Genomic DNA, 54,358 nt, shown 5'->3' on the forward strand with positions numbered 1-54,358 from the left:
TGGAAATAAAAATGTAGTGAATCATAGTTAATTAAATGGCTTATACACTGCCTTAAAGGGACAGTTCACCCAAAAATCAATAATACATAGCTTATCTCTTACCTGTAGTGCTGTTTATCACTCCAGATTGTTTTGGTGTGAGTTGCCAAATGTTGGAGATATCAGCCATAGAGATGTCTGCCTTCTCTCCAATATAATGGAACTAGATGGCACTCCGTTTGCAGTGCTCAAGGCGCCAAAAAATACATTTCAGTCAGGAATACTTTTGTCAAAGAAAACTTTATTTCCATTTGCAGTATTATATTTGGCGGTATGGCTCTGTTCTGGGGCCTTTCTGCCTTTCTGCCTTTCCTCAGGCCTACGCAAAAAAAAGCCTCTTCCACGGGCCTTCGTGGGTCAAGATTACATACAAAGTCAATGCAAAGAGGCGATTAGACGCGAATTCGCGCCGGGCGGTGCAATGGACGCGTCTAGCGCGACGCGATGGACGCGATAGAGGCGTCCAGCGTGGCGCGATAGACACGAAATGCGCGTCCAGCGCCTCATCGCTCGAGTTGAAAATATTGAACTTCTGAGGCGAATTTGCGTGACACTGTGCCGCGAAAGCCAATCAGCATTGAGATTCTCCCGACATCACCGGCGTGTGTCATCAACGTCCAGTTGTTGACACAACAATAAACTGCTACTCACTGGAGACAGATGTACAGACGCTCCGCAGCTGAAATGGAGCGCCTGTAGTTGGTGTCCTGCCGGGAGATCCTGGCGCCAACCCTCGCCAACAGGTCCTCAAACTGGGCCCCAGTCAGCCTTAAGTACCGCTGAAAGCGGCTATCATCCAGACGGAGTTCCTGGAGGAGGTGGTGAAACTCGCTGAGCTGGATGCGCTAATGCAGGATAAGATGAACCCAAAAACGACGGCGTCTGGCCCTCCGACGCATTTGGGACTTCCAGAGCTGGTACAAAGCAGCGATGGTGGTTATCTCAGCCATGGTCGTCAGTGACGTCTTGACGCCCTGACGTCCACTTGTTGATGCCGAGATGGGGGAGAAACTTATCATTGCGGTGTGCGGCTACAGGGAGCTATATGATACTACGTGTCTACTCTACAGAGACCGCAAGAAAAAGGAGCAGGCTTGGATGAAAGTCGCCAAGGAGACTGGTCTACTTGGTAAGTTCTGCAAATATGTGTCCTTAATTAGTTTGCAGAATGGTTGTACTATGAATGTTAGCACTAGCTTAGCTCCAGTTGGCACAGCCGGCGTCCCTGCTACTCGTGCTAATGACGCGATAACGCGAATTAACAAAATGGTCAGGCGCCTAAACTCACACGTTACGCGCGGCGCGTTACGAGTGAGTAATTTGCTTCACTCGCGCCCGGTGTGAACGCTACATAAGGCGGAGAGAGCACACAGTGCAGTTAGCTAGTGCAGTTAGCTTGTTCATAATATTTCACGAGTGTCACTGTCATTCAGAACGTCCCACTGAACCCCACTCGAACTCCATATGGATATAAACAGAAGGAGTAGTCAAATATTTGTATTGAACAGTCAAATCTGATTCGACTGACATAATTCTGAGTTGAGTTCAGCTGGTTACTCAAGATAGTTTCATGTAACTGTTTCCTCATCCATGAGTAGATGTACTGTTTTCTTTCTACCTAATCACACCCACCAACCATATGACCGTGCAGAAGGAAGCGTGCATCTACTGATAGCTCACCTAGCACCACTGAGCTAGCTAACGACAACTTACACCAGAGCAGTCCAGACTGATGAATAGCACTACAGGTAAGAGACAAATGTTTTTTGTCAGTGTTGCTGCACTCCAAAATCTCTGCAATTACTTGAGCGCAGTGTTATAACAGAAAAAACTTATTTTTCTTTTACATCTGTTTTTAATCACAGAAAAGCAGCAGCAGGTGAAATGATGCCTGAAACCTGAATGTCAACTTGTATTTTTCCTGGTCTGCAGATATCTTGATGAACAGTCCAAACTGACTGCGGTGGATACAGCTTCCTGGAGCTGAGTTTAAAACAGAAAAGAATAAAACTTGGAACGCTGCATGAGTTGCATGTCCACATGAAGTCTGTGCACCTTTATTGCCTGGAGAATCTCTGTCAGCCTTTCAACTATAGATCAGTTAGTGGTTCAAACTAGTAAAATAAAAGCCTTCTCTTGAATTTAACGGAACTAGATGGCACCCGGTTTGAGGTGCTTAAAGCACCAAAAAATGCATTTGAAAAACTCGACAGTAAACTGACCCAACTCGAGATATTACTACTTAAGATACTCAAGATAATCCACAGACCTTGCTGTGAGCTGTTTCATGTAGGCACTATTTTCTTTCTGCCGAACTACACCTGCCACATGTCTCAGTCTCACTCCCAACTTGTTGAATACTGACGACATTTGGTCAGTGCGCAGAGACACTCATATGTTGTGTTCACACCAAACAGGATGCAAATTTTAGCATTGCATTACTTGCGCATGTTTGAATGTGTAATGTTTTGTTTTGACTCACTTCATAGGCGCGAATAACTTGTGTGTATGCAACCACCATTTTTCAGTTTGTCACCATCAACCACCAAAGCACCACAAGCTGAGTGCCATCTAGTTCTATTATACTGGAGAGAACACAGACAACTCTACGGCCGATATCTCCAACACTCGGCAACTTACACCAAAACAATCTAGATTGATAAACAGCACTACAGGTACAGTGGCAAGAAAAAGCATGTGAACCTTTAGGAATGTCATGGTTTTCTGAATAAATTTTTCATAAAATGTGATCTGATCTTCATCTGAGTCAATTGACAAATATGGGAACTGCCCATTGGTTCGACTGCCCATTGGTTTGACAGCCCATTGTTCCGACCATATTAAACTCATTGTTCTGAAATCCGTTCCGAAATCATCAAGATGCCCTGTGATTAAGGACTGGTTAGGGTTAGGCACAAAAACCACTTGGTTAGGGTCAGGAAAAGATCATGGTGTGGGTTAAAATGAAAAAGAAAGTGACAAACATATAAGCCGTGAGCCTGCTCCGCCTCAAGCCGGTCGCGGTGCAACATACGCCTGCTGCGAGCCGTTCGGCACCACGAACAGTCGGACTAATGGGATGTCGAACCAATGGGCTGTCGAACCAATGACATGGACCCACAAATATAATGTGTCTAAAATAATAACACACAAAAAAATCTGATCTTTCATGTCTTTATTGAACACACTGATTTCAACATTCAAAATGGCAGTGGAAAAAGTAAGTGAACCCTTAGAATTAATAACTGGTTGACCTCCCCCTTGGCAGCAATAACTTCAACCAGGCGCTTCCTGTAGCTGTGGATCAGACCTGCACATCGCTGAGGAGGAATTTTAGCCCATTCTTCCTGGCAGAACTGCTTTAGCTCTGTCAAATTCTTTGGACGTCTCATGTGTATGGCTCTCTTCAAGTCATTCCATAGCATCTCTATTGGGTTGAGGTCTGGGCTCTGACTTGGCCACTCCAAAAGGCAGATTTTGTTTTTTCTGAAGCCATTCTGTTGTGGACTTGCTCCGGTGTTTTGGGTAGTTGTCCTGATGCATCACCCACTTTCTCCACAGTTTCAGCTGATGTACAGACATTCTCAGATTATCCTGAAGAATTGTCTGATAAACTTGGGAATTCATCTTCCCCTCAATGATTGCAAGCTGGCCAGGCCCTGATGCAGCAAAGCAGGCCCAAATCATGATGTTTCCTCCACCATACTTTATGGTTGGGATGATGTTTTCATGATGATATGCCGTGCCCTTTCTACGCCAGATGTAGTGCTGTGTGTTTTTTCCAAATAGTTCAATCTTAGTTTCATCACTCCACAAAACATTTTGCCAATGCCGCTGTTGAGTGTCAGTGTGCTCTTTTGCAAACTTCAGGCGTGCAGCAATGTTCTTTTTAGTAAGCAGTGGCTTCCTTTGTGGTGTCCTGCTGTAGATACCCTGCTTGTTCAATGTTTTACGTATTGTAGACTCGTGAACAGAGATGTTAGCCAGTTCCAATGATGCCTTCAAATCTTTGGCTGTCATTCGGGGTTGTTTCTTTACCTCATTGATGAGTCTTCGTTGTGCTCTTGGTGTCGTTTTGACTGGGCGTCCACTTCTTGGTAGAGTAGTAACAGTCCCAAAGTGTCTCCATTTGTAGATTGTTTGCCTAACTGTAGACTGGTGAATTTTTAAAGTCTTTGAAATCACTTTGTAACCCTTGCCAGCTTTATGTAAATCAACAATTCTTGATCATCGATCCTCTGAAAGCTCTTTTTGGCGAGGCATGGTTCACATAAGCGTGTTCTTCTTGCGCAGAACAAACTCCAAAAGTTTGAGGGGTTTTTATAAGTCAAAGTAGCTGTAGTCCACACCTCCAAACTCATTATATTAATGAGACTCCAGGTGTGCTAAAACCTGACTCCAATTAGCTTTTTTGAGGTCATTAACTCAAGGGTTCACATACTTTTTCCACAAGCACTCTGAGGTTTTTTTGGTTATTCTCAATAAAGACATGAAAGATCAATTTATTTTTTTGTGGTATTTTAGACACATTATATTTGTCAATACCCTTGACGTGGATGAATATCAGATCACATTTTATGACAAATTTATTCAGAAAACCATCAAATTCCAAAAGGTTCACATACTTTTTTCTTGCCACTGTAAGAGGAAAACTATGTATTTTTGGTTTTTGGGTGAACTGTACCTTTAAAATATTGTAACATAGCAGCTTTGAACCTCACTGTTCTGAAGGCACTGGAATAATCTCAGTCCATGCACTGTGTATGCAGCTCACTCCCCATTACAGCATAGCTCTTACTTATATAAATGTTTCAACCTACATGTTGCGCAGAGAGCACCCATGGGCTCCAGGATGTTGCAGCCTGATTGACTACACAGATACGGTGTCACTTCTGGACCGGCTGAGGGATGAGGCACAATGCCAGCGGCTGCCATGAGGGTGTCACAGGAAGTTCTCTGGTGTCACCTCCTGAGCTGATACCACTGCACAGACAAAAGGATGTCAGTTGATGCATCACTTAAGGCGTCACTGTTGTGAAATTTCACCCAGAGTCTTTATCTGATGGCATTTTCCAGCCCATGGAGAAAGTGAGGTTGGTGTCTGTGTATGGCACACAGTCGAGTTTAAAGGTGCTGGAAACATGTTTTCGCAATCAGCTTTTCACTGAGAGCGCAACATGAATACAAAATATTCTGACAAACCTGGAGCAGTTTTTATAATTTCTTTTTATTTTATTTTTATTTTATTTATTCTTTATATGGTTATTTCTCACATCCCCTTTTACTTAAAAAAAAACCATTTCAACATCGTGACAGTTTCCTTTTCAAGGCGTGACAATATTTAAAAGGTCTCATATATCTGAACAGTAACTGGAAATATATAGATAAAAATAATCAAAGCAAATTGAAGTAATAATAGTAACAATACTGAAACATAAGCATATCAAAATAAAATTAACTGTATATCTGGGGTCATTTTAAAGTCCTCTTATTGTAACTGATTTCTTTGTTGCTGTTTGTTGTTTCACATTAAATTTCTGTTTTTGCTGTTTTTATCTGGGCTCTTCTCGCTGGTCTGAAGTGGGTGGAGGTCTGTTTGACAAAGGTGATGTCACATGTTTTGTACCAGACTCAGACTTCAGCAATATTTGCACCAAAGTTGTTATTGTGGAGTACAGGAGGGGTGTAAACACTGATGATGTCGTCAACCTCGACGACGACAATGCTGATGACAGTGATGGTCATGATGATGGTGATGATGATGATGATGATGATGATGGTCATGGTGGTGATGATGATGATGATGATGACAATGATGAAGATGACAGTGATGATGACAATGACGATAATGGTTATGATAACGACAGTGATACTGATGACCATGATGGTGATGATGACAACAATGATGGTGATGTGATGATGGTGATGACAGCGATCATGGTGATGATGACATTGACAATAGCAACAATGACCTCAGATGATTAGAATGATTATGGTGATGATAATGAGACCAACACTAACAACAACAATGACGATGATGATGGTGATGACGAAGATGATGACGATGATGATATTGACAATGATGGTGATGATAAAAGCTGCAGATAAAGGAGACAGGTTGTTTAACCTGCAAACCGTAGCAACAATTTGCACTCCGTCAGACTGAACGTGCCTCAGCACTGTCAATAAAACTGATCAAACCACACTCACAAAGTTCTGATGGATCGTCTGTGTTCAGATTCAATGTTTTTATCCAAACTTTAACTTTGTTTGTTATTTAGTCATGAATACTTCATGTTATTGAGAAACACTCAGTGAAAGAATTTAAACCTATTTATATCTACAAAACTTACATAACTGCTTCAGACATGACAAATCTAAATCAGAATAAAAAGATCATGAAGCTAAGAACACCACTGACGTCAAAAATGATGACGATAATAACTGAAAAGACATTCACAATCATTAATGATGGTAGTAGTCACGCTGCTGCTGCTGCTGATGATGATGAAGGCAAACATAATGATTCACTGCTTTACCATGCTCTAAAATAGGGCTATATTTGCCCTTGCGACCATGGCGACGACAGTGAAAACATGACATCAGAGGCTTTGTATGAAGGAGCCGACTCGTGTGTGTGACATTTCCACGAGAAGAGCTGGAGTAAGACATTGATGACTCAGAGAGAGAATGTAGGAGTGTATTCTCTGTTTCTCTGTGTCATGAGGAAGTGAATCATGTTCAGTTTAATACCTGAGCCTATCTATCTATCTATCTATCTATCTGTCTGTCTGTCTGTCTGTCTGTCTGTCCGTCGTTCCATCTATCCATCCAATCTCGTCGCACCTTCTCTCACTACCTGACCTGATCGCAGTAGCACAGTCCGACACTCTACCCGGTACTTCCTGTTATGCTCACAGTGATCTTTAAAAGGGGGTAAATCCCTGAGATAGTGTAGTATCCACAGGAAGGAAGGAGGAACTGGGGCACAGTTTCACATGCCTTGAAGCTTTGTCAAACTCTGACAGTACATTGCTGTATGTGGGCCATCGCTGGCGTAGCTTGGCTGAGAAAATGGGGCCACGAGAGCCAGTGGCAGCAACCTGAGAGGCTGCCAGAATGTAGGTTAACTATAAGTTATGTAACATGGACTCTGGACAGAGAGCACGGCGAGGGTTTACTCTCACTGTGCACAGATAGGATTGTCTGTCAGACACAGAATAGGAGTGCATGACAATGTGGAGGACAGCAGCTCTGAAATACTGGATCTGGCAGTGTGTCACTTCAGTGTTTTTACATGACGTGTGAATGGAATTAAATCTGGAAAAAAAGAATAAATCAGGTTAGGAATCTGGGTTAGTTTGACTTTGATGGCTGCATTAATAAAGTGAACAAATACAGAAATGAGAGTTGCAGTACTGCCTAAAGAAAAATTAAAATTTCATATTATTATTATATTATTATATTATTCCTATGGTCTGTCCAAAAAAAATAGTAATCATGAACAACTATCTCCCTAATCCAACAGCAAGAGTGCTAAAACTCAAAGAAATTTGAACGTAGCTAGCGCGATCTCACTCTTTGGTTTGTGGACTCCTGATTTGAAGCCTCAAGTTTGGCATTTCAGCTTTTGCCATCTTGGTTTTCTGAGCTATAAGTGATTATATTTGGTCAGAAATATGAGCTAACATGAACAACTCTCTCCCAAATCCAACAGCAAGAGAGGGTATAAACTGTAACACTATAAAGCATAGAAATAATGGACATAGCTAGCGTTACATCATCTCTTAGTTTGTAGACTCCCATTTTGAAGCCTTGAGTTCAGCATTTCAGCCGTCGCCATCTTGGATTTTGGAGCCAGAAATGACCATATTAGGATGAGAAGTTGGAGCTGTGGAGGAGAAAAGCGTGGATCTGACCCGCAGACTGTAGCGACACTTTGCTGACAGCATGTCGCTCAAGTGGCCGCACCCTTAAAAATGCGTAACTTTAAGCCTTAATAACATTTAAACGGGTGAGTTGTATAAAAAATCACCTCACGCACAGTTTGAATGAATGTGGAATTTGATAAATAGGCCAAAAGCATTTTTTGTACCAGGCTGTAAAGGTGTTTATGCTGTAAAGTTAGCCCAGCACCTGCTAATTAAGATCCAGACGTTCAGGAGTCCATCTACGTCCCAACCTCACCGATGGTCATGAGCTTTGAGTAGTGACAGAAAGAATGAGATTGTGGATACAAGTGGCTGAAATGAGTTTCCTTTGAAGGGTGGTTGGGCTCAGCCTTGGAGATAGGGTGAGGAGCTCAGACATCCAGAGGGAGCTCGGAGTACAGCTGCTGCTCCTTCACGTAAAAGGGGTCAGCTGAGGTGGTTCAGGCATCTGATCAGGATGCCTCCTGGCCTGTTAGAGGTGTTCTGGGCACGCCCCACTGGTAGGAGACCCTGGGGCAGACCCAGAACATTAGGGAGGGATTATTTATCTCATCTGGCCTGGGAACACCTTGGGGTCCCCCAGGAGGAGCAGGAAAGTGTTGCTGGGGAGAGGGATGTCTGGGGTGCTATGCTTGGCCTGCTGCTCCTGCGACCCTGCCCTGGATAAGCAGATGAAAAAAGAAGGATGGATGAATGTCCATGAGGTTTTTACCTGGAGTGGAATTATCCACAGGGGTCTCTCAGGTGATTCAAACTGGTAAAAACACTGATTAAAGTAGTTTCACATTAAAAAATCAGTGCTTTTTCCGATGCGCTTGTTGCAAAAATGCAAAAACACAAATGGGCCTGTCTAGAGCCAGTGTTTGGTTTGTCCGTTCTGGGCTACTGTAGAAACATGGCAGTACAACAAGGGGATCTCCATAAACGAGGACCTTCTCCCACGTAGATATAAACAGCTCATTTTAAGGTAACAAATATACAACGATTCTTATTTTCAGGTAATTATACACCAAAGAGAACATACAGCCATTTACATCAGTGACGGCAACTCTGCTGGGTTGTGGACTCTAGTTCGGACACAGAACAGCAAGCTAGCGCTGTCCGTGCAATGAGCTGCAACTTTTTACTCACTGACTCCGGTGAAAACTTGCTGTCTTCATATGTAATCTTGTCACATCAACTAACCAGTCAATGCGCTACATCTAGCAACAAGGAACACATTTGTAAGGGAAGGGAGGGGGTACAAACTTAACCACTGTGAACTGCCATACAATATCATGTCCCAAATGTACCTAATTAAAGCTTTTAAATTCATGAGTGAGGTCTTAACTGATGTATTTTAAGTCGTAGAACAATACAACAAAGTCTCTTCAGCTTGTGCTAACTACAGACCTCATTTCAGACATCTAACCAAAAACCCATTGACTGTGAGACAAGGGAACCAGGAGTGCTAAAATGCTAACTCATTTCCAGCTTTTAGGACTCGCGACGAGTTGAAAGTGAGAATCTGTTGCAAAATCAAGCTCCCGTTCATTGTCTTCAGAGCAGCTCCAGACTTTTAACTTGATGACATCACAGTTTCAGACTTCCCTGGTTTCTGGCTTTAAGGGAGAGTAGCTCATGTTCACAAATATTGATTGGACGTTCCCAGGACATGGAAGTAACATGCCGGAATTTTTCATTTAAGTGAAATATGAATTTTCTTCCTCCTCTGTTAGTGCTGCACTAGTGTGGTCTAAGAAAATCTCCTGACACAGTAAAGCACACAGCAAAGTCACAAAAAGGAACAGGAAACTCCATCTGTATTGCACAAATGTATTTTTGGACAGGCAGTGTGATTGTACTATAAATAGCCACGTAGCCTGGCGTAGCACTTTGATCATGTGTTATGAGGACGTCACGCCAGAGAGGATAAACAAACTGGATGTACCTTCAGGATGAAAAAACAACAGATTCTTTAGTACACATGTTCACAAACAGTCTGAGATTGAAATAAAAGACATTTCTTGGTTATTCATGTGCTGTTTCATGGTATTAATAATTCCCTCCTCTCTTGCAGCACTGTCTCCCTGCAGGTCAGTGGAAAAGAAACACTCATACACCACAGTGATTCCAGCCAAAGTGGGTCACACTCTCATAACACACGTCCCCTGAGTGCTGAGGAAGAGACATGCAGCCCTTCCTCTGGCCTCAGCGTTTGGTCCAGTATTAGTGCATATTTTCTTCAGACTGACGCACTGTTGTGTACCCATGTGGGGTCAAAGTGCAAGAGTATTTCTGGACTTGTGTGTCCTTTTGTTCATCTGTCTGTCCATCTGCTCACTCTGTCTGTTCATCTCTCTGAGTGCAAAACACTGACTTAAAGCAGCACTGTGTAAGATTAAGGGAGATTTAGTGGCTTCTAGCGGTGAGGATTGCAGATTGCAACCAGTTCAAATTTCTCCTGGTTGAAATTCCTTCAGTGTTCAGGTTTTTACCAGGAACCAAATTATCCACAGAGGTCTCTTCCTCTCCAAAATAAACAGACCAGGTGATTAAAACTGGTAAAAACACTGAATAAAGCAGTTTATTATTACAAATCAATGATTTTCCCGTGCTGTTTGGCATGAAGCAAACAGGCTGTCAGCCCAGTGCCTCCTTATGTGTGTTCACATTTTTTTGTCTGATAACTTAAGATCCAGACATTCAGGAAGTTTTTTACTTTGAGCAGAAATATCTGCAGAGGTCTCTTCCTCTCCAAAACAAACAGACTTGAAGATTTAATCTTGTTTCCCCATTGCTGTTCGGCTTGCTGTGGAAGGGCTATTAGTCCAGCACCTGCTTGTGTGTGCTCACCTTTTTTCTCTGATAACTTAAGATCCAGACTTTCAGGAGGGTTTTACCAGGAGCTGAATTATCCGCAGAGGTCTCTTCCTCTCCAAAACAAACAAACCAGGTGATTAAAACCAGTAAAAACACTGAATAAGCGTAACGTTACAATTCAGTGTTTCTCCGATGCTGTTTGCCGTATGGCCCAATCTTGAACCAGCAGCCACTTTTACACTGCCTGTTCAAGGCAAGACTATCGTGCCGTTATGCCACCTCTGTGGTCTGTATACGATAGGTACGATAGTGCAAAGGCATGACAGAGTTGTCTCACCTCTGAGCCAGGAATGGAGGTAGTAACAGTCGCGAAAAGATGCCTGTGAAAAACGTAAAGTAGGAAGGACATGACCATGGGTGGAACAGTTGTGATGTTTTACATATTATGTTGTGGACCCATGACGGAAAATTTAAAAAGCAGCTGCTAGCAGTTAGTGGCTAACTCAAAGAGGAAGAACAGTGGCCACAAATGTCCTCAAACTGGGAAAACAAAGAGATTCGGGAGCTCCTTATCATCCAAGCAGAGGACAAGATCAGCCGTCACATAACAGAGACGGTAACTTATTGTTATTGCCATGTTATGTCATTCTTGTTGTTAAGGTAGCGCTACCGACACGTATGTTATATGTCACACTAGAAGCAGATGCTATTTTGTTACATGTCATGCCTCTTTTGATTGCAGGATGCCAGGATGCTGTCTGAAATCACATGCTGGAGTGGAATGAAGCTGCTGTCATTTGGTTCTGTGTAAAAATGCAAAGGAGGCATAAATAAGGGACTTTGTAGCGGTCCCCAAAAACACAACAATTCTTATTTTCAGGTGATTATACACTTAAAAAACATACTTATTTTATTCCATATCTGCCATTATATCCCTCTAAATCCTACACACTGGACCTTTAACAGTGTGAAAGGTTCAAAATGTGCCTGTTTGCGGAATGACAAACTTCAATTTTCCAACAAATGCCAACATCTGGAACATAACAGGAAAGCAGGGAGGAGGATTTTTTCCTCCAGTAGAAGAGGCTTTACACCCAAATCCATAATCCTGCCCATCTACAGCCTCTCTGCACCGCAGGGAGTTTCCTGGAGTTTAGGAGTGTCTGACTTCAATCACCCTCTCAGAGGAACACCAGTGAGTCATGTTACAGTAATGTAAATGAATACCTGGCAGCGTGTGTCACCTTTAATAGAGGTCTGATCACCGTTTTAATTAGAGGTCTGAAGGCAGTTTACACAGACACAAAAGACCAGACAGTCTACTGAGGCAATGGCAGGCGCAACGATTTAAATCTTATCAGAAAATCAGTGCATCATTCATGAAATTTAACCACTACATACTCACAGTAATGTTGAAATGTAAATATCACTGAATTTATTAACCAAAGAAAAATGTTGTTTTTAAAATTGCCTTTAAATGTGGATGGGTTCAGCAACAAAATGTATTTTAGCCACCAAAAAAAGTCCCATATAATATCAGTTTAAGTCTACGCTATATTTAGAATATTTTTACTGCTTTGCCTTAATGTCAGACAGTGATTTCCAACTGGAAAATAAAGCCATTGTATCGTTCTCTTCAAGGCCAGACTCCATTGAGAAAATCAGTAATTTAAGATTGCTGAACACAGGAGCTGCTGGTCTACCACTGCTTTGATCAGTCAATTAGTTTGTTTTTTTTGTGTGACTTTGGCATTTAAAAGGATTAGTTTGGATTCACCAGAGTCACACAGTAACACAAAATAACTAACTGATTGAAGCAGCAGTGGACCAGCAGCTCCTGTGTTCAGTGAGCTAAAATTACTGTTTTTCTCAATGGAGTCTGGTGGCTTTGACGAGAGCATAAATGGGGAACTGAAGCTGTTAATGGCTTCCCTGTCTGACTTCAAGGTAAAGCAGTGAAAATAATCTTAGTAGAATGTACACTTAAACTGATATTGATTTTTTAAGGTGGCCAAAGTAAGTTTAGTTGCTGACCTAGTCCACAGCAGTACATTGCTTTTCCTCCATGACAGACTCCAGCCTTATTCTCCAAACTCGGGGCATACCAACTGACATCTGCTGTACAAAATACCCTCAGTACATTGACATGATATTAGGGAAATCGATTTATCGAGTTAGTCTGAGTAAAACTAGACTTTTAAAATACATAAACATGTTAGTCTGGCTGAAATTGTACTAAATCAAATTTCTCAAAGTCGGACTAACACACCTAGATAATGCGATTGGGAGTCGAATTCCTCTTCCATGTATACAGTCAATCAGACCCAAACTGGCAGAGGTCCTCTGAGCATGCTCCACAGTTTCCACCCCGGGCCTTGACCTGGAAATCGAATAGCATTAAAAGGGGTAACAGAAGAAGAAGCCGGTACCAACGTGGCGAAATCTGCATCTGTTGTCCACCAGCTAACTGTTGTTAACTTGTTTCGGCTGTGACCTAAAAGGTCAACAGGAAAAAGGTCTGATACTAACAAGCTGAAAGGGGAAAGGGGGCATACAACCCCACTTCAAAAAAATCCAGACTATGTCTTTAAGAAGTGATTTAAAAGAGGTCACTGATTCTGTGAGAAAAAAACTCAGTCTCATCAAAAGCTGGATAATATGAGCTTCACCTATTGTGTTGTAGAGTATTCCCATTATTTTGTCTACCATCACCATATCACTTTTACTTTAATGGATAAAATAAGGAAATGATCCAAGGTAACCCAGTGTCCTAACACGTGTACAGTATTGCCTGACTGCGTTCTGATAATCACCAGCTGTAGGTTTATGGGTTATTTATTGACCACCACATCAGTGGTTGTAACAGCACAGTGTGAGCACAGCAGACAGGGAGTCTGTGGGCAGCAGTGACAGCTCAGAGCGTCTCCTGCCTCTGAGTGTGTCACCGTCTGCGTCAACACAGTCAGGGGAGCCGCAGAGATCAACTGTGTGAAGCAGGATAGTTCCCTCCCACAATGACTTCCGGTTTTGTTTGACTGAAGCGCTGTTAGCAGTAAGTAAGTAAGTAAGTAGCCAGATATTTTAAAAACTGAGACATGAAGTTGAACGTTGGTGTTTATTACTTTTGATTATTTTGCTTTAATTAATGTTTTTAACTGATTTGAGACCGAACGACGTTTTAACGGTATGGGTTTTAGCTAGCTAGCTAGTTTTGAGTGTCGTTGTGTTGTGTTCAACTAGTAAACGCGTCCGTTTTGTTTCATGAGGTGGGCTTTCATCATGTACATAATATAGTCGTTCATAATACACATAATACTGTTTCTATTTGACTTTTTCGACACAAAAAATGGAGTTACTAGCCGTCCTGACAGTTGTACGCATGCGCACGCTCCACGGCGACTCCTTGGGGGTTAACTATCTTGCTGCTAACCGTCGTGTCTTTGGTTGCTCCCAGCCAGTCCTCTCATGTTCACACTGGTACTACAGCACAGTGAGGCTTCACATAAACACACAGGGACACATAATGCTCAGCTGGCTGGACCGAGGACAAGACCCATAACTTCGAGTCAAATCCAGCCATTTTTTTCTGAAATTATTATGCTGCATTTCACTTCTTGGTGAGTAGAGTCACTGTGTTACTCTCATAGGGTTTGGGTCAGTTACTCCTGGGGAGCATTTTGTATTTTGTGTTTATTAGGTCTTGTCATGTTTATGTGTAATAATGAGCCCATTAGTGACATTTTTGGATTGTTGCTGTTAATTTTACTGTGTTTCATGAAAACCATAAAAACTTCCTCTCACAGCGGCTTGGACTCCTCTCTGTGTGTCTGAGCTGCTGTGAGGCAGCAGAGGAAGTTTGCTCAGGTTTAAATGGGACTGCTGGTGTTCGTGCTGTACGGACAGGACAGGACAGGACAGGGTGGGAGACAGTGTTGCCATCATAGCTGACATGATCGCCGTGTGTCTCCGTGAGAGGTGAAGAGGTCAGCTGCCTAATGACTGTTATAATGCCAAACAGGAAACGACTCCTGAAACTGCTCCAGTGAGAACTCGGTGTGACATCCGAGCAACATTGCTGTAGGGATTTAAAGAGTGTGTGAACACAATAGTGAAAGTGTTGTGGACTTGTTGTGCGTCATGGTAGTTTTTTTATCCTATAGTGTCACTGTGAAACTACTTAAGTACATTAAAGGGACAGTTCACCCCAACATCAAAACTGCATATTTTTTCTGTTCCCTTTAGCACTGTTTATCGATCCAGATCTTTTTGGTGTGAGTTGCCGAGTGTTGTCGATATGGGCTGTACAGATATCTGCCTTCTCTCCAATATAATGGAACTAGATGGCACTAGGTTTGAGGTTCCCAAGTGATCAAATACCGCCACTTTTTCAGTAGCCTTTTTCACACAGAGATCGCACTATAGAGCCGCTACAAAGTCCCGTATTTACGCCGCCTTTGCATTTTTACACAGAAACAGCGACGGCATGTCGGCATCACGGAGGCAAAAGAGGCATCACGGGTTTGACATGTAACATAAATGCGTCATCTGTTATATGGCAGCTGATCTCATCCTCTGCTCAGAGGGTAAGGAGCTCCTGGACCTCACTGTTTTCCCAATTTGCAGACATTTTCCACCGCTGTGCTTCATCTTTGAGTTAGCTGCTAACTGCTAACAGCTACTTTTTGAATCTCCTGGTGGTGGATTGCATGCATAACACGTCATCAAAATATCGCACCTGTGTCTTACATCGTTTCGGCGCTATTTCTGCCTCCACTGCGGGCCTAAAGGCGAGACAACTCTAACTCTGTTCCCCCATTCCAGAATTGTACCTTTTACACAGCATGGCGAGGTGACTAACGCCGTAAAATTGCCGCCTTGAAGAGGCAGTGTAATAAGAGCTTATGATTTTGGCGTTAGACACCAACATAAAAGGGCACCTTTTGTAGTGGTATGATACGCTGCCGGACGCAGTTTATAACGCCATGTCTGTTTGAAACACTGCTGATAACAGTGTATTATAGGGAGCTGGAAGTTCCTATTGGAAGGGTGAGAATGGAGGTCGACGGGTCCAACAAACCAGGGACTTTCACCTGTGAGCCCGCTGTTCGCTTCTTTCGAAAGCAGAAAATAGTGCATCTACTCATGGATGAGAGGCTCCTGCTCAAGACTGTGCAAGATGTAAAGGCTTTTGGTTTCTTTTTCGGCTGAGCTGTAAAGTTAGTTAGCTCAGTGGTGCTAGCTTAGCTAGCAATGGATGCACTCCACCCTCTGCGCAGTGATACATTTGGCAGGTGTAGTTTGGTAGAAAGAAAATAGTTCCTACATGAAAATGCTCACATCAAGGTCTGTGGATTATCTTGAGAAACTGGGTCATGATTTCTGGAAAGAGACATTGATGTTGAAATAATTTGTTGGCACTTTGAGCACCACAAGTCAAGTGCCATCCAGTTTTATTATATTTTAGAGAAGGCAGACATCTCTACAGCTAATATCTCACACCGAAACAATCTAGATTGATTGAGCTCTAAAGGTAAAAGGGAAAGTGTGCATTTTCTATTTTGGAGTGAACTGTGCCTTTAATACAGTCTCCCCTCCTGTTTCACCCTAACGCCCATGTGCACTCTGTGCTTCTGCTGCTTTGAACCTTTAAATTATTGATTGCTCTCAGTGGATACCCACATCCACATGTACAGTAAAGTCTCTCCACTCTGTCAGACATAAAGGAGTAAATGTGATATAATGGGGACGAGAAGCAGCTGTAATGATACTGCGACGCAGCATTAATTTGAAACACTGTTATTTAATTTTTCAGGAGTATTAAACAGCCATGCAGAGCTAAATCCCTTTTAACCTAACTGCCTCTGCAGCACAGCGTTGTAATGGCACAAGAAGTGGTCTCTGGTTTCACCTCTCATTCGCTGATGGATCCAGGAAGTTGCTCACTCCAAGTGCGCACACACTCACACACACACACACACACACACACACACACACACACACACACACACACACACACAGACAGCCTCACTAATTTAACTATTTCCTTACTACAAACAATCAGAAGTCCCTGTTCTCGTGGTCTCAGAATGAGTGAAGCAATTGCAGAGTCCAGCGGCAATGTCACTGTTTCACCTAATGTACTCTGTCTCAAACACACACGCTGGACTGTTTATAGTGGCTCGTGCTGTACGCTTCCCTTCCCTTCCCTTCCTTTCCCTCTGGGACTTGAGGGATCAGTCTAAATCCTGGTCAGCTGCTTGTATTACTGTCAGTTTAAAGCATCTTGAGGTCAAACTGCTCTGACTGCCTAAAAAGAGTTTGATAAGTGAATGTTTATTTCTCAGAATGTGAATATTCGCAGATTTTCTTAGACTTCCATTATATTAAACAGAATACTTTGGAGTTTTGGATTGTTGTTCAGACAGAACGAGACATTTAGATATGGCTTTAGGGAAATTTTGATGTGGACTTCAGTATTTTGTGGCACTTCATGGTTCTGGGGGGGGGGGGCAAGGAGGAACCAGTGCCCCTGTAATATTAAACCTGGACCCCTCCTCTGTCTCTGTTAATTGTGGTGAATATTTTCAGACATTTTTCACCCTACATTTATCCCCAAAAGAAGGTAATTTTAATTATTCATTGGCTGTGATTGTGAGTGTGGCAATGTTGCATTAATACCCAGACGCCAAATATCAATTTTTTATTATGTAAATAACTAATTCTACAAATTAAACTTTTGGAAGCCTGCTAGAATTCATTCATACATTTTTCCGTAGGTAAAAAAATTCCAGTATATCCTAATATATGTTATCGCAGTACTCAGCATATCACAACATGTGTAAAACTACAATAATATTATATCGTGACTTAAGTATTGTGATAATATCATGGGGGCTTTGGTGATTCCCACTCCTGTATTCTTGTGTATGTTGTCATATGTGTATCATTATCATTTGGGGACGCAAACCTGTGGGAGTGGTGGTGGTATGTAACAGCTGTGCTTAAAGGTATATTTCCAATCTAGTGAAATTGGGTTATATAAGGTACTTATCCATAGTCAGTGTATTACCTACAGTTGATCTCAGTTGACACACCCCCATTTTGGAGAAGCAGGCAGGAGTACTGACACAGAAGCTAAGCAATGTACTTCTGTGGACAGGGGCAGCAGCAGAATATATTTTAGCCACCAAAAAAATCAATATCAGTGTGCATGTACGCTATATTTCGGAATTTTTAGTGTTTTACCATGTCATGAGACAGCAATTTCCAATGGGGAACTGAAGCTGTTGTGTCGCTCTCTTCAAAGCCAGACTCCATTGAGAAAAACAGTGATTTAACACTGCTGAACACAGGAGCTGCTGATCTACTGCTGCTTTGAAGAATTGTTTTGTTTGAGTTATTGTGTGACTTTGGCATTTAAATGGGTCAGTTCAGATTCGCTGAAGTCACACAATAACCCAAACTCATCGAAGCAGCAGTGGACCAGCAGCTCCCAAGATCAGCGAGCTAAAGTTACTGTTTTTCTCAATGGAGTCTAGTGGCTTTGACGAGCACATAGATGGGGAACTGAAGCCATTAACCGCTGTCTGACTTAAAGGTAAAGCAGTGAAAATACTCTCAATATAGCGTACACTTAGACTGTTAATGATTTTTTTAGGTGGCTAAAATATGTTTTGCTGCTGGCCCCCGTCCACAGCAGTACATTGCTTAGCTTCCATATCCACACTCCGGCCCGCTTCTCCAAACTGGGGGCGTGTTGACTGACATCTGCTGTGTGTAATACACTGTCTATGGACAAGTCCCCCATACAACCCTAGTTCTAAAAATCCAAACTATCCCTTTAATATATTTGGTAACCCTTAAATCACATGTGGCCCCAGCCTGGCTCCCCCCATTTGAAATGGTCAAGAACTGCCATTGTTTGATGCACCAAGCCGATTAATCGAGAAAATGTGACTCTGTTTAAAAATGATCATTTGTTGAAGCCTTTAACTAAACACTCACAGGCTCCCATTGTGTCCAAAACTTACTTGACAGCTTCTATACACACACTGGAAGTGGAACTTGTGTAACAGACCATGTAGGACCAGCTTTTCTGCTCAGATTTTCTCTTCTACTCAGCAGCTTTGTACAGCCCTGCTAAGGTTTGTAACCCTGAAATTACTCGTGTTTGGACTTATTTTCCATGTTCACATCCAAAAATAGCAGCCACTTGAACCATTACACCCCCCAGTCCTCGGCATGCAGCCATTGGATGGTCCATTTCCACGTAGTCTTCACAAAAAAAACTTTAGGAATCACTGGAATGTTAATTACCCTGCAGGGGAAAGAGAGGGAAAAACTCTCTCAAGTTCTCAGCTGCTTGCGAGCAAACGTAGGATTTCAGCTCGTCTGTGTGCACTTGTGAAACATCGGTTTGTAAGATAATCACCATCGAGATGTAATTAGCCTAAACAAACTGGTGCCCTGAAACCGGCTCAACCAGCAGCTCTCAACAGGAAAGACCTTTCATTCCTCAGGTTCTCACAAGATCATTTGACTGTGTACATTTGGTCTCTCACACAGAAGAGGAAACGGGTCATTATTGCCATGTTAGTGAATTGTTACTCGATCATTAATTCATTGATTTACATAACATCTCGTTGGCTTTGGAGTGCTGAAATGAGCGAGCTCTTTGCATAAAGCCACACAGTGCACGACTTGTTTTCTGTCTCTTGGAGAATCGATCTGTGCATTTAGCACCACACAGCGTGATGAATATTTAAACCAGTTTTTCTTTGTGTTCATGCAGAATGTATATGAACCACCACAGCCAAACCATGAAAGACATCCTGAAGAGAAAGTTCGCAGAGGTGGATGACAATCCCTGCTACTCCTCCTCTCCTCCGTCCTCCCTCTCCTCCTCCTCCGAGTGGGAGTCAGACGGGGAGAGTGGCCCCTCTGACGACCAGGATTTCACTCCTCACAGTCCTTCCTCGCCCGCCAGTTTACCCAGTAAGTCTCCAAACTAACGGTCACTGTGCTTTTTTTCCCCCCACCTTCAAATAATGCAAACCTCCACCTTATCTGGTTCTTTCCCCATCGGTGTTTTATAGGAGTGTCTCTTATCAGGCTGCAGCAGCACTGATATGAAAACGCTGTTCTAGATAATGCAGAGTGAATGACTGGCCTCTGGACGGTCCGTCCGGTTGGGTGGAAGATCATTTGCCTGAGCAATAGGGTGTTGTGGAATCAATTTGAATAGCAAGGTCCCTTTAAACAAGCCGTATTAAATGGCCTTATTAAGATATGGCAGAGCTGCACGGGGAGCTCTCATTGACAGGATATTCTGCAGTTATCGGTGTGTGGTCTAAAACCTTATGTGTAACAGCTGCAGGCTTGTTATTCTGTTTGGTCACAAATTGAGTGTTGGTGCAAACAGTGCCCCAGTGTGGAGCTTTTCAGACAGACAGCAGCTGAGATGAGCTTAGTCAGCTGGTCTCAGTTGTTTACTGACTTTTCAGCCTCAGCTATGTGTGAAGGTTGGACAAGTTGTTGAAGCCAAACTGTTGAACTAAACAGTGACCTGATGGACATCTAAGACTAAACTGTCAGATAGAGTCTAAACCTCCACAGTCCAGCAGTTAGGCCCTGGTTTACTTGTCTTTACTGTTGATCTGTCCTCTGCTGCATTAGACCGTTTGCTTGGTATTTCCTCTCCACATGTATGTTGAACTACTGAGCCAAGCCACCTGTAGTGTGTCACCTTGTGGCCACTCAGAGACCTGCAGAAGAAAAAGTTTGTGCCAAAGCTCAGGGAATGTATTTATCAAGTATGAAGGAATCATTAGTTACATTAGGATTACAGTCAAATAATCTTTTTTTTCCTTAGGAGCAGGGTTTTCTTAAGATACACCAAACCCCACAGGAAGAAACTCTGATTTTAACTTTCCAAACAGGGTTGAATGAAAAGAGCTTTGATGCCAAACTCCTGAGCCTGAGCCTGTCAGTGGCAAAAAAAAAAGTTTTAGTGGACGTACATTGACAGTGCTCTGACAGATATGCTCATGTCTTCATAGTAACGGTTCTTCTTGTTAAAGCTCCGGACACTCACTTTAAAACTAAACTCTGATGTCTCTTTGTAGCACCACCAGTTCGCTCCATCCTGAAGAGGCCCAGGCTTGCAGGTGCACAGAGCAACGTGCGCTTTGACCAAGTGACGGTGTTCAGTTTCCCACGCTGCCAGGGCTTCACCAGCGTGCCCAGTCGTGGAGGTGCCACCCTGGGCATGATGCAGAGGCACAGCACCCTTCAGAGATACACAGTGGCGGAGCATGCCCTGGAGCGACGGCACAGGCGCACAGAGAGGCTCAGAGAAAGACGGAGAAAAGAGAGGCTCGAGGCACTGAAACACAAAGTGAGTGAGCTTCACCTCTACATTAGTTTGCATTGCTTGCTACATGGCGGTCTTCTTACTCTATCTGTTGTGTGGGTCACAGTTAATCACCAGTGGGGCCATTGACCAAAGAGACGCAGACACGCTGAAGGTGGATCAGATCCCAGATGAAGACGCTGACATCCATATCAGTGATGCTGAGCTGGAGGAGGGAGGTTTCCTTCAGCCGTACTCCTCCAAACAGCGGCAGGCTCTCCTCCAGGCAGCAGGGGTGAAACGCATCGACAGGGAGGAGAAGAGGCAGCTTCACGCCCTGCGTCTCTCCAGAGAGGCCTGTGGATGTGACTGCCAAGGCTTCTGTGAGCCAGAGACCTGCGCGTGCAGTCTGGCAGGAATCAAGTGCCAGGTACGAGACTTACAGGGAAATGACTTGTTTTATACATTGATGTACTCTTCCGAGCAAACTGGACAGAACTACCTCAGATTTGTTTTGTAAAGTCTTAAGACCTTGATGATGCTTTTTTGTGAAGATAGCCAGCTTTCGTCAAATGGCATTGCCCTGGCTTGGTGGTCATTTTCCACGTTTCCCCATAACATAGGAAGTTGTTGTAATTTCACTTTACGTAGCTCAGTCTGACCTGAAGTTCACATGCTGGATAAGAGTTCATACCTGAAGAGGTATCAGGCTTTTCCCATTAAGTTGTGTCAATGACATCCTGCCTGTACCCCCAATGTGCGTGAAAGTGCGATGGCCTGTTCATCGTATTTCAGTACCCACAGCGCTGATTCTCTCCTGTCTTTTACACAACAGGTGGACCGCTTCAACTTCCCATGTGGCTGCACGAAGGACGGTTGTGGAAACACTCAGGGACGCATCGAGTTCAACCCCAGACGCGTGCAGACTCATTACATCCACACCATCATGAAACTGGAACTGGAGAGACGACTGCAAGATGAAACACTGAGCCGCGAGGACCAGACGGGACTTCCAGAGGACCTTGAAGATTACGTGGACCAGGATGAGGCTCATCCGGTGCAGAGTGCACAGGATAAGAGCTGCCCCTTTGGGTTTACCATGGAGGAGGACGATCTTCCTCTCACCATGCCCGCCACGCCTACTTTTCATTTCAGCTCGGAGCGGATGGTAGTGGAGGAGAACAGCTGCAGCAGCGACATGACCGACTCCTCCTGCTCCTCCTCTGACTCTGACGCAGCAGGATGCCTTATTAATGGGAGTCAGAACCTCCCTGATGTTCATGGAGGGTTGTCTCGTGCCCTCAGCATCTGTGACTCTGAAGATAATAACTACTCTGTGTGCAGCCAGCTGCGGCACACAGAAGAACCACTGAAGCAGCACAGCCGCTGCTCTGCCACTCACAGCACACCTGCGGGCAGTACGGGACCACTGACAGCCAACATGTTCACAGACAACATGAGCAGGACAGATTACCTCGACGAGAACGCAAACCAAGCCACAGACTTCTTCGACGATGACTCTCTTGAGGGCTTCCCCAAAACTCCTTCCCCCACTGTGGACTATTTCTCAGGCAGGTACATGGACCTGAGTCTGTCCTCTGACTCCGACCTGGAGTTCTTCGACAGCGACTACACCTCTGGACCTCTGCACAGCTCGTTCAAAGCGCACAGACAAACGGACAGCTTTTGCCAACTGCAGCTGTTGAGTTCAGTTAACTTGCCACAGTACGAGTCGAGCACCTACCTCCTGGAGTCTCTGATCGGCCTGACTGAGCCGAGCCCAGAGCAGGGTTACACAGTCAGCGACACCCAGCTTTCATAGCTGAGTCAAGGCAGTCTAGTCAGGGGTGGGCGATACCACACAGTTTGATTTTGATCCGATACCAAGGGCCAGAGTTGCCATAATCGATACTTAAGCTTTGAATTATCAAAAGCAGCTTATGTACGTTCATGTAGGGAAGAGCAGTGTGTGTTGAAAGATACTTTATTCATCCTCTCTGAGAAATTCAGGTATCCAGCAGCTCTCATGGTGGGCGCTCGCCACCACAGTCTGATAAACATCTGATAAACAAAAAGATCTGAGCCTCCTGGGGAAGAAGAGGTGGCTCTGCCCCTTCTTGTACAGAGCATACATATTCGCAGACCAGTCGAGCCTGCTGTCCAGGAGCACACCCAGGAATTTACAGGTACCTCAGTGGCCTCCACCATTATGCAGACCAGCTGGCAGGGTGGCTTTGATCTTCTGAAGTCCCCCACCATCTCCTTAGTCTTGGTGGTGTTCAGGAGGAGGCAGTCCTTATTGCTCCAGTCACTGAAGGCCTCCACCAGGTCCTGTCCACTTCAGGACTTCAAGACTCAACTTGAGTTTCAACTTGAACTATTCAAAAGTTCCAGATCAACTAAATTATTCTGAGAATATGGTAATGAATCGTCACATAGATAATCTGTTAAACATCTACAGAACAAAGTGAGACAGTTAAATTGTTGAATGTCAACTAATAAGCTATTGAACTATTACAGATACTCTATGAACTATCTGTAGGCGGACTATTCAAATTAAGTGTTACTGGTTAAACTAGTCAGAGTGCAACATGTGTGTGCACACAGCATGACTACAGCAGTGGAGAATTAAAGAGCTCATACACTAGATGTGTTCACGACAACGAAACATTGTTTGCATGGACACTTTTTTCGAAAACGATCCCATTGCCACTACAATCAATCCTTATAATAAAATCTTAATATCTGTACTGATATTTTGGTATCGATCCACTCGCTCCTGTTACTAGTGACACAAAGAAACTGTGTAAGAGATTTAGCTGTATAAAGCACTGCTTTTATGTATTTGTAAGAATATTTCGATGTACAAAAAAATGGTTGATAAAATATTTTTTCCTCGCTGGATATTTTTTCTATTGCCTAAAAATTATTTTGCCTTTGTTTCAGAGAAACCACACTTGAGTAATTAATATATGTCTGTTATTATTATTATTATTATTATTTCTTGAACCTATATAATGATCTCTGATATTTTATTTAATTTCTTACATCATGGCCACACAGATGATTTTGATAGGGCACATACTGCTCCGGATATCAAAAAAAATATCCATGTGTCGTGGGCAGCTGGTCATGTCATAAACAGGAAAATACACTTTGACACATGCAGTGATAAAAAAATAACCTGTCTCTATTTTCAACAATTTTTGGGTTGTTAATTATTTTTTAATAACTGTCTGGCTGATTGTGGATCATCCTGTTTATGCCTAACAATATGTTTAAAATATTTCTGTATTGGATTGATAAAATAAAACATTTTTATTTATTTATTCACTGACTTCAGATTGATTTATTGAGTGGTATTTTTCTATTCAGCCCCACTACGCGTGATGGTGTAGGAGCAATAACGATGATAATGATGTTCATGGGATTTACATTCACTGTTGTTTTTCATGATTCTTATAGTGCAAAGCCAAGAAGAAGAACTATAACACTAATTAATTCAGTACAATCTCAACTATCTAACTCAGTCCAGTGGTTTGCAAATAGTCAGACATGTTGACTTCATTGCAGGACAAGCACAGGTGAAACTAATCACATTGATGAAGAGTCGGTTCCTTTAAGTGTTCCAATACACCATGCCAGTGAGCCAGCATACACAGTAGGGCTGCAAGTATGTTTATATTCATTACTGATGAATCTGATGATTATTTTCTCAATAAATTGATGAGTTGTGAGTCTAGAATATGACAAAAATAATAAAAATGTCCATCACATTTCCCTAGAACCTAAAGTGATGTCTTGTTTTGTCCAACCAACAGTCCACAAATTTAAATATATTTAGTTTTATATCACAAAAATTACCTAAATCATATTTTTATAGGAAAGCTTTCCCTTTTAATGCCTGATTTCTACTTTTGTGGTTTGTAACTTTTGTTTTTTATTTCTATGCACTTTGTGAAGCACTTTGCAACCTTTTTTTATTGAAGTGGTATACAAATAAATATTATTTTATCATATTATTATATAAAAGAAAACAAAACAAAGAAAAGCAACAAATCCTCATTTTGGATAGATGCAACCAGAGAATGATTTTTAGTTTGATGCTTTAAAAAAATAAACATTTATCAAAATAGTCGTAATTTTCTGTCGTTCAACTAATTGATTCATCAACTAATTGTTGCAGTCCTAATACACAGCACCAGTACCCTGGACCTAGTCTTATAAATCTACATCTCAAAATGACATTGGCATAAATGTCTTTATGTTCACTGAATTAACTGCTGTGTAATGTCAAAGTGTCTAAGGGTTGTTTCTCCTGGTTGGTATTAATTTACTGCCACTAATAAACCTGCCATGGTTCAGAAAATATCACGTTTAAGGTCTTTGCATCATTACATCATTACTTTATAATTAAATAAATATGTTACCACAGAGGTCATGTTAGTGACCTCATTAACACAACTCCATTATATAATGTTACCGCTGAAGCAGCCCTGTGTTTTAGAACAGTGGGTACGTCCCAAGTCTCTTATTTTATACTGCTAACTCCTAACTCCCGACTCCTTGCATGTTTTCCGAAGTGGGAGGGACTAAACAGTTAGGTAAGGTGGCTAGGTAAGGTGGCTAGGTAAGGTGGTTAGCAGTCATTTTAACGGACTTGGGACGTACCCACTGAAAGAAGTACTGGTGTGTGTGCACATGCGCAATGTGTGCGCCTGTGTCTGTTCGATACCAGCGGTGCTCGATTGTTATGGCCTGCAGACAAGATGGCCGCGGACTGTGAACCGTAATAATTCTCACACAGTTGTTATTTTCTGATGAAATTAGCTCGTATTTGAAAGTTCCTGACAGACATGGGTTTATCACAGAGTTCAGAGGTATCCGAAGGAGGGACGTATGGATACCACGTGCACGGCGTAAGACTTCAGTTATTGAGCTTGTTTTGAATTTGTACAGCGTGTGCTGCAGCTTATCGTGATGCTACTGTATGCTAACAGTTAGCTAGCTGCTGCAGACTCTGCGGTGAAACCCGACGAGTTGGCACTGTTTACCTTTGTTGTTAAAAGTTGACACAATACAACATAATCATCTGTTTACTGTTTGTGTTTTTATGTAATAAATAAGCTTGAATTCAGGCGTTTAACTGGTTTTAAAGAAAGTCCTCCAACAGTTCATCGAGCTGTTACAGTAACAACATGAATTATTTTTTATCGTAGTCGTTAATATTAGCACTGTAGCTAAATATTAGCTTTGACTAATATAGCTAATGGTTTACAACAGGATGATGAATAATAGAAGATTGATTTTTATTAGCCTCCAATGAATGGCCTCACCTAAATCTTTTTAGGCAAAATAATACATTAAATATACATTAATGTCACATTAGTGCTGCATGATCGGTCGGTTAACTGAACTGTGAAATCGATTGATGAAAACATGCCAAGCTTTTAGCCAGTGGTGGATGTTGCTAAGGGACTTTTCCTTATTTATGAGGGGGCAGGGGTTGGTGTAAAACTGGGGAGGCATGTCAAATAATTTATTAAGCACTGGGCAGGCACTTGAGGAGGGACATATAACTTTAAATTAGGGCTAGGGGAAAAATCGATACAGCATAGTGTCGCAATTTTTGTGTGGCAACATTGTACCATCACACATTGCCAAGTATTGATATTTTATTGTATAAATTATTAGTATGACAAACACAAATTAAATGTTAGGTAGCCAACTAGAATGATATAATCATCGACATACAGTTAGTCAATTTACAGTTGAAAAAAGGTAATATTAAAGGTAATAATAAAATATTCAGCATGTTTAAAATCGCAATATTATTGTATTGTAACTTAAGTATTGTGATAATACGGTATCGTGGCTCCTCTGTTGATTCCCGCCCCTAGTCTAAATGGTTATGTTTATTTTAATGAAGTACCCTTTGAACCCCAAATTGTTGTTTGGGGATTTGAAAGCATGTTTTACTTAAAATTCTGCAAAATTACGCCGTTTATTATCGACAGAAACTGTAAAAACAGAAATTGTCTTCATATTTTCAAATGTATGACAATCCCTAAACACATCATGCACGATTAAGGTCTAGGGTTGCAGTGATATGACGGTTTCAAGGTATACTGTGATATAAAAGTTGACTCTTATCACACCATGTATTATAATGCTTATTATTGATATTAACACACAAAAAAAGAGCAACTGGACGGAGAATATCCCCTTCATTTTAGTCATTTTCTAAAGGGAGACTTTATGCACACACGTCCATTAACAAAATGGTTTCAAGTTTCATTTATAATCATAAAATGTCCGTTCAACCAAAAATAATCCTTCTGTTTTCATTTCTTTAAGAGTTATTCTGACTGATGATATTATACATTTTCTAATACTGTGATACAGTGAAACTGTGATATTTTCTGAGATGGTTATCGCACTGTGAAAATCTCACACCGTTGCAACCCTATACATGTCTTCTTTAAAATTTTGCTAAAAAATAAACCATGTGCACAAACCAGATCCAGTAAGAAACATTTAGTTCTGCACTCCTGCATGCATGAGAGGAGAGAAAAACCAAGGCGTTTTATGATTCCAGGATTTTGTTTTTTCACTTTCAACTTTCAAACCTCAAAGTTTTTAAAATATTAAAATGCTTGTGTTGGTTTTGGCAGGTGCAGCCGAATTCCCCTGCAGAAATGGCCGGACTGCAGCCCTTCTTTGACTTCATTCTGTCCCTGGACAACAAAAGACTTGTAAGTTTATTGCTTGTGCTGTTGTCAGAAGTTAATTCAGTAGTCACTGACTGGTTGGTCATAAACAGAGTGCACAGACTCAGTTCTCAGTTTTTACATCCTCGATTCCTTTCCCCGCCACCTCTCCTCACACCTTAGTCCCTCCCACCTTCGATAACATAGTCAACAATTATAAAAGGGGTTTGACAGTCAAAATTGAGCTACGTCCTCACTGTGAAGACCTGGGGAAGCTGGAGGGGGACGCATGTTTCAATAGCAACACTGTCGGGTCAGCTCCCACCTGACCCAGTTGGTGTGCAGTGCAGCAAAATTGTCCTATAGACCGACATGCAGAACTAAAAATATTCTTGATTTTCTTGATTAACAGTTAATCATTAACATCCCTATTAACCTGTCATTTTTACATCAGAGGTGCTGAAAAGGACACACCTGTGCATCCTTGCTGATAGCTCCTCTAGCAAGCCTCCTCACTCCTCTCTCCTTGACATGCATTTTTGAAATTAGACTTCCTTCAAGGTGGTGCGCTGAAATCAATTTCTAGGTCTCAGGCAGTAGGATGGAGAAGAGTGGAGGCGAGGAGGCACAAAATCGAGAAAGAACACCTCATAGGTACCAAAGTTACCTCCTACTCCTACTGTTGTGACTCCTTCTGCTACTGTTGACCAGAATGAGGAGAATGACCTGCTGAAGGAGCTTCTGAAAGCCAACATGGAGAGAGCGGTGAAGATGGAGGTGTACAGCACTAAAACCACGAGAGTCCGGGAGCTGGAGGTGGTGCCCAGTAACATGTGGGGAGGACAGGGCCTGCTGGGTGCCAGCGTTCGCTTCTGCAGCTACCAAGGAGCCAATGAGAACGTCTGGCACGTTCTGGTGAGCTCCATCATTAACAACTAAGAAAACCAAATTGACTGAGCTAACTCTGATTTGAGCTTCAAAGCTTCATCTTCAGTTTGTTAACGCTTGTCCCTGTCCTGTAGGATGTGGAACCCAGTTCACCTGCTGCACTGGCAGAGCTCCAGCCACACAGCGACTACATCGTCGGAGCAGATCAAGTGTTGCAAGATGTGAGATGTTCATGTAATGCTTCACTGTGTCGCTGTATCTCTTTAACAAATGTTTGAAAGCTGAGTTGAGGTTAACTCTGAGTCACTGATTTCCAGTCAGAAGACTTCTTCTCGCTGATTGAGGCCCATGAAGGGAAGCCGCTGAAGCTGCTGGTGTACAACACACAGACAGACGCCTGCAGAGAGGTGGTGGTCACGCCAAACGGAGCGTGGGGCGGAGAGGGCAGGTATCTGACAGTACATAGATACATGAGTTATTCAGGGGGGGCTTACTACAGAATTACTGCAGTACACCTTTTTTGTCTTTAGATACTATAAATTACTTTTCACTGGAGTTAAATCCTTTATGAGGAGAGAAGTGATGCAGATTGTTTATGGTCTCCTGTATGAAGTTTATTCAGATCACTATAACAGTACACAAACTCAGCTGGCTGTTCATTCACAGCGAGGCTTTTCCAGATTATGCGGTATTATTCTAAAATGTATGAATTGTTTTAAATGTTCTTGAAGCATTTACAAATGTTTGCTCTTAGTTTGGGTTGTGGCATTGGTTATGGCTACTTGCACCGAATCCCGGCACATCCCGATGTAATGACGCCAAAGCCACCCACCCCTGTTCCTGTGGAGGAACCCTCTCTGGAGCTTCCGGAGCTGCCAACTCATGGATACATGGAGGTAAATCTGAATCCACATGTACCACATTTAGTCACTGTTGACTGATCTGTTGTGATGAAATTTGTGAACAAAATTTGAGAGAGCTAAGCCTTTTGTGTGGATAGAAAAAGTCTAAGATCTTTTATTTCAGCTCATGGAAAATGAAAGCAAAAACAAAAGTGTTGTTTATACTTTTGTTCAGTCTATATGATGTCAGAAAATGGTTAAAAATCACATCTTAGAAGATGAAATCAACAAATGTTTGGCATGTTTGCGAGATAGATTGCTTAAATAACTATGGATAACAAAAAATGTTTAATCAAATCAGTCAACTAATTGTTTCACTGTTAATGTACATATAGTCTGACTTGTTCTGTATCAGATACAATAACAGTCAGAAATCTGTGTGGATATTGTTTTTGTTTTCCTGAACAACCACACTGATTTTCTGATGGCGCTGCATGAGATCAAACTGTTATTAGTAGCTGTATTTCTGTTACCTGCTTTCAGGCACCTTTGATGGCACCTTCAAGTCCAAGTGAGGACTTGTTAGACCTGGAGCAGGTCACCCTCCAGGAATCTTCTCTGCCTCCACCCATCCAGAGGGTCATGGACCCCGGTTAGTTCAGCTCTGCAGTGGTTTTAGAGGATGCTCATATCTGACATGAAAGAGTTGTCTCCCTGGCGTCTCATTGTGCTCATAAAAATCTTCTGAGTGAGTGTGTTGTGTGTGTTTTTCCAGGTTTCTCAGACTCTGAAGTGGCAGTGATAAATCCCGATCCTGCAGATTTGATGGACAGACTGGATCTGTCCATGTCGTCCATCGACATGACCAACACTGCACTGGCCATGCATGAGGAGAAGGAGGGTGACATCTCTGGTGTTGGTGAGTGAGGACAGCATTTGCATTTCCTTGCTGTGGGACGAATATAGTTGTCCCAAAGAGATGGGTCAGTGAATATTGATTGAAGGTTAGTTAGTTAGGGTTTGTTATTTGAAGTGTCCTGAGAACATTATGGAAAGGATCCCTACAGAGACAAACCTTTTTGTGAAAGAGTAAGATCCTTTTTGTTCAACCAGAAACAGCCCAGAAATTGCTTTCGCCAAACCCACCAGACTCCATTTAAATAAACAGTAATTTTAGTGTATATAGAGACAGCATGTTTTCACATCTAACTGGGTGAATTAAGGGTTTATTTCAACCAAACCAGAGTTGGTGATTGTTGGAAGAGTGGGAAGATGAACCAAGATGACTTTTGAGTGTTTTATTTTGTTTCTGTCAACTTTGATTGAAGTGTGTCTTATGATAATAAAATTACTGTTTATTTAAATGGAGTCTGGTGGGTTTGGCAACAGTGATTTCAGATTGAACGGAAAGGATCTTACTCTTTAAAAAAAGGTCTATCTCTGTAGGGATCCTGTCCGTCACGTTGTCAGACACTTGGAATAATAATCTGAGCCTGTCAGTGACAAAAATGTAAATTGATGAGGCACAAATGCCCTGAGTGGTTACATTGCATCCTGTTTTACCACTGCCAGATGCAGTGCTCTCTCTCAATACTGGACCAATTTCCCATCAATAACTGAAATGCAAAACATGGAAAATATGGTCCAGGTTGAAAAATACCAAACTTACCCTCTAAGCTGTAACAAAAAAACTGTATCATGTACTGATTTGGCTGAAGAGGACACAGTCTGAATGTTTGCATTTCCTGTTGTTGTGCAGAGGAGCTGGAGGACAGTGTGCTGCTTTCATCATCAGCAGACAGCCAGACACACGAGCTGAGCTCCCAGGCAGCCATGGACCTCACCTGCGCTCTCGCTTCCACCGACATGTCCAATTCAGGCGTCCCACCAGCTGAACCATCTCACCTACTCACAGAGTCCACAGACCCGTCCGGCTCTCTGTGTGAGCCCGGTGATAGCCCCAGTCCCCCCGTGTCTCTCCCTGTAGAGTCTTTAGAGCCTCCTGCTGAGCCCTCTGTCCCAGCTGAAGACCCTCCTCTCCATTCTTCTGTCGACCTCCTCCAGTCCTCTGCTGGTGAGGAGTCGATGGCAGACGATTCTCCTGCTCAGGCCATTGATGAAGCGCCGGTGCCAGCTGAGAAACCTGCAGAGCCTCTAGAGCCTCTAGACGTGGCTCCTACTAATCACTGCAGCCATGAGATTGACGAGGAGAAACCAGAAGAAGAGCCGCCTCTTGAGTAAGCTCGCATCAGGCCATACACAACGTACAAGAATGCAAAGTGAAGCTGACAATCAATTGTTAAAGAAAAACTATAGGAGGTACAGGACAGATCGAGGGAGAAGCAGTCTGAGCAGATGCTGATAATCTGAAGCCCAGTTCAGACCAAAGGAAAACGTTTTAGTGTGTTGCAGGAAAAAGTTGTGGCAGCGTGAACCGGCCCATCTCAGCGCAGGGCAGAGGACAGAGAGCATCACCTCATCAGTGGTTTATAGTGTATGTTTCTCTCAGTATCTAAAGGCTGTAGCTAACCTGTCGTCAGGAAGGGCAGCGTCATCATCAGCCTGGCGAAATGTTGTCTCCATAGTTAGTGTTGCTGATCAGAGGTGACACCAGCTCCTTTCAAATGGCTGAGTGTTTTGACGGGAACGGGAATCAACGAGAGAAATTGACAAAAAAGGGGAAACCTCATGTTGATTGTAGGTGTTTGGTGATCAAAATATTTTTAGAAATTGAGAGTAATATTTTAATTTGATGTTCTAACATTTTAATACCTTGACTGATGTCTCCTGCACCTGCTGGAATAGGAGAGCAACTTTAGGCCCTGATCACACAGAAAGCGTTTTAGCAGCTGGATGCAGCTTTTTGCGATTGTTTCTTATGAGAATGAAGCTTTTTACTCGCTGTTTTACGTTGCGACACGCCTCGTGTTTCTGCACTCTGGGCACCTGGTGTTTTTGCCAGGGCGCTCTGAACTCCTTGTATTGAAAAAACGTCAACTCAGAACAGAAAAGTGCCCCACGTCATCCCTTTTTTAACGTCATGTTTTTTCCTATTGTCCAATCGGTTAATTTGAGAGGCGGGCCTTCTGTGGTGGTCACGGCAACAAGTTTACAGTTGATAAAGAATGGAGGAGAAACTGGTGGTAGTGGTTGCTGGATACCCAGAGCTATACGGCCCGATGATAGACAGCAGGTTGTCAAACTGCCCCTGAGTCATCCTAAAATATGCCTGGAGACATCCACCATGGAGGAGAAGCTCCTGGACCAACTGGTGGTACTCCTCGTGATCCACCCTCTTTTTTTAGGGTCTCATGTACCCACACAGATCTGTTTGTAGGAGGTGATGGGGTGGTTACAATAAAAAGGCACGGCAAGCTTATTTATTTTTTTCTTTTTTTTTTTTTACTAGTGGCATGCAGTAAAAAAAAGAAGGCAGTGCTGTGCGCCATGCGTTCTGCAACATACAAAACGCTTTCTGTATGATCGGGGCTCAATATTAAAATAAATTGTATTTTCTGAATTACCTTAATTTTAAAATGTACGTTTCACGTGTCTTTAAATGACTTTAAACATGCTGCCTGAACGAATTACTTGAACACTAAGTGGTTATTTCAGGATTTGTTGGTTCGGGCAGGGTTGTGGATCTTGTGTCAGCATGTTGGGTTGCAGAATTAATTGGTCCTATGTGTAGGTGGTGGGTCTTGAAAATCAGACCCATACAGGAGTGTGTTTTTATGTTTTCGTTGTGTTATCACTACTACAAATGCAGCTGTAGCAAATATCTGACTATCACAATCCTGATTAATATTTGTAGGAGCTAAAAATTATATTCAAAAAGCCTGAAAAGCCAAATATTGCAATGTAAGTACGGAGAGTCGCTGCTATGGAGACCATACACGATCTTGTCTGAACTGGGCTTTACATTAAGCACAAGGCTCCTCAATCAGATTAGTTACACTACAGAAACCAGCTTATAAGTAGGAAGATGCCTCAAGGCGCTGTAGGAATATCCTGTTTGTTTTATATGTGTAGGAATATGTGAGAATATAAAGTTACTGCGACTTTGTTCACCAAGAAGGTCACAATGTCGACACTTTTTCCATGCTTGGTGCAAAATTAGATCATACGGGTGACGAGAGTTTGCTTCTGGAACACTGATGTGATGAATACTTGAACTCCTCCAAAGATAAACACATACAGCAAAGCTCATTAATGCACCTTAATTAATATCCATGACACTACAAAAGTTTTAAAGCTACCAGACTGTCACAGTCTTGGGGTGCAGTGCTGCATCTGTTGGCAATGTGTTTCAAAGAAGCAAATCAAGAGTCCCAAATTTTTAAGAAATAGCTAAATTATAAGAGAGAAACTTTTACAGTAGTTTATGACCCATGTGTTGGATTTTTAAGTGTTGGTACTGTAAGGGAGATATTTGTCTTGTGCTGCATCACACCTGTCAGTACATGCTTTTACTTAAAGGTCCAGTGTGTTGGATTCAGGGGGACGAATTGACAGACACTGAAATAACCATCAGTTTTCTTTAGTTTATAATCACTTTAAAACAAGAATAGCTGTGTTTTTGTTACCTTAGAATGAGCCGTTTATATCTACAAAGGGAGCAGGTCCTCGTCTTCGGGGTCCGCCATGTTTCTACAGTAGCCCAGAGCAGACAAACCAAACACTAACTCCAGATAGGGACATTGGTGTTTTAGTGTCGGCAACCAGCCCCTTTGTGATGAGATAGTGGAGAAACACCAGTTTTTTTTTTGTTTTTACAGTGAAACTGTTTTATTCAGTGTTCTTAGCAGTTTAAATCACCGGGTCCATTTGTTTTGGAGAGGAAGAGACCTCTGCGGATAATTCAGCTCCCTGTAAACACCTCCTGAACATCTGGGGTCTCATTTATAAATATTGCAGACGTACAAATCAAGGCCTGAAAGAAGTGTACACCACTTAACATGCAAAAGTTGTGATCTATAAAAACTTGTTAGGAGAATTTTTGACCCATACGTACAAACATTTTGGAGACAGGAAATTGGCACATGGTGAGGTGAAAGCCTGGCTGGAGAAAAGGTCAAGTATTTTTTGGCGCTCGCCGTTGTTGGCTTTCGTCTGTGCATGCATTTTTAGTATGGATCCTATGCACTGTTTCATAAATGAGACCCCAGGATCTTAAATTATCAGAGAAAAAAGGTGAGCACACATTAGCAGTAACATGAAACTGATTCTTTCAGTGTTTCTGTTTCAATCACCAGAGGTCTGTACTACGAAGCTGTATTTGGGGTTAGCGAGGTGACTTCAGGGTTAATGTTGGGTTTTTAGTTCTATAAAGCTGGTTCACTTTTTACCGGCATAAATTACCATGGTAACTAATGCTGAACTGGTTAACTACAGATTATCTGATCACAACCTGTCAACACCTCTGTCTTATCAGTCACAAAAAAACCATATCCCGTTTATAATAACAGGAGCTAATTAACAGTGTGGGGATTATTTTACTGATAAAATGTTATGTTTTATCCCAGTTCAAAACCACACAGGTGTCTCGTGTTATTTGGAGCTGCAGTGATGAATCAGTGTCAAATATCAACACTGTCACTGTGGACTAAAATAAACTTTGCATTAGTTAAAAATCATGTGTTTAATTTGTAAACAATCTATGTGTTTGTTAAAAGCTCTGTTTATAAAACCAGTGGAAATAGAGCCCTGGAACAATGAAATGACCTACTATTACTGACCTATAACTATATATGGGTTATGCTTTAATTTTTACCCGAGACTCTGGGCTTCTGTCCATTGATACTTTTTTCTACAGTGATCTGATTGGTCAGAAGTCGGGATTTTGAAGGGCTGTGATCTGACACTCTGAAGTTAACCTGCTGTGGAGCAAGTTAGCTGTTCAGCATCAGTTACCATGGTGATTTATCCCAGTAAAAAGAGAACCAGCTTCATAGTGCTGAAAACCCAGTGTTAACACTTAAGTTACCTTGCAAACTCCAAATCCTGCTTCATAGTACAGGCCTCTGGTTTGTTAGTACTCTGCCGAATATTCAGCTCGTTGACATTGAAGGAGTTCTAACCTGGTGAAGTTTCAGCTGGTTGCAATCCCCACCGTTAGGCTTCACTAAATCCCCCTCAATCTTCCACACTGAACCTCGAGATCTGATGAGGTCAGAACACAGTTTTTTATTTGATGTATTCAGCCTGTGAGCTGTTTGAAATCTGCTTGTATCACCTGAATCATGTCCCCACGTCTCATTCAAGTCTATTCTTAAGTAATTTTTGTGATCTATGCAACCTGTAAATCTAGTAGATGACTTTTCATATACAGTACATGTACAAACAGTGATGCTGCTGTCGAGTAATTTTGTTTTCTAGGGGGCTTCTTAAAAGTTTTTCACTGTCAAAGTAGGTGCTAGTGTGTAAAATAAGGAAAAGTATTTTTGCAGATATTTTATCAATTAATTGTATGTTTTATTAGGAATGAGTGCAGAGTCTTTTCATGAATGTGAAATGGGTGAATCTTTGATGGTTAAACAATCATATCACTTGACTTTAAAAAAAAAAAAAAAAGAAAAGAAAAAGAAATTGTTTCCCTTGTTTTTCTTATTTCACACTCACCAGCTGAACACATTTACAACTCAAGAAACATTTATAATCCCCATAAATCTCTCATTGTTAAACCATTCCAATTTATTTCTTCGAATGCCTAAAATATACATATTTCACAAATTATTACAACAAGGGATATTGCAGTGTTATGGCCTAATTATGGTACCCATCCTGTTTTTTTGGCCCGTTAGAGCTCACTCGCTGCGTCCCCACTATGGCGTTACACACACTCTTCATGGCAAAACTTAACTGCGGAAAATTTACAATGACCTGTTGTTCTGCTCGGTGACACACCAAGAGAGAAATTACCGTTAATATTTTACTTTGGTGAATTCCCCACAGTGGTTGATTATTCATATATTCTCTCAGATGAGATTCCCCTTCAAGTTATATTCATTGAACTCCTATTAAATCTAAATGAAATATACATCAGGAACAGCCCTCACTGTCATCAAAGTCACAGCTCATGACCCAAGCACAGAGCGAGTAAGCATGAGTTATTATCAAAGATATATACCTTATATATAATTTTCCCCATTGCTAAGATGACTTGGACGACTACTAACATTCTTAAAGAGTAAAACTGCAATTTCTGGGTTGTCGTGAATAACAACAAATGTGATTTTTAACATCCAAGTCAGATTAACCGTCATGACCATGAATGTGCTCTAGGGATTTGGAAAAATAACTTGGTTTTTAAGTAAACTGTACAACAACAAAATCAAACCAAAAGAAAACAAAAGTCACTTAAATCAAAAATGTTGTACATATATTTACAAAAAAAAAAAGAACATTCAGTCCATTAAGAACAGCACAGCTAAAAATAAATGACAAAGACAAGTGTTTCTGTCAATGAGGTTCAAGCTCTGCAATAATTAGATGTCTAAGCCAGGATTAAAGGAACAGTCCACCCCAAACTCAACAACACATCTTTTTCATCTTACAGTGCTGTTTATCAGTCTAGATTGTTCTGGTGTGAGTTGCAGAGTGTTGGAGATATCAGCTGTAGAGATGTCTGACTTCAGCTTGTGGTGCTCAAAGCGCCAAAAAAATACATTTGAAAAACTCAACACTCAATTTTGTCTACTCAAATTAGATTCAGTGTAGAAAGTTTCTTTTTTTCAGACAATGAGCTTTTAGTTTACCTTGACATGTTTCGACTTTCACTTCAGTCTTCTTCAGAAGCGTCATCTGACGTGCGTCATGATGTGTCTTTATCAGCTGGTAGTATCCAGGAGGCGCAATCCGATTTGCCAGGCTGGTCACGCCACTGGGATACTACCAGCTGATAAAGACACATCAGGACGCACGTCAGATGACGCTTCTGAAGAAGACTGAAGTGACAGTTGAAACATGTCAAGGTAAACTACATCTCCTTAAAAACTCATTGTCTGAAAAAAAAAAGAAACTTTCTACACTGAACAGCAACAATCAGTGTCTCCTCCACACATGCTTCTTTGCTATTGTTTGAGGCTGTGACGTCACTGAAGTTGAACCCCACTTGGTGTGAAGATGTTATTTTGCCACCCCATCAGGAGTGAATTCATCCCTCTGCTCGCAATGAATGGAAGTGAACAAGAGAGTCAAATTCACTCATACGTGATTGAAACCCTCAGTCTGCGTGATGTAAATGTCGTCATTTATCCATGGCCTCAAGTCAGCATGGACCCCCATGTGAACATCTGCATGCAGCCTGTTTTTTGTAACCGCGTGGACCGTATGCCTCCCAAGCACACCAACTGCGCATGTTCCTGTCCGTAGTCACGCCAGCCACGGCTGCCTCACACAGTGAAGTTAGGTTTAAGTTGGATATTCAACACACGTTCACTCCAGACCCATCAACGTCTTCTTAGTGTCACTTCCACCTGATGTCGGCAGCAGTAGGAGGAGGTAAGCCCACCTCCCAGCCCTCCTGTTTGCAAATTTGCGAATCTAGGGATAGCGTAGGAGTGACCTGCCCTATGCTCCCTGTGATTGGCTTGTACTTGTTGCCTATGTTGGCTGGATTGGTTAGGTCAAGGCAACAGGAGAGGGGTTGGTTGGAGTAAGAATTACAGGGTAAGCCAATCAGAGGCAGAGTAAGGTGGGTCGTTCCTTCGCTATCCAAGAATCTGCAGATTCGCTGCCGGTTTGCTCACAACAACAACAACAACAAGGTCTGTGGATTATCTTGAGTGAATGAACATAATTTCTGAAAAGAGAAATTGCTATTAAGGTTTTTTTGGGGGGTGCTTTGAGCACCACAAGCCGAGCGCCATGTAGTTCCATTATATTTGAGAGAAGGCAGACATCTCTACCGCCAGTATCGTCAACAACAATGCAAGCAAGTCACATCAAAACAATCCAGACTGCTAAACAGGGCAAGAGGTAAGAGGAAAAATCTGTAATAATGATTTTGGGGTGAACTGTCCCTTTAAGTTCAAGTTAAGACGACAGCAGAACAGAGGATTGCTTTTTCGAGGGACTGTGATGCTACCCAGAGACCAAGTGTACTCCTAAACTGGTGATAACTGCTGAGACGGGTGTGGAGTGTTTGTCGGACAGTTTCTGGAATGTACTAGAACAAACAAACAGTCTACTACATCCATGTGCATATACACACACACACGCTCGGACACAAACACGTACTGTCGCTTCAAAATAAAACGGCAATCGGAAGGAAAGAACAAACAGCAGTCAGAGTTAAAAAAAAAAAAAAAAAAAGAAGAGAAATTGGTGAGGGCTGGAGAAAACAGAGTCCTTCCTTCAAACTGTAAAAAAAAAAAAAGAAAGAAAGAAAGAAAGAAACTATGGACCACTTATCTCCCGGGTGTCTCTTGGCTGCTCCGGTCTGTTCTGGTCAGTTCCCTATGATACATCATGAGCCTCGTCCTCACAACTTTTACTGGATTCTCATTGATACTGCGACTCTTGACCACACAATGGGGTTTAGGGTACTACATGTCAGAGGTGGGTGGTGATTGGCAAATGACGAAGAGTTCTTGTTTTAAAAATTAGGATTTTCACGTGGACTTCTGCCTATAGTGAAGCGTCAAGTCCCCTCCGCTCTTCCAGATAAAATGTTTAACTGTTCGCAGGTCCATGTTGGGATCTAGAACCTGGTGGAAAGATAAAAAAAATCCAAAGTTAATACAGCGACTGAGGATGTGCCCATGTGATGAAGATGTAGCAGCAAAGACGAGGTGCCCACCTGGTCTTGACACATTAGTTCGATCTTCTCCTCGGCTAGCATGGCCATGTCCTCCTCCTTCTCCTGCTCCCCCGGCTTATCGTTGGCTGAGGAGCTGGTGGTCTGCGACTCGTTGTCCAGGTTGATGATCTTCTCGTAAACGTGCTCCATCACCTTCCTCACCTGGAGCATGTCGCTGGCCGAGAGGCGGTCCCTGCGGGACACACAGCAGGTAAAATCATCAAATGCAGGGTCCATGCTTGTGTAGATGGATCATATAACCAAAGGACACACAATCGCAGACGAGACGACAGACTTACTTCTTTAGAGTTTTTGCACCAGAGGAAGAGTGGGGCTGGAGGTAGAATGGGATTTTGTTGAACTTGGGCATATTTTTCTGGAGTAGAGGAGGAAACAGAGTACAAATCAAAAATACAGTACAAATCCTCCTCAGAAAAACCAAAGTGATGTAGCTGTTCGACTCTAAATTCAGTTTGTTGGCAGGAAAAACATGACCGTATCTAACATGACATGCGGCTGACTTTGATTTAGCTGCTCCAGTGTCAGGGTCTTGATGTAGTCTGGCTCACAGGATGCAGACTGTGGGTATAAGCCTGTCACTGGCCGCCTATTTCAAATGTAGGAAGCCTGTTCCTGTTATTAAAATCCCCGTCGCTACATGAAACTAGTCCCACATAGCCAAACTTATCTCCACACTTTGTTTTAGCGGTGTGTGTGAAACAACACTAACAACCTCTGAACTAGCAACCTGCACGCTAAAATATATTTTAATGTTTTCTTTTTGCAGGGATTTAGCCAACTGAATGCCAGCACTCACCTCTCAACCAACCAAGTTTTCCCGACACTATTTTGCAAAGGCACCATCTCTGAATCCTAGGCTTAGCACCGCCCAAAACAACAATAACACAACATATAAATTTTCACAAGTGTCTGCTGTAAGAAAGATCTATATAAGGAACATCACTTCCCCACATTTAAAAAAACATCTTACTTTCTGTGTACATGTTTAATAGCGGATAAGAGTAGAGAATCCTTGTGAGCATTTAGTGTTGCTTAGTAACAACAGCAGTCATGATTTCCTGTGTTAAGGTAAAAGTAAGTGAGAGTGGGTCTGATACCACCAGCGTCACACTGTGTTTCTCTCTGAATAAAAGATTCAGACATAGACACACTAATATGTATACAGTGCACACACACTGAATACTATTTCATCTGTAATCATTTAGACTTTGTCTTCATGTCAAATAAAGATGGAAACTGTACTCACATCTACAGTTATATCAATAACCCACTGAGGAACAGTCTCGTTCAGCAGCATCGATTCAGTCTCTCCTCCTGAATCTCTACATAGCAACCTGCAACACACAACACAGCACATCAGAGGCAACGCAGAGGAGGAATGAATACATTAACTGTCAGTATTTCTGTGTGAGACAAATGTCACAGCAAGCTGTCCCTATTGGCTGTCAGGCTCAGTGGGTTGGGCCTGTGTTAGTTTGAAAAGGGGGCGTGTCAAAAATAATGAGGAGACAATTCAGAGCAGGTGTGGGACCACAGTTGATGAGTACTGCGAGGAAGACATGGTGGAGTTCACTCGTTTTCCCCATGAAGTTTTGTTTCAAGCTATTGTCCACATGTTTAATGTCTACAAATGACCGGTCTTTGAAGTAACAACCCTGAGCAGTGTTGGATCACAGAGAGCAAGCTGACCGAATGAAGGCCGTCGGATCAGAGCCGGGACATCAGAGCAACAGGCAGGACTTCATCCCTTACCTTTCAGCCCAGCAGCTGAATGCTCACTCTGTGGTGACATATGTCTGGGCAGTCAATCCTGGAATCTCTAGATGAGGGTTAATTCTGAGTAGCAGTATCAAGTGCCGAGGATTGTGTTTGCCATGACGGCAACTATATACTGATGACACACGATGGCATTTACAGAGCACACTGCAGCTTTGATGTAAGGTCTTGTTTCCACCAAGCAGTTCAGTTCAGTTCGGTACACATTTGAAGGGTTCTGTTTGCATGTGAACATTTGTGGACAGTTCCAATACAACCCCCTCCAATACAGACTTTGGCATTGTACCGTGGCGGTTCAGTACAAATGCGCAACAGCCCAAATGGATAGGGATATTAGTGACACGTTACCTAAATAGAGTTCTGCCTCCTGCCTCTCCAAAGATGACTGGCGTGTGTGGTGGCACTTGGAAATATCCATTTCCTTTCTGGACCCTGTTCTCCTGCTCGCCGTTCACTGTGGACACAAGAACACAATCATACTGTGAGATGAACCGACTGAGGCTTTGGACATCCTGTGCTCACTGACAGCGGCAAGAAAATGATGCTGAGTGTGCAGACAAGTGGACACTGAGTTCACTGAAGTTTCCGGAGCATCACTGCAGAGGTTTGGTTGATTTGGCTTCATAATGATTTAGCAGTAAACCACCTCCTTACCATGGTTCACCTCGTTCTCCTCCTCATCCATGGGGTTGATGCGAGTTCTGGGCCAGAACTCCAGCAGAGCCTGGAGCAGCAGTCCACCCAGGTTCACTGCAGAGAGTAAAATAAAATTAGCTGGGGCGTCGGTGGCTTAGTGGATAGAGCAGATGCCCCATGTACAAGGCTGTTGCTGCAGAGCGGCCCGGGGTCGACTCCAGTCTGTGGCCCTTTGCTGCATGTCTCTCCCTCTCTCTCTCCACGTTTCACACTTCACTATCCTATCAATTAAGGCAAAAATGCTCTAAAAATATCTTTACAATAAATAAATAAATAAAGTTAGCTTCAGTTTTTCATAGTGGTAAGTATTTGTATAGAAAATGTGACAAGGTCAGATGTCTTACACTTTGGGTCGGATCCATCAGAGCTTGAAAACCCAGCGTCCTTTGCAGACACCCAGGCAGCGAAGCAGTCGCTCTCATCCAATGTGATGGTGAGCATCTGTTGAGAGAGAGAGAGAGAAGCAGGAAGCACAAATATGAGAAAACTGTCCAGGCTTGGGAAGGTCAGACAGAAGTAAGGCCCTGTATTACCAGGTGTGTGACTCACCCCAGTTTTCAGATCAACAGAGAACCAGTTTGGCACGTAGACCATCTTGAATCGCTTTTTAATCTCTTCATCGAACTCCACTTTCCCCAAGTCTTCACCCTTACAAGCCTGAAGGTAAAAATATACATGAAGTCAGTTCTAACCACGTATATCACCAGGAAGGAGCTCACACCAGGCTCATCAGGCGAGGTCCTCTTTAATCTGGAGACATTCATTTCATAGGTAATAGTTTATTAGGGCAGATGAGCACCGAGTAACCACAACTCTCTTCAAAGTGGCAGGTCTCCAAATACTAAGTGCATCTGTACTGTAGTGCATGTTAATTTGAGCTGTGCAATTCTAAGCTCTGTATGCACCAGTGCACGCATCACGGTACAGCTACCAACTCTTACGCGTTGACCTTGAGCCTTACTCAATTGTCAATCTGTCATAATTAGAACAACTAGTTTAACTATTGCTTGGCTGAAAAAAACAGTGGGTGAAATAAGGGCTGGGTTAAACATAGCATAGCAAACATACTAGCAAAAATTGGTATTATTTCTAAAATATACCCAATCGATATCAAATCAAATTTGAAACTGAATCGAATCAGTACCTTGTGAATCAAAATTGAATCAATTCAGGAAGTTAGTGCGAGATGCAATCACAATCCAACACAACAAACATATAATAACGTCAGTGTGGAGTTTACCTTCAGGACATCCCAGAAAGCCACATTGTTGTTGGTATCTTTGGTGAGTATGTGTCTCTTGTCATTCAGAATGTGGCACTGTATGATACTGGCACCTCCTGCAAACAACACATAGTGTTACGTTGCAGAATGTCTGGGAGGAAGACACAGAAAATTACTGTAGTTTAGATGAATAAACATATTTACCCTTGATGACTTGTTCTGGCTGAGTACACAGTGGTGTCAGAGGGGTAGTGCAGTCATTGTCATACTCCCCTGATGATCGGAAGTTGTGCATTCCCTTTAGAGACTACAAATGCATACAGAAAATAATAATCATTACAGATTGTCCTGGATTTTAATAATCGCTTCCTACTTCTCCCTCGCATTAATAGCTGTGATTAATGTAATGCAATTATCTTTTTTGTATCACCCACATCGTCACAAAGCTGGTTTAAATTCTTACACAAATTACAGGAGGATTACTGCTGAATAGCATTAGGCGTGGCCACATGCACAAGTCCGTCTATGCTGTATCCCACCGTCGTTATGCTGACAGCCGACCAGCGATCTCAGAGGTGTCACGCATGCTTACCCATTTATTAACGGATGACTTGGTGGTGGAGACCCAGATTGCTGGAGGTGGGTCAGCAGATCTGTCCAGTTCCATCTGAGCAAAAGAGAAAGACAGCGAAAGGTTGAGTGACTCCAAATGGTTAGCTACGAACATAGGAATGACTGGGGAGAACACAGCGTCATTAAAGATGGGAATTGAAAACATTTTATTGATATTACGTGAGCGTGCACAACACTGGTAAAATCAAAGAACCAGTAAGCACAAAGTACTGCACCCTGTGTTTCATCTACACTGCAAGCAGACGCCAGGTGAAAGCAAAAGTGAACATTCAGACAAGACCTGTACTGCTTCTTCTTAAACTTGTACATCGCAGAATTACATCACTGCTGCACAAAAATGTTTTAAAGGTTAAAGTGTGTTGGCTTCTTACTTTGAGCACCGGAGCCTTCTCCTCACAGATGAGCACACGGATGTCTGGGTTACGCAGGTCAGTGCAGTAGATCTTTTTGTCTCTGCCTCCGGAGTAGACGTGTGTAAAGGCCTCGTTGACCTGCAGGGCCCAGACGCCTTCATCGTGCACCCGGTAGGTGGCGATGCACCTCTGCTGGCCGAGTGACCAGAGGCGGATGGTCCCGTCCGAACTGCCCGACAGGCACTGTGGAGAAGGACAACAGCTTTAGATTGTAAAACAGATTGTGTAACAGCTGCCACCACTGTGTGGTTGGCCCATGTGATGATATTTACAGAAATGTGTCCAGCCGTAGAGATTTGACATCACCGTGTCTACTGTGGGAGCTCATCAGGGGTCCGTTTCAGAAAGGAGGTTCAACAAACTCTGAGCCTAACCCTGAACTCTGAGTTGAGTAACTCTGAGATGGGAAACTCTGGGTTACGGGTTTCAGAACAGATGATTTCAATCGGTTGAATCAACACAGAGTTTGTTCACTGTGAGTTAAGCGCGTGCACCACGACTTTAAAAAGCCGTCATCAATGGAGCCCCGATACCACGATTCACCATGGCAACAAGCTACAAGAAAAGGTCTGCATTTTTTTTTTACTCCTCTGGAGTTGGATATTTTAATGCGCTCATACAGTGAATTTGAAGCTGTTTTCAGGAAGAAGAGTAACACGGCTGCAGCAGCGAAGGAACGGGAGTCGGCGTGGAAGAAAATTACTGCTCGAGTCAATGCGAAAGTTTAAATTTATTTTATACACTTATGCAATCACAATAATATTAGGCTACAGATGCAAACAGGTGGAATGGTGTTTAAGCTAAAAGTTAGTTCACTTAGATGCAATCCCACCTAATTATTTTCAAGTGAAAATGGTCTAAAAACAAGTTACTTTTAAGTGTGATTTGTTTTGACTAGAAATGAGACATTTGGACTAGAAATAAGACACATGTTCTTGGTATGATTTTGAGTTTTTGCAGTGTGATGCAGTCTGACATTTTGAGACAGTCAGTCTACCTGCACATTAATGCTGTGAATGGACTTCATATTCTATACTTTTCTCACGGTACTCTGCAGACAGTGGCCTTACTGATATATTCTGCATCTCCGATATTATACAGAAAACTTCAGTTTGTATTTTTTGCAAAGAGCAACAAAGAATCTGGGTAGATGAAAGTGCACATCCACGGTTGGTGATGTTGTTTATGTCACGACGGATGAGGTTGTGGATATAAATGATGGACTGTGATGTGAAACCACACGGTTCAAAAAGAAAATGTTCTGGAAATGATAATACGTCAATTCTGAGCCTGTGAATAATCTCCCGACGAATGCATAACTCCCTCCTCAGTAACACTGCCTCTTCGTCCACAGGGTCCTCCAAGAACGGACATGCCATGGTCGAAAAAAGTAGATTTAGAACTAGAACACACTTTAGGATCCAACTTTACCTTGAGGACAGATGATCAAGCTCGCTGAAACCCGCGCGACACTAAACGAATGAATGAATGAATCACACTGCGTGTGTGGCGTAAGAGGGAGGAGACAGCAAAAACTCGAGGTTTATTGAAGAAAAGTCAGTTGCCATAGTAACTGACACCGAGCTTCAGTTACCTCTCTTTCTGAAACGGGCTGGAGTTACTCCGCTTTCTCTGGTTTAAGTTACTTCCCTTTCTGAATCAGAAAACCCAGAGTTGCCCTCATTTCAGGGTTAACAGACTCAGAGTTTTCACTAAACCTGCTTTGTGAAACGGACCCCGGGGAATCCAGCTGCCTTGTAAAGTAAACATGATTTCGACAGACATGGAGGACGAAAGTTAAGCTGTAAACAGAGAAACTGTAACACTTGGAGTTGTTGTTCTCAGTAATGTCACACAGTCAAGTGTCTCGTGCGAGGCAGTTGTTTCTTTGTTTGTGTGAAAGTTGTAAATACAAGAAGAAAATAATCAAATGTGATAAAGTATGGTTACTGTAAACCGTGTCTGAACTGAATTCATATAACAATTTCTGCACCGTGATATAAAATAACATGTACTGTAAAGGTTTTGGCCGTATCGCCAGCCAAATATTTTCATTGTTGATAAATCTGTTGACTAGTTTCTCGCTTATTCGAACAATTGTGTGGTCTATAAAATGTAGGACAAAGCACACAATGACATCCTTAAATGTCTTGTTTTGTCCACAACCCAAAGATACTCAATTTACTGTCACAGAGAAGTAAAGAAACCAGAAAAGATTCACATTTGAGAGGCTGGAATCAGAAAATATTTACTTTTACTTAAATCGATAAATGGATTATCATATCCGTTTATTTTAGATATCCTCACTCACTTGAGTGCCGTCTCGATTCAGCAGCAGCGACTTGACGTTGTCTGTGTGTCCTTTTAGCTTCATCAGTTTTGCACATGTTCGAGGGTCCCACACTCTCAGGACCTGAAGAAAGAAAGAAAAAAGGAGGGAAGTGAAGATCGGCATTTCTTCACGCTAGAACCAGATTACAGTGACTAAGCAACGGAAAACAACAGCTCAATTAAAGGTATACTTTGCAGGATTTTCCAAAAAACACAGTGTACTGACTCATAGAGAGTAATACCTCTCAATCATCACTTATGACCCACAGGAAGTGTGTGGCAGTGTATTAATCTGCAGAGACTCTGCTCCCTGCCTGTATTTCCTTATTATATTGTTGCGTTCAGGACGTGAGGTCATGTCTTTATAAAAAGGTAGCTTCCATAACCAGCAAGTATCCAAAAGGACTCAGCACCAAAATAAAGCAAGAAGAAACACCAAGCGGACAAAGCTCATTCCAAAACAAGAGTGAATTTGTGGTTGGCATTTCCATTCGCTGGTGAGCACTGAAGAGGATAAAGAGCGACATGAGGGCTATGTTCACATTACAAGCAAATGTAGCCTTTGCTATATTGTGACACAGGTCTGATTTTTTTCAGAGCAGTGTGGACACAAAAATTCGACTTTTTTACAATCCAATCTGAGCCACTTTCACTTGTTGTCCTAAATCTGATACATATTAGTTCACTTGCCACCGCTGTAGCAACAGTAATATCCAAATTCATGTGTGTTTTTCTCTACATCCATGGTCTTTCCACGTCATACTTCACTGCACAGGTGCAGATCGCTCACCGTACATTGTCGGGGTGGTTAGTTGAAACTACAGACAGCTGCTGTAGCCATACTGCTGCAGTAGGCTGCCCTAGTCACCAGCCAATAGAGCCCGACTACTAGACGATATCTGACGGGGATAGCTTGCTTAAATTCCAGGACAGTGTTATCGTGAGGCACCGACAGAGATATCTGAACATAGCCCTGGACATCCTAAAATTCTGGAGGAGCTGTTCATCCATGAAACTCTCTACATTGCAGCCCCACCACTCCTGACTCCTCTCCCAGCCACACCTATCTGTCCACACAACTACAAGCAGTAGCTGCCTATAGTTAGTGGACCGAAAGCCCATCTTATGATAGTTCATTATCCCGAAAACAAATGCCCACTGCTACAAAAACATGCCACAAACGTTCCCAAATAAAAACAGATGGGTAATTATCATGCAGAATGGCATTATCAGACCTTCCTACTGGTGCTCATTCATGTGATGAAGCTTGCACTGCCATGTCATTCACTTTTCCTCTGTCACAAATGTGACATTTCATTGTTGTTCCAGCAGGTGTGTGATATTATTGGTTGCCTGTGAAGCATTTCAGGGCAGAGATCGGTTCACACTGATGTCAGATATGGGTGAGTTCAAACATCAGCATGACAGGCGAGGAAGAAATAATCAGAACTGAGCATTAAGCCCTGTAATGTGAACAAAGTTGAATTTGGCCTGGTAGCTGTTAGCTCAGTTAGCCTTCTACAGTATCGGCTTTTCCATTACATCAAATGTAACATTTGTACAATAGTAGCTTGCAGTGTACATTCATGCAGTGTAGGGAGGAGAGGCCAAGTGTCACTGTCCCTGTTGGCTGTCCTGCATGGCTGTCAGGCTAGGTGGGCTGGGTTTACTGAGGTGTAGAGCTGTGTTAGTTTGAAAGGGGGCCTGCTGAAGTAAATAAGAGAGATGATTCACACCAGGTATGGGACTGTGGTTGATGAGAGATGTTTCTGAATGCTGCGAGGAAGACAGACACTGGAGTTTCCTCTCCTTTTCTCAATGAAGTTTTGTTTCAAGTTATCGTCCACGTGTTTAATGTCAACAACAAAACTGTCAAAGGAGTACAGATGCTAAGCAGTGTTGGTGCACTGAGAGCGAGCTGACCGAGTGACGGCTGTCGGATCAGTGCAGGGACAGCGAGGCTACAGGTAGGCCCACATCCCTTACCTTAAGGCAAGGCAAGGCAAGACAATTTTATTTATATAGCACCATTCATACACAAGGCAATTCAATGTGCTTTACAAGAGAAGCAGCCTAAGCATGGCAGCCTAACGCTCACTCTGTGTTTACTATCAATAACTGACCATTTATGCAGAATATACTTTTAAAGTATTTGTATGGTTTCAGCTAATTTGAAACCATACAAATACTTTAAAAGTATATTAATAATGTCCACACAGGTGTGTGGTGTAGCCTGCAGGAAACATCTTACGTATGAACATTTCAACAGATAAGATGGGAGAATGACAAGTGCAGTACATTCCCACTCTGGTTTCAAGATAAAACTGTTTTAAAATTCCAGTTACAATGTTAACTGACTTGTTTTAATCAAGTTTCTCTGAAATAATAGGGTTAATATGTGTGTGTGTGTGTGTGTGTGTGTGTGTGTGTGTGTGTGTGTGTTTTGCACTGATGGAAACCCAAACCTTTTCTGTGGATCCAGATACAATGACTGTGCCCATCTGGTTCATAGCCAGACTGTAGATAGAGTCCTTGTTCCCACTGAGTGACGAAGCTGTTGGAGACAGATTGACGTGAGTCCACAGGTACAAATCATCTTCCACAGAAACATATCAGCCATTACAGGATAGTACAAATGCAAAATAATCAAACTACAGTGTGTATGGGCCAGAGATAGATACAGTCTGTGTCTAGTCATAGTTAGGGGGCGTGGTCAGCCTCTAAATGCTGAGAAAGCCCGGTTTTAAACTCACACAAGAGACACTATTACATTTACTATAGATATGATTAATTAAACTTGCCATAATATCAGCACCCTGCAGTCATTAATGCTATGATGTCACAGGCTATTTTCAGACAGTATAGCAGCGCTAAAGTTAGTCAACGACGTTAACCTGTGTATTGATGTGCTATAACGTCATCATTCAGGGATTTGCAACCTCAGATCCTTTCAATAATTTTGTCAGACACTTAAAATAACAATCTGAGCAAGCAGCTGCAAACACTTAGCGGACGTAACTTGATGTGAACATGCCCCAAGTGCTTCCATTGCAGCCTGGCCGCTGCTTTCCCTCACTACCGGACCAATTTCAAAACATGTTATCCAGGTCGGAAAATAAAAACTTCCAGTTCACTTTGATTTTTAAGTTTAGTTGTCGTGCAGAAAACCATGCAGCAGCTCTTTATGGTAGCGATTGCATTGTTTTCCCCCTAGGCGTGGATGGAGGATGGGATGTTTTGTGGGTGTTCCCACAACTACCAACTGTATCTGTGAGCACAAAGTGTCACACAGACACAAACAGTACTCACTGGTGACAGTGTTGTTGGAAGCAGTGAGCGCTGTTAGTGTGTTCACATCCCAAAGAAAGATCTGCCGGTCAAGGCCTGCTGATGCCACCAACTCCTTGTCCTTAGCGTAGGCCAGAGCTTTCACGTAGTCCTTGTGTGTTCGTAACGTCGACATACAGAAGCCTTTATGCGCGTTCCATACTTTGACTGTGGTGTCTGATGAGGCAGATATCACTGAAAATGGAAGACAGTAAAAGTACATCAGAACAGTGGAATAAAAAAGCAGTATAAGAAGCTACGATGAACAAAAATATAAACGCAACACTTTTGTTTTTGCTCCGATTTTTCATGATGTTTTTTTTCTAAAACATTTTCCATATACACAAAAGACCATTTCCCTCAATATTGTTCACAAATCTGTCTAAAATCTGTGTTAGTGAGCACTTCTCCTTTGCCGAGATAATCCAGCCCACCTCACAGGTGTGGCATATCAAGATGCTGATTAGACAACATGATTATTGCACAGGTGTGGCTGGGTCTGGGGGGGTCAGAAAACCAGTCAGTATCTGGTGTGACTACCATTTGCCTCACCTCACGGTATCTCTGTGCATTCAAAATGCCATCAATAAAATGCACCTGTGTTCATTGTCCATAACATACGCCTGCCCATACCATAACCCCACCGCCACCATGGGCCACTCGATCCACAACGTTGACATCAGCAAACCACTCACCCACATGACGCCACACATGTCTGCCATCTGCCCTGAACAGTGAAAACCGTGATTCATCCGTGAAGAGAACACCTCTCCAACGTGCCAGACGTCATCGAATGTGAGCATTTGCCCACTCAAGTCGGTTACGACGACGAACTGCAGTCAGGTCGAGACCCCGATGAGGATAACGAGCATGCAGATGAGCTTCCCTGAGACGGTTTCTGACAGTTTGTGCAGAAATTCTTTGGTTATGCAAACCGATTGTTGCAGCAGCTGTCCGGGTGGCTGGTCTCAGACGATCTTGGAGGTGAACATGCTGGATGCGGAGGTCCTGGGCTGGTGTGGTTACGTGTGGTCTGCGGTTGTGAGGCCGGTTGGATGTACTGCCAAATTGTCTGAAACGCCTTTGGAGACAGCTTATGGTAGAGAAATGAACATTCAATTCACGGGCAACAGCTCTGGTGGACATTCCTGCAGTCAGCATGCCAATTGCACGCTCCCTCAAAACTTGCGACATCTGTGGCATTGTGCTGTGTGATAAAACTGAACATTTCAGAGTGGCCTTTTATTGTGGCCAGCCTAAGGCACACCTGTGCAATAATCATGCTGTCTAATCAGCATCTTGATATGCCACACCTGTGAGGTGGGATGGATTATCTCGACGAAGGAGAAGTGCTCACAAACACAGATTTAGACAGATTTGTGAACAATATTTGTGAGAAATGGTGTTTTGTGTATATAGAAAATGTTTTAGATCTTTGAGTTCAGCTCATGAAAAATGGGAGCAAAAACAAAAGTGTTGCGTTTATATTTTTGTTCAGTGTAAAAAGCGCCTAAACCCTAAATAAAATAGCTGTTAGTTATCACACTCACATGTTTTTCCATTGCAACAGAGCACTATGTCATTAACCCAGTCTGTATGATGCTCCATGGAGGCAATGTACGGGTCCTGCTGCAATCAAAGAACAGAGAAATTAAGACACTTATATTACCAGGAATCAAACAAAATGATGCATGTGGCAATACAGCTACACCATACTGTGATTGCAATATCTGATTTAGCTAGAGGGTCTGGGGTGCCTTACTTTATGCTGGTAGACACTCCATATCCGGATGATAGAGTCCCGTCCAGCAGTGAAGAGCCGGTTCAGCGCAGGGTCTAGTTGGAGTGCGTTCACCCCATTTCGGTTGTACTTCTCCACCTCATCTCTAATGACGTAGGACACCTGAAACATAAAAGGAGCGTGAACACCGAGGTCAGACTCTGACTGCTTCTGTTTTTATGGACCCACAACACACCCACTTCCTTGTGCACACTGCGAGGCTTCAACGCGCGAAGGCAGTGTTAGTTATTTATGAGAAGGGAGAGGGTGGTGCAAAAAGGTGAGAGGGATGCCGAGTAATTCTTTAAGCACTGGGGAGGGACTTCTGTTTTTTATTTTGGCTTAGGGAGGGGGCATACAAAATTAAATGGTTGCATTTGGGTTTTTTTTTTTTTTTTAGGCTAATTTTTTCAGAAACATGCTTGAGGGGTTGGAAGTCATATTATTGTCAAAAGCATTGCCAAAAATACACCATTTCTCACAGCCACAGACTTTAAAAACAAAAATTCTCATTAGATTTTCACATTTCTGACGGTCCTTGGACACATCATGTGTAACGAACAATTCTGTCAGAATCAATCATAACCAAATTTGAGCTTAAAATAGTGATATTTCATCAAAATCACTTTATTAAACATCTCATTTTAAAGGTTGGCTCCAAATAAAATGCTTAAACGAACAAATCAGAATGCACGTCAGGAGTGGAAAAACAAGACTTTCTTCAACTTCACCATTTTGACTTCTACTTTTGACTTTCAAAAATCTACGGGCAGGCTTACAAAATCCAATAACTAATTTATATATAAAGTAGGGTCATGCATTTACGACCAGTCACTCAGAGAAACTCAAGGAAAAATATTTGTAGCTTCAGGGACGGTCAGAGTAAAAAATAAGTCACACCCCAACCACCCTCTGTAAAGTAAAGAACAGCCCCTAAGTTTCATGCTCTTGCATTACAAGGACATGCAGTTAACTAAGGAAACACGCCAAATGGCACATATATTGGTAGGTAATACCCCACAGATTAACCCTGACATGGAGTAATTCAGTATTTATAGTGCTTTGATTTTGAAGCATCGTAATGGGGCAGGGTGCACGAGAAAATCACCGAGGCACGTACGTTTTCCCAGCAATTAGACCGAGCCCAGATACAGAGTAGCTTAGCTACCGTCAACGCTGTAACAGCATTAAAAATGCCGCTAAGACAACACATGAATCATTTGTGCTAATTGACGAGCTCTGTTATTATGTTATGCTGTATTTTACACCCCGCTTATATGACAATTATTAATAAAAGCATGTAATCATTTAGACGCCAGCGTTAGCAAAAGAAGCTAACAACTACCGTAAGCTAAGCTAAGCTAGCTAGGTTAGCCGGCTTGAGTCATGACTCATAACAGCAACGCTGCCTCCTGCGGACGGTTTTTACCGTCCGTCAAGTATCCGTGAAGCACTTTGTAAAGACGAAGACCATAATGTCGCCGTTGCCACACACTTGGCAATAATGCAACTATTATAATTTACCTGTACTTTTCTCCGCCCAGCAGCATTTTGCCTGTGATGCGTGGCCATCTTGCATGTTGACAGTCAATTCATGTGATGCTACATCCGGAAAAAAAGAAAACATATGCAGCTGAGCTTTATGGGTAATGTAGTTTTCACACTGTCCTTTGGTTTCGATGTAGGAAGGGCCCAGAGAGATGTTTGTTAGAGGGCATTCAAATGACACAGCAGTAGGCAAAGTAGCAATCTGCCTGGGGCCCCCCAAATAAAGGGGCCCTTAAAGGGGAACACCACCGAAATAAAGAATTCCAACATGTTATGTCCACCATCAACAAAAGTTTAATTAATATTTGTGAACATGAGCTGCTCTGTCAAAGCCAGAAACCAGAGAAGTAAGTCTCAAATTTGTGATATCATAGGGTGGAAAAACTGCAGTTGCTCCATCAGCAACATTGCTTCAATAACTAAAACAGTCCAATGTTAATATATAGTAGACTAAAATTTAAATCCCTGAAATTCAACTAAAATTTAAGAGTTTGAGTCAACATCTAAACCAATCAGCTCTTTGATCAGGTGAGAGCCAGGCGTTTCCCATCATGCCTTGGGTCAAGGCATGAGCAAGTCAGGATGAAATCTAACCGGCATGCGTTGTGCGGCGATCACCAGTGATTGAATCTGCGCAGGCCTGGCTCACCTCGAACAAGCCTTATGAGTGGGAGCCTGATTTTGTTGACCCACAGAATGTTTTTCTTTTTCACACCCAAATGAGCTTTATCCTATCACGTTTGGTCAGTGGACTTTCACGTCTATATGTTATGCACAAGGTATCTTGGATGTGTTGGCTGTTGACGATCTGGGGGGTTTGTCAATTTACATCTCCTACGTGCATTGTGTCTTTTCAAAATACACTTCCGTTTTCACAGGAAATGTACACTTTTGGCCTGTTCAACGTAGACAGTCTTTTTTAAAAAATTTTTTTTTAAAACTTGTAGTGTCGGTAAAACACTGCGTATTTATATTTATTTCATTGTGCAACAAACACACATGGTTAGGTTTAGAAGAAAAAAACATCATGGTTTGGCTCTACATTCATACAGGAAGTGAACACTAGTCTCCTGGGTGAAAGTCCACTGCTGTTGGACCTGTCCACCACCCCTCCTACCTGCTATATTGGGACTTTCCAGGTCCTTAGATTACATTGTTGTCCGGCGGCGTTTCAAAGTGATGACTTCCGGTGGTGTCATTAACTCACACTGACCAATGGTGTCTCATACTGCCATGAAAGGATGCC

At 42.4% G+C, this 54,358-nt stretch overlaps 3 protein-coding genes across 4 annotated transcripts; 2 read left to right on the forward strand and 1 right to left on the reverse strand.

Moving 5' to 3' along the window:
• The first annotated feature begins 14,224 nt into the window (after positions 1–14,224).
• Positions 14,225–24,452, forward strand: LOC125902360 (cysteine/serine-rich nuclear protein 2-like). Its single transcript, XM_049598631.1, has 5 exons — positions 14,225–14,389; positions 19,564–19,766; positions 20,897–21,168; positions 21,251–21,553; positions 21,959–24,452. Exons 2-5 carry the CDS (start codon positions 19,565–19,567, stop codon positions 22,943–22,945), a joined length of 1,764 nt encoding a protein of 587 aa, XP_049454588.1. The 5' UTR covers positions 14,225–14,389; position 19,564; the 3' UTR covers positions 22,946–24,452.
• Positions 24,453–25,840: 1,388 nt separating this feature from the next.
• Positions 25,841–32,967, forward strand: gorasp1a (golgi reassembly stacking protein 1a). Its single transcript, XM_049597676.1, has 9 exons — positions 25,841–26,042; positions 27,798–27,878; positions 28,545–28,748; positions 28,856–28,942; positions 29,039–29,169; positions 29,476–29,617; positions 30,107–30,215; positions 30,339–30,482; positions 31,323–32,967. The coding sequence occupies exons 1-9, from the start codon at positions 25,980–25,982 to the stop codon at positions 31,802–31,804; spliced, it is 1,443 nt and encodes a 480-aa protein (XP_049453633.1). The 5' UTR covers positions 25,841–25,979; the 3' UTR covers positions 31,805–32,967.
• A 2,823-nt stretch (positions 32,968–35,790) lies between these two features.
• Positions 35,791–53,170, reverse strand: LOC125901772 (WD repeat-containing protein 48). 2 transcript variants are annotated; one of them, XM_049597675.1, is made up of 18 exons: positions 53,089–53,170; positions 51,547–51,687; positions 51,335–51,410; positions 49,767–49,979; positions 48,923–49,011; positions 46,438–46,539; positions 44,085–44,309; positions 43,673–43,747; positions 43,285–43,387; positions 43,099–43,196; positions 42,408–42,515; positions 42,203–42,299; positions 41,817–41,912; positions 41,511–41,616; positions 40,633–40,720; positions 39,665–39,741; positions 39,366–39,558; positions 35,791–39,273 (listed from the first exon to the last, which is right to left on the reverse strand). In XM_049597675.1, the coding sequence occupies exons 1-18, from the start codon at positions 53,134–53,136 to the stop codon at positions 39,178–39,180; spliced, it is 2,031 nt and encodes a 676-aa protein (XP_049453632.1). In that variant the 5' UTR covers positions 53,137–53,170; the 3' UTR covers positions 35,791–39,177. The 2 variants fall into 2 exon arrangements, with proteins under 2 accessions (XP_049453632.1, XP_049453630.1); XM_049597673.1 differs by having other exon boundaries at positions 51,335–51,413.
• Positions 53,171–54,358: the final 1,188 nt, after the last annotated feature.

The sequence above is a fragment of the Epinephelus fuscoguttatus genome, linkage group LG15 (assembly GCF_011397635.1).
Source record: "Epinephelus fuscoguttatus linkage group LG15, E.fuscoguttatus.final_Chr_v1".
NCBI classification, from domain to species: domain Eukaryota; kingdom Metazoa; phylum Chordata; class Actinopteri; order Perciformes; family Serranidae; genus Epinephelus; species Epinephelus fuscoguttatus.

Coding starts and splice junctions, on each gene's coding strand:
- gorasp1a (XM_049597676.1), top strand. CDS start 25,980: ATGGGTTTATCACAGAGTTCAGAGGTATCCGAAGGAGGGACGTATGGA. Junction 27,879..28,544: donor CCCTGGACAACAAAAGACTT/GTAAGTTTATTG, acceptor ACTGTTGACCAG/AATGAGGAGAATGACCTGCT. Junction 30,216..30,338: donor CCAGAGGGTCATGGACCCCG/GTTAGTTCAGCT, acceptor GTGTTTTTCCAG/GTTTCTCAGACTCTGAAGTG.
- LOC125901772 (XM_049597673.1), bottom strand. CDS start 53,136: ATGGCCACGCATCACAGGCAAAATGCTGCTGGGCGGAGAAAAGTACAG. Junction 51,414..51,546: donor GGAGTGTCTACCAGCATAAA/GTAAGGCACCCC, acceptor CTTTGATTGCAG/CAGGACCCGTACATTGCCTC. Junction 42,300..42,407: donor CTGTTGATCTGAAAACTGGG/GTGAGTCACACA, acceptor CTCTCTCAACAG/ATGCTCACCATCACATTGGA.
- LOC125902360 (XM_049598631.1), top strand. CDS start 19,565: ATGTATATGAACCACCACAGCCAAACCATGAAAGACATCCTGAAGAGA. Junction 19,767..20,896: donor CTCGCCCGCCAGTTTACCCA/GTAAGTCTCCAA, acceptor GTCTCTTTGTAG/CACCACCAGTTCGCTCCATC. Junction 21,554..21,958: donor TGGCAGGAATCAAGTGCCAG/GTACGAGACTTA, acceptor TTTACACAACAG/GTGGACCGCTTCAACTTCCC.